The sequence below is a fragment of the Anomaloglossus baeobatrachus genome, chromosome 9 (genome assembly GCF_048569485.1).
Source record: "Anomaloglossus baeobatrachus isolate aAnoBae1 chromosome 9, aAnoBae1.hap1, whole genome shotgun sequence".
Lineage (NCBI taxonomy): Eukaryota > Metazoa > Chordata > Amphibia > Anura > Aromobatidae > Anomaloglossus > Anomaloglossus baeobatrachus.
Genome location: NC_134361.1, coordinates 93021834 through 93093922, shown reverse-complemented (window position 1 = coordinate 93093922; position 72089 = coordinate 93021834). Strand labels below are relative to the sequence as shown.

General features: G+C 43.5%; 1 long non-coding RNA gene across 1 annotated transcript; it reads left to right on the top strand.

Moving 5' to 3' along the window:
• Nucleotides 1-40482: 40482 nt before the first annotated feature.
• LOC142250515 (uncharacterized) lies at nt 40483-66235 on the top strand. Its single transcript, XR_012725203.1, has 2 exons — nt 40483-40774; nt 64115-66235. It is a non-coding gene; the product is annotated as an uncharacterized LOC142250515 (long non-coding RNA).
• The last annotated feature ends 5854 nt before the right edge of the window (nt 66236-72089 follow it).

The window sequence follows — 72089 nt, the reverse complement described above, 5'->3', positions numbered from 1 at the left end:
AAGGAACTGAATATCACCAGCACAAATAAAGGGAAAATGAGAGTCTTTAAACCCAAGGGGAAATACATATAATTAGCAGCTGAAGGGAAGAGGAGCTCCACTGGGTCCCAAAGAAAACAGGATGAAAACCCAGCAAAGGAGATACCTAACACACTGAATACTGACAGCAGGAACAACAGAAAGTCAAGAAGTATTTTGTGCAGCCAAATGCTGTGATCTTCTATCGCTGGAAACCACAGGACTGTCTGTCTCCCATGACACACCCGTAATATGTCGGGGCTCAGAATTGAGTTAGGGGGAAGAAAGCACAGACTCCGTAGCTTGAAGACGACATCCAAGATAGCAGAAGACAGGTTGATGAGCAGGAAGGAAGGAAGGAAGGAAAGGAAAGGCCATGTTTGTCATAACGGTGTGAAGAATAAAATTGAACGATTTTGGTTGGCAAAGCAAACACTGGTGTTGCGTGTGTTACTGACTGTCTACAACGATGACTGCAAGGGGGGGTGATGGACACTGGCCTGAAGAAACCAATAAGTGTCATGCACCCCACCCGAAGTCACATCCACACATAGAATCTCCTTGGTGAAGGAGTGCAGTGCTCAAGCAGCCCGATGCCCTCTGCCTTCAACAGCAGGCAGACACGTTCAAGTTTTCACATGGCTCTTGCTGCCTACACGGCAAAGTTAAGGTCATATTTATTAAAGGGTAAGTGATTGAGTTATTTACTCCTGTCAAGTACTAATGAAGGTCTAGATTAGGCCGGTTTCACACATCCGGCATTTCGCCGCTTTGCTGGTTCTGTCACACTCCAGTACAGTGCAATACAGTACAATGGCAGCGCAGCAAGCTCCGGTCACATGACAGCATGTGATCGGAGCTTGCCGCGATGCGATTGTACTGTATTGCACTGTACTGGAGTGTGACGGATGTGCCAAAGAGGCGAAATGCCGGATGTGTGAAACCGGCCTTAGGTGGTATAGCAACACTGTACACTATATAAACACTCATACATTGCGGTGAGCATTACCTACCTTTCTTTTATTTGTGGACAAGCAGTTGTACTCCATTATTACCTGTAGATTGTAATAGTTTATCGCAAAAGAATTCCAAAAGTACATGTGCTGGATAATACATTGCTTGTTCTATTCATACTGGTGCTCCATGCATTGTGACTGAAAAAGTACTTACATTTTCCATATAGAGCAAATACATGGAAGAATGTTTAAATACAGATACAGTTATAAAATGCCAAATAATATTTCCAAACAGAATATTACAGTCTTTCAGAACTTAATATTCCAAACAATAACTAAATAATACCTCTGTACTACGGTAGATCTAAAAATACCATAACCATATAGTGCTGATATAACTTTTTCTTTCCGCTCAATGCTATTAAGTGGAATGTAACAAAAAACTGCCATTCATTGTCAAAATAATTCCTTCATACAATGCCTAAATAAGAATATCGTGAACCGTGAAGGCCCTGGTGGTCTAGGGACATGCAGGAGTTTCATTTCACCCAGGTTCCTGCCTTTTGTTTTAAAAAGCTGGCAAGTAGTTTTTGTGAGCAAAAAACCTGGGGCCCAATTTTTTTAAGCCTTGCGCTTTGTACGTTAGGCGGGCTTTGCACGTTGCGACATCGCAAGCCGATGCTGCGATGTCGCACGCGATAGTCCCCGCCCCTGTCGCAGGTACGATATCTTGTGATAGCTGGCGTAGTGAAAATTATCACTACGGCAGCTTCACATGCACTCACCTGTCCTGCGATCGTCGCTCTGGCCGGAGACCCGCCTCCTTCCTAAGTGGGCGGGTCGTGCGGCGTCATAGCGACGTCACACGGCAGGCGGCCAATAGCGGCGGAGGGGCGGAGATGAGCAGGATGTAAACATCCCGCCCACCTCCTTCCTTCCGCATAGCCGGCGGTGGCAGGTAAGGTGATGTTCCTCGCTCCTGTGGCGTTACACACAGCGATGTGTGCAGCCACAGGAGCGAGGAACTACATTGTACCTGCGGTGCAGCATAATTATGGAAAAGTCGGAGCCTGCAACGATGATACGATAATGACGCTTTTGCGCTCGTTAATCGTATCATCTACCATTTACACACTACGATCTCGAAAGTGACGCCGGAAGTGCGTCACTTTCGATTTGACCCCACCAACATCGCATGTGCGATGTTGCAACGTGCAAAGCCGCCCTTAGTCTTAATAAAGTCTGTGCAGAAGTAAGATGCAACTAATTAATTAAGAGAAACACGTCACTTTATCAGTTAGATGAGGTCAGCCGAGATCAACACAGGGGCTCACACAGTAGTGTGTGAGCAGTACGCAGGCGAGACAAGCACTGATGACATGAGTTTAGCTCAGTTCATTGCCTGCGACCTGCTGCAATGAACTCAGCTGAACTCATGACGTCAGAGCTTGTCACTGAGTTCCATGCCCGTGGCCGTTCTCACACAAAGTTTCGTGAGAGCCCGCAATGTCACCACATGTTACAGCTACAGGCTCTCGCAATACTCAATATGAAAACGGCCGCGGTCATGGAACTCAGTGACGAGGGCTGATGTCATGAGTTCAGGAAAATTCATTGCCATAGGCATATAACTGAGCTAACCTCATGACGTCAACGCTCGTCATGCCCGCAGCCGCTCACACAGTTTTGTGTGAGCCCCTGCTGTGACCTGGGTTGACCTCATGAGGTTATCTCAAGTCCCTGCAGTGCTTCTCACAGCAGTGTGTGAGCCTCCAGTCACTGCTCTCCCAGGCAATGGGGAACTTTCTGTTCTTCATTGACTGGGACAGTGAGTATGAGATCGTCGTGGGACCCCCTTATTAGATTACGCCGGACCTGGATTAATGCTTTTGCAGGGGATTAAATTGGTGAATGAGGGTGTCTATTGTCTTTATTTCTTTAATAATTTTCTCTTTTTATGTCTTAAAGGTTCTCTTTTGGGGAACGTCGTGGGACATCGCTATAGATTACGTTGGACATTTTTTTGTTAAAATTTGTAATAAACTGGTGAACGAGAGCTATAGTTGGGGGATGTTTGTCCAAATAAAATTTATTTCCCTTTTTACAACTACTGAATTAGTAATGGGGGTATTTGATAGACGCCTACCCATTACTAATACTAGGGCTTGATATCAGCTGGGAATTTACAGCTGACATCAACCCTATTTATTACCCTGTTTGCCACAAAACCAGGGCACCACGAAGAGCCGAGGTGAAGCACCAGGTTTGGGCATCTAATGGATGTGCCACTTTGGGGGTGGCTGCAGCCTTCTATTTTTAGGCTGGGATGGGCCAATAACCATGGCATCCCCAGCCTGAGAATACCAGACCACAGCTGTCTGCTTTACCTTGGCTGGTGATCCAATTTGGGGGGAACCCCACATTATTTGTTTTAAATTATTCATTTAATTTTAAATAAATAATAATTTAAAATAACAGTGCGGGGTTCCCTCTGTTTTGGATTGCCAGCCAAGGTAGAGCTGCGAGCTGCAGTCTGCCATTTTCTGCTTCACCTGAGCTGGCCAACAAAAATAAGGGAAACCCAATGTTTATTTTGGGGAAAATTATGAATTTGGGGCTAAAAACAAGGCTACACATAATTTAGACCCACATGAAAGGCAAAGGGTGCAAGTTTACAATATGCAGGGGGGTGGGGCATTATATATGTGTTGCGCATCTATCTATTAATCTATCTAGCTTTTGACTGTAAAACTCCATGTTAAAACCGCATTTCACATGGATGTCACGCGCATGACACTGATTTCACATGGATGTCACACGGAGGACATACAGACGTCCCACGGAGACTAGGCAATGGGAAAAATGCACTCGCATAGCACTCGCATGACATACAGAATGACACTTGCATGTCACTCGCATCTCATTCCAAGACACTTCAGAAGCAACAAAGTGTATATTTTACACTCAGATGTGACTGAACCCTAAAGGAAACACTATTTTATATATATTTTTGTCGCTTTTTTTGTGAGTGAGTTTCATACAGTTCTCTCGCTACCTGTTCACAGGTTTAGCAGAAAAGGTTCACTGTAAATATGGGAATATGCTGATATCTGGCTTATATTACATATTTTGATTTTATACTGCTATGAATATTCATGAGCTGTCAATTATGGACATATCTTCCATATGTTCAACTGTTCTCAGCAAAATACAGTTTGATCCAATGTATACGCAGCTTGATTTCATGTAACTCGAATTCTTACTTCCTAGCAAACACATAAGTTTTGAGTTCTAATAAGTTTTACTATTATTTGCTATTTAAAACTAAAAATGTAGCTATATTGAAACATAAAGCCAATGGCGAAATTAAATATGCTGAAGTCATTGGCAGAGCACTGGTGAAATAGCGACATCTGGAGGCCAGAAAAATCAGAACATATCCTCAAGAAGAAGCACGGGGAAATGAATGCAATGAACTACATTAGGGATAGAATAAGATTAATTTTAATCCATATTTAATATCCGCTGTATAACAGCATTGGTGATGGAAAGTAATGTATGGTAATTGTTGCTTAAAATGTATGCATTCTTACAGAAGACATTAATTTAGATTACACAAGTCTCCAAGGGTAAAATTGTTTGAAAAGTAAGAGCTAAGGGGGCTTTACACGCTATGATATCGTTAATGTTTTATCGTCGGGGTCACATTGTTAGTGACGCACATCCGGCGTCATTAAGATATCGCAGCGTGTGATACTTACCAGCGACCTTAAGCGACCTCAAAAATGGTGAAAATCGTTCACCATGGAGAGGTCGTCCCAAAACCAAAACTCGGTAATGGTTGATTATCGATGTGGTTTGTCACTCCTGCGGCAGCACACATCGCTATGTGCGACACCGCAGGAGCGAGGAACGTCTCCTTACCTGCCGCCGGCCGCAATGAGGAAGGAAGGAGGTGGGCGGGATGTTCGTCCCGCTCATCTCTGCCCCTCCGCTTTGATTGGCTGGCCGCTTAGTGACGTTGCAATGACATCGCTGTGATGCTGAACGTCCCTCCCCCTTGAGGGAGGGATTGTTTGGCAGTCACAGCGACGACGACGACCAGGTAAGTGCATGTGACGCTGCCGTAGCGATAATGTTCGCTGCGGCAGCGATCACACGCTATCGCATCCACGACGGGGGCGGGTGCTGGCACGCTCGATATCGCTAGCAATTGCTAGCGATGTTGTAGCGTGTAAAGCCCGCTTTAATTGGAATGTGCTTTTGATAGCTGAACTCAGTAAAAATATCGAAAAAAAATATTCACATAGTTTTTTTCACAAACGGTGACTCCATAGACTTTTTCTAGCACCATACTTTGACCCCTTTGCGTGACCATTAGGGGATAATTTTGGTCATCAGACTAGTTAGAAATTAATGGACGCTGTGCTGCGATTGGCTGCTGTGGGCAGAGGGGAATTTCTTAACCCAGCTTCCACAGAGTGTGGTGGTGTTCCTGGCATCCAATCATAGTATATCTTTCATTGTACCTCAGCAGTATAAGAAATAAAAGCTGCGCTGTGATTGGTTGCTATGGGCAGTAAAGACAGAATTTTTTTACCGTAACTCACAGTTTATAAGAGTGGGGTGGTGTACTCTGCTTACCATTATTCCTTCAGTAGTTAGAGGTGGTGTATTAAGCATTTGTTTCTAATTGAAATAGCTACAAGGGGTGTTACAATTCACCGACAACTTTTGCTACATTTGCGGTTGTTTTGTAGTTAAGAAATAATGAAGAATAATACGGACTTCGTTAGACTTTACTTTGGAGTAAAACTAGGTGATCAAGACAAGTCGTGGGGTCATCTAATGGTGTGCTCTGTTTGTGTAGAACGACAGTGGTCTAAAAGGAAGAGCGCTTTTGTTTCAGCGTGACTATGATCTATAGTGATTACTGCTAGTTTTACACGTGCAGCGTGAAAGAATTCAACCTTAACGATTAAAAAGAAATTGTATACACGAAACATGAAGATACACCTGATTCAGAAAATTCAGACCATGAAAAATAGGATAATGAAGAAGACTTTCAAGCTAGTTCCAAAGAGCCACAGCATCTTTCGCAGCTCCACTACAGGGTTTGAACCAGTCATCTCTGGTTATTGGTCAGTTTCCCTCTTTGTTGCACCACAGCCTGTTTTGTGTTGGTCCAACTGCTGAAGGATCTCTTGTCTTTCTTTCTTATTCTCTGCCTTCCTGTTTCACTTCTATTCAGGTGTTTGCACTTTCTCATTTGGTTTGCCCAATCACATTTTGGGAGGGGCTTTTTATACTTAATAGTCACATGCCTCAGTGCTGGATATATTTTTGGATGGATGGTTGTCTGGAATCCCAACTCCTCGTTTAAAGTTTTCTTACTGAGACATTGCTATTGCTATTTCCTGCAGTTTGTTTGAAACCCTTTTCAGTTATCTCCTATTTTGTTTAAATTAGGTGGGGAGAGTTTCCCATATTCTGTTATTCTTTTTGCTTTCTTGTATTCCATCATTCCTGTACGACTGTGGTTGCACATTGCTAGCCCTGTGTCTCAACCTCTGCCTGTGTGCACTTCATTTATATTTATTGTTATTTTTGTGTTACACTTGGTTTGTAACTTAAGATGCAGTTAAGGACATTCAAGGTCAGGCGTCGAAAAGTGGGGGCACCACTTTGCGAGTTTATTCTGCCAACCTCCACTGTTAGGCAGGAACAAATCAGGATCAGGTTTAGCGCAAGTAATAGCCTGTTTTGGGACCTATGGATTTCTGGTTTTACATCTTGCCTGCTTTGTCCCTCTCCATAAGAGTGTTGGGGCTGTAATATTATAGCACATTTCATGCATTCTGGGGGTTTCCTTATGCATCCGCTTTGCTCCTTGGCTGCACAACTACAGGCCTTGTCGCTGGAGGTCACTGAAATTAGGGACCAACAACAGCATGCATGTTTGCACGTTTAGTTGTTACTAGTGACTGAGGTCATCAGTGTATTCCACTGTAACCTAAGGTAAAGATACCGCAACAATACTTCGACAGTGACCGAGCTAAGTTTTCTGTTTTTTTCTGCTTCAATTAAGTTGGGGTTAACCGCCTCACAGGGCAAGCGGTTAACCTACTCGTCGCTGGGCCGTCGACTGTCGTTGTCACAGGCGGCCTAGCCCGGCTCCATTGCCCCGAGGCGTACAGAAGATGGCAGGGAAGAGATGATGGGGGTAGTTGTGAGGTGTTTGTCATGATGCCACCTGTGGTATGCGGCCAGGGAATGGGCTGCCGCTGCTGTTGCTGTCCTCCAGGGCAGATGGTAGTAACAGCCAGGGATGGTATCGCTCTCCACAGGTAGAGCGAACCCCGGGGAGGATGATGAGGGGAGTACTAATGGCGGCAGGGAACGGCAGTACGGGTAATAAAGAGTCAGAGTCTATAGCTGTGGTTCCAGGTGGTTTACTCACTTTTGTACGATGCCGCTCACCCAGGTAATACCAGTCACTTGCTATGATGGACTCCGTCGAACCCGAATCCCTTTAGAGAACAGTCCGGTTTGGTGTTCGGTGGGTTTCTTCTTGTAACTGTGACGCCCCTGGACTAGTCAGGTCATCACAGGGTACTACACGCTCTTTACTCTTAGTGCAGGACTCAACCCCTCTTGGTTCTGGGTTCCCAACCTATAGTACTGCCTCCATGAGCATCCAAAAACCCCAACCACACTTCACATCATACCCTGTCAGACACACCAGTGGGCTGCTGAGCTGAAATAGGGCGGCCCACCTAGGGGTCAGACCGACTGGTGGGAGGGAAGTAGAGAGAAGTTGAGAGTAGCCCTAGAGCAGTGAGGAGCTAGGGGGAGCGTGTTGCTCCCGGGGAGTAAAAGGTTGGGTTGCAGACGGTGGTCTGGGCCTGGAGGAGGCAGAGACCCGGTCGCAAGATATTGGGACTGGGTGCCTAGACCTAGTCTTGGTGGATGGTCAGCAGCTCGAGTTCAATAGCCGGTCCGGGTTCGAAAGCACGGCGGGGTACTGGACCCTAGGTCGGGGAGTAGCTTCAAGCAACCCGGCAATTAACCTGCGGAGGATAGTGACTTTATGGACTGTCCCCACGAAACTCAGAGATCAGGGGAGCATTAGCGCAACGAGGGGGATAGGGCTTTCCAACCCATGCAGCCCACAGAAATCCCAAGCGCGAGCCCTTGAGAGCAAAGCTCCTCTACCAAAAGCAGGGAGCGGGGCCCGAACAGCTTTATGCCTACTGGACACCTGAACACTTCTAAATTTGTGCACGGAAGCAGGCTCCAGACCATCAGGCAGTACTCTTGGGGACGGATACTCGGATGGGCTCCCCCAAGAGGGCAGCGGCACCCAGAGACTTGGTTTACCCGGTTGTAAGAGTCTGCTTTTCATCACCGACGCTGTCTGAGTGATTACATGGTCATCCCCTGCTACCACCTAGTCCTGCGCTCCCCTGCACCCCTCCATACAGAGTTCCGTAGCCTTCCTTACCCGTGGAGGGAAACGACATCTGGCTGCCCCACTCCATCGCCCCTGGGTACTCCCATCGGCATAAGCGATACTCCCCGTTACCGCACACCACAGGTGGCGTCACAAGCTATCTGTCCCTTGTAAAAAGGTCTGGAGACCCTCGAGCCGCAGTGGCCCCCGGATCAGAGTGGTTCGACCGCTGCTGGGGCGGCACACTTCGCCTGTCTGTGGATCCCCTGGCTTGAAGCTACGAGGGGATCCTGGGTTTCACGAGATGTTCTTATTACCCTACCCTAGCCCAGTCCCCAGTGGGAACAGGGCAACCTGGTGTGTATTTGCGTGTGTAATGTGGTGAAACTAGGACTGACCTCCTCAGTTTAGCATTACACCCAATACTGGGTGCAATACTCTGTGGCGACTGAAGCCTCAGGGGCGCCACATATATGTTTTTTTCTGCCTTAATTACGGTATACTTTTGTTTAAGTCCAGTATCCTCTGGGTCCAAGAGTCAGCGAGTAGGCATTTATTGTCTTTGCTTAGTAGTTATCCACAGTCTTGAGCTTTTTCCTTGCTTGAAGATTCTCCAGAGTTTATCTCTGTAAAGGCATTTCTCTCAGCTCTTGGCCTCATTTATGATGATTCTGATAAGAACACCATTGCTGAGTTCAATATTTGTGGATTGGTTCAGGGAGATTGCAGAATGGAGGCCTTCTGCTAGTGATCAGGCCAAAAAAGGAGCAAACTGCACATGCAGAATGGTTCTAGTCTTTAAGGTGGGGTAGTTTGTGTGGCTGTCCTCTAAAGATTTATTGCTTAAAGTGGCCTCTAAGAAATTTGCTCCCAAATTTGCAGGTCCTTACAGGATAACTGAAGTGTTGAATCCGGTAACATTTAAACTTCAGCATTAAGTAGCTCTAAAATCAATGACTCGTTCCATTCTTCCTTTTTAAAGAGATTTGTGGGGACACCTGGTCCTCATAACGTTATTGAGGTGGTTCTGGATTATGAAGTAAAGTGAGTTCTGGTGTCCAGGAGCCGTCTGAAGTATCTAGTTAAGCTAGCTGAAGAAGGCTAACGATGCTCCGCCGAAACGTGTTGTATTTTAATATTAATGTATTTTAACCTCCATTGGTCTTGATCAACTATCGGTTGGATTGAGTATTTAATAAATTCTATTGGAAAACTATATTGTTAGTTCTGACTTTACTCCTTGGAGATCGCTACAACCGGATACTTCACATCCACATCCACCAGAGGAGTAGCATTTCCAAGGCTCCAATGTGAGCGTTGTTCCAACACTTGATTCCCCCACAGTGAAGGCGAGCGTGATCATACACTCCCCCTATCTTTTTACAAAACACTCTGCACTCAGCACCTTTGGTTTTTTTTGGTTGTTTGTTTTTTATCTCTTGTAGCCCATCATATCTGTTTAAGTGGAAGGTTACGGTCTTGAGGATAACTCCTCGTTCATTTCAGAGGACTTTCATGCTGTTTGCCTACTAAGAGAGTTCTATCAGTGTTGTCAGAGATTGGGGGTCTTTCTGAGGGTCCAGTTTCCGATCGTAGAAAAAGCTGTATTGCTATGACTCCACTCCAGGGTTCGAACCAGCGATCTTTGGTTGTTGTTCAATTTTCTTCTTGGTTGGACCACAGCCTGTTTTGTGTTGGTCCAACTGCTGAAGGAACTCTTGTCCTTCTTCCTAATACTATACTCGTACCTTCTTGTTTCACTTCTATTTATTTGTGTGAACTTTCTCATATTGTTGTTTTTATGTTACACTTGGTTTATAGCTTAGGGTGTAGTTAAAGAAGTTGTCCAGTTACCAAAACTGATTTTTTTTCTAATAAATCCTATTATGTGTCTGTTCACACATCTATTATGTTATTTTAACAATAATACCTTTTATCATGCTGTAGCAGCACATCCTCATTGCTGATTCCAGCTCTGATGGGGTTAATCTCTCTCCTGATTTCCTGGGTTCAGTTCCTACAACTTCCATGATTCTTTGCGGTGGCCTGTAGGACTGTATCTAACACACCCACTCTGCACTCCACCCAAACTCCTCCCTGCCCTCTTCCCTGTCTCTGCATGCTATGGAAGCACTGAGAGAAATCACATCAGTGACACAGCATCAGCTCCAAGCTGCACACGCACTGCACTCTGCAGATAAACACACACAGACTCACTGTGCTCTGCAGATGCACACACACACACACACACACTGTATTCTGAAGCTTAACACACATACACATTGCACTCTGCGCATGCCCCCACCCCTCCTGCAATAACATACTCACCCAACATGATGACTCCTCCTCTCCCTCTCCTCTTGCTCCTGGTGCCAGCCCGCACACAGCTGCAGGATGGTAAGTAAACCCTTCTCTCCTCTTCACGCTGGGCTGTGACATGTGGTAATCACCGCCCACAGCCCAGTCACTCAGGAATAGAGGCAGCTGGAGCTCCTGATATCACGTCAACTTTCAGAGCACGAAAGTTGACGTGATATCAGCAGATGTCAGCGGCCACAGCACATGGGGGTCATGTGATCGGCACTGAGCGTGCGGTATAGCGCCGCTCAGTGCCAGAACTGAAAATAGAAGGTAATTGAAAAGAGACTTTTAATAGGAATTACATTGATAGTGAAAAATTAAAAAATGGGTGAACCACCCCTTTAAAGACACTCAGGGTCAGTCATCGAAGAGTGGGGCACCATTACGTGATCTTATGGTGTCAACCTCTGATGTCATGCAGGGACAAAACAGGTTCAGGTCTAGGGCAAGTACTAGCCTGTTTTGGGACCTGTGGATTTCTGGTTTTACATCTTCCCTGGTTTGTCCATCCCCGTGAGAGTGTTAGGGTTCAATTGTAACATTGAAATAAATGATTTAATCAGTTACCTGGACCTTCCTAAACATTCTGCAGATCTTTTAGGCCCTAGCCTAAATGAAAAGAACCTGCTAGCTCCTGATACCTGTTTTTCATAGTACAGAAACAAAGAAAAGGAATTCCTTCCATACTTTTCTCATGATGGTGCTCTAGTGTATTGCAGTGATGTTCCTGGGCTTATGGAAAAATTTAACATTGAGTACAATATGAGACTCTTTATTGATTTATCCAAATAAAGTCTGAAAGTTGTGCTAAGGCGCAATGACAGCAAGTATGTTTTAGTGTCTCTAGGCCATCTGTGTACTAGGAAAGCCATGAAAGGTTAGGCTTTATTATCAAGAAACCTAACTATGTGGATCAAGGATGGTCAATATGTGATGATCTGAAAGTTCTCTCTTTGCTCTTTAGGCCTCAAGTAGAATATACAAAATACCCATGCTTTTTGTGTGAACAGGACAGCCGGGATTGGACTCATCACTGGAACAAAAATTTGGCCAATGAGAACTTCTTTGCAACCTAGACTCAAGAACATAGTTGCGGAAAGTTTAGTTGATCCCATTAAAGTTCTCCTGCCACCACTCCACATTAAGCTTGGATAGATGAAGAAGTGTGTGAAAGCTCTACAGAAAGAAGGAGAGACTTTTAAGTAACTGTGTAACAAGTTTCAGGGACTGTCCAAAGCAAAACTGAAGGAAGTTTAGGTGGTTCCAAAAATTTGGAAACTCATGACGGATGACGTGTCAAAAACAAAAATGAAAGCTGTTCAGAAAAGGTATTGGGATACTGTTAAAGAAATTGTGAAGAAATTGCTAGGTAACAACAAAGATCCAAAAGTTAAGTACATTGTGGAGAACATGCTGAAATGTTTCAAAGCCTTCGGTTGTCTGATGAATTTGAAGTTACTTTTACAAGAGCAAGGATTTCATCAGGATACCAAGGAGATGGAACATTGATACCAAGGTACATGGAGCGTGAAAATGATGGGGGACTGCTGCTGAATGCCTCACAGAAAAGATCTGCAGGTCTTCTATAAAAGAAAAAGTATTAAGAGAAGCCTTGAAAAGAAAAGGAATAGGTGCAAGAATTAATTTCCAATAAAGTTGCAGAAAAGAATGTTTATATATATATATATATATATATATATATATATATATATATATATATATATATATATATATATATCTATATATATACAGTCAGGGCCAGAAATATTTGGACAGTGACACAAGTTTTGTTATTTTAGCTGTTTACAAAAACATGTTCAGAAATACAATTATATATATAATATGGGCTGAAAGTGCACACTCCCAGCTGCAATATGAGAGTTTTCACATCCAAATCGGAGAAAGGGTTTAGGAATCATAGCTCTGTAATGCATAGCCTCCTCTTTTTCAAGGGACCAAAAGTAATTGGACAAGGGACTCTAAGGGCTGCAATTAACTCTGAAGGCGTCTCCCTCGTTAACCTGTAATCAATGAAGTAGTTAAAAGGTCTGGGGTTGATTACAGGTGTGTGGTTTTGCATTTGGAAGTTGTTGCTGTGACCAGACAACATGCGGTCTAAGGAACTCTCAATTGAGGTGAAGCAGAACATCCTGAGGCTGAAAAAAAAGAAAAAATCCATCAGAGAGATAGCAGACATGCTTGGAGTAGCAAAATCAACAGTCAGGTACATTCTGAGAAAAAAGGAATTGATTGGTGAGCTTGGGAACTCAAAAAGGCCTGGGCGTCCACGGATGACAACAGTGGTGGATGATCGCCCCATACTTTCTTTGGAGAAGAAGAACCCGTTCACAACATCAACTGAAGTCCAGAACACTCTCAGTGAAGTAGGTGTATCTGTCTCTAAGTCAACAGTAAAGAGAAGACTCCATGAAAGTAAATACAAAGGGTTCACATCTAGATGCAAACCATTCATCAATTCCAAAAATAGACAGGCCAGAGTTAAATTTGCTGAAAAACACCTCATGAAGCCAGCTCAGTTCTGGAAAAGTATTCTATGGACAGATGAGACCAAGATCAACCTGTACCAGAATGATGGGAAGAAAAAAGTTTGGAGAAGAAAGGGAACGGCACATGATCCAAGGCACACCACATCCTCTGTAAAACATGGTGGAGGCAACGTGATGGCATGGGCATGCATGGCTTTCAATGGCACTGGGTCACTTGTGTTTATTGATGACATAACAGCAGACAAGAGTAGCCGGATGAATTCTGAAGTGTACCGGGATATACTTTCAGCCCAGATTCAGTCAGATGCCGCAAAGTTGATCGGACGGCGCTTCATAGTACAGATGGACAATGACCCCAAGCATACAGCCAAAGCTACCCAGGAGTTCATGAGTGCAAAAAAGTGGAACATTCTGCAATGGCCAAGTCAATCACCAGATCTTAACCCAATTGAGCATGCATTTCACTTGCTCAAATCCAGACTTAAGACGGAAAGACCCACAAACAAGCAAGACCTGAAGGCTGCGGCTGTAAAGGCCTGGCAAAGCATTAAGAAGGAGGAAACCCAGCATTTGGTGATGTCCATGGGTTCCAGACTTAAGGCAGTGATTGCCTCCAAAGGATTCGCAACAAAATATTGAAAATAAAAATATTTTGTTTGGGTTTTGGTTATTTGTCCAATTACTTTTGACCTCCTAAAATGTGGAGTGTTTGTAAAGAAATGTGTACAATTCCTACAATTTCTATCAGATATTTTTGTTCAAACCTTCAAATTAAACGTTACAATCTGCACTTGAATTCTGTTGTAGAGGTTTCATTTCAAATCCAATGTGGTGGCATGCAGAGCCCAACTCGCGAAAATTGTGTCACTGTCCAAATATTTCTGGACCTAACTGTATATATATATATATATATATATATATATACACACAGTGCCTTGCGAAAGTATTCGGTCCCCTTGAATTTTTCAACCTTTTCCCACATTTCAGGCTTCAAACGTAAAGATAAAAGTTTTAATGTGTTAATGTTATGGTGAAGAATCAACAACAAGTGGGACACAATTGTGAAGTTGAACAAAATGTATTGCTTATTTTAAACTTTTGTAATAAAGAGTAAACTGAAAATTGGGGCGTGCAATAATATTCGGCCACTTTACTTTCAGTGCAGCAAACTCACTCCAGACGTTCATGGAGGATCACTGAATGATCCAATGTTGTCCTAAATGACTGATGATGATAAACATAATCCACCTGTGTGTAATCAAGTCTCTGTATAAATGCACCTGCTCTGTGATAGTCTCAGTGTTCTGTTTAAAGCACAGAGAGCATCACAAAGACCAAGAAACACAACAGGCAGGTCCGTGATACTGTTGTGGAAAAGTTTAAAGCTGGATTTGGTTACAAAATGATTTCCACAACTTTAAACATCCCAAGAAGCACTATGCAAGAGATCATATTGAAATGGAAGGAGTATCATACCACTGCAAACCTACCAAGACCCGGCCGTCCCTCAAACATTTAATCTCAAACAAGGAGAAGACTGATCAGAGATGCAGCCAAGAGGCCCATGATCACTCTAGATGAACTGCAGAGATCTACAGCTGAGGTGGGAGAGGTGGGTGTCCATAGGACAACAATCAGTCATACACTGCACAAATCTGGCCTTTATGGAAGATTGGCAAGAAGAAAGCTGTTTCTAAAAGATATCCATAAAAAGTGTTGTTCAAAGTTTGCCACAAGGCACCTGGGAGACACACCAAACATGTGTAAGAAGGTGCTCTGGTCAGATGAAATCAAAATCGAACTCTTTGGGCACAATGCCAAACGATATGTTTGGCGTAAAACCAACACAGCTCATAACTTTGAACACACCATACCCACTGTCAAACATGGTGGTGGCAGTATCATGGTTTGGGCCTGCTTTTCTTCAACAGGGACAAGGAAGATGGTTAAAAATGATGGGAAGATGGATGGAGCCAAATACAGGACCATTCTTGAAGAAAACCTGTTGGAGTCTGCAAAAAACCTGAGACTGGGACGGAGATTTGTCTTTCAACAAGACAATGATCCAAAACATAAAGCAAAATCTACAATGGAATGGTTCACAAATAAACGTATCCAGATGTTAGAATGGCCAAGCCAATAAATTTCCTTCAACTTCACAATTGTGTCCCACTTGTTGTTGATTCTTCACCATAAAATTTAAATTTTCAATCTTTATGTTTGAAACCTGAAATGTGGTAAAAGGTTGAAAAACTCAAAGGGGCCGAATACTTTCGCAAGCCACTGTATAGATCTAGATATATATATATATATATATATATATATATATATATATATATATATATATATATATATATATATATACATATATATATATAAATATATGTATTTTGCACAGATGCTTCATGTGACGTAGGGAATGTCATAGACTATGTTTTGATGGGAAAATTTAACCCCGTGCTTTACAGTTACTCTCCAAAAAACCTGTCTCCATTAAAGTCAATGTAGCTGGGAACTACAGGTCATTAATAGCATCTCTGATTGGTTACTATAGAAACAAAGGACATTCATAATATAAGAAGCTTATGTGTGAGGTAATATGATTTCTGTGGAGAGACGGATAGAGACAGAGACAGACTGAGAGACAGATAAGGAAAGAGACAGATAGGGAGAGAGACAGACAGACAGGCAGACAGGGAAAGAAACAGATAGGGAAGAGAAAGACAGGGAAAGAGACAGAGAAATAGACAGATAAAGGAAGAGACAGATAGGGAAAGAGACAGACAGAGACAGGCAGACAGGGAAAGAGACAGACAGGGATAGAGGCAGTCAGACAGGGAAAGAGGCAGACAAACAGAGACAGACAGACAGGGAAAGAGACAGAGGCAGATAGACAGAGGCAGACAGGGAAAGCGGAAGATAGTGAAAGATACAGACAGACAGGGAAAAATACAGATAGGAAAAGATACAGACAGACAAATAGACAGTGAAAGAGACAGACAGAGAGACAGACAGGGAAAGATACAGACAAAGAGAAAGACAGACAAAAAAACAGACAGACAAAGAGATAGAGAAATAGACAGACAGGGAAAGACACAGACAGGGAAAGACACAGACAGACACACAGAGACAGACAGACACACAGAGACAGACAGACACAGAGACAGACAGAGAGATAGAGAGAGACAGACAGACAGACAGAGACAGATCGGGAAAGAGACAGAGAGACATACAGAGATAGACAGGCAGATACAGACAAGAAAAATACAGGAACAGACAGGGATACCGACAGACAGACAGATAGAGACAGACAGACAAAGAGATATAAAGACAGACAAAGAGACAGATAGAGAGAAACAGACAGATAGAAACAGAGAGAGACAGACAGAGAGATAGAGAGACAGAAAGAGAGAGACTGGGAGAGAGAAATAGGGACAGTTACTATCCCGGGTACTACAGCTAGTATATATATATGTATATGTAGCGCCCCTGACTGTATCAGGGTGCTACAGGGAACTGCATCCTGCACTGCAGGATGCAGGGCCTACCCCCCTGTGCTTCCAGGTTCCAATCAACAGTGTCACTGACATCCGCAAAACAAACACCAACCACACCTCACACCAGGGCTGGACAGACACACCAGTGGGTTGGTCAAGTTGGAGCACGGCCGCCAACCTAGGGGTCGGGCAGACTGGTGGGAGGGAGAAAGTCAGTTTGGAGTCAGCTCTCAAAGTGAGAGAGAGTTGAGTGGTAGTCCTTAGAGAGTGAAGAGCAGGGGAGTTGGAGCTCCCAGGGAGGTGACAAGTTGGGTCACAAACGGTGGTCCGGGACCACAGGAGTCAGGGACTGGCATTAGGAACACTGGACAGGAGTGTAACAGACACAGTCTAGGAGGACTGTTGACACCAGAAAGCCCAGCCACCTTACCGGTACCAAGCACGGCGGGGTACAGGACCTTAGATCAGGGAGTAGCTTCAAGCATCCTGATAATTAACCTGTGTAGGATAGTCTCTTTATGAACTTTCCCCAAGAGCTCAGAGATTGGAGGCATCAGCACAACGCGGGGGATAGGGTTCTCCAAAATACACAACCCACTGAAATCCCAAGTGCCAGCCACCTAGAGCACAGCTGCCATACACACGGGTAGCGGGGCCCCAAAAGCTTCAAGTCAAGGGGCCACAACTGTCAATCAATTAGTGCATGGAGGCAGGGCTCCGGACTTACCAAGTGACACTGGTGGGAGCGGGATCTGGACGGGCTCTCCCCGTAGAGACTGCGGTGCACCCTGCTTTCCAAGGACAAGCCACCTGTTCAACAAATCTCCACTATCCGAGGCCTTCCCTACCTGCGGAGGAACTGACACCTGGCTGCCCACACCATCTTCCCCGGTACTCCCATCGGCAGCGGCGGTACTCCCCTTTACCGCAACCCACAGGTGGCGTCACGAACATTCATCCCCTGTAAATACTCCCTTTACATTTGAAGCGGCCGCAAGACCCCGGGTCCGGAGACCCTCGAGCCACAGAAACCCCGGATCCGAGCAGTTCAACTGCTGCTGGAGCGGCAGATATATATATATATATATATATATATAGATATAGATATATATATATATATATATTTGGATAATGTAAGTTTGTGTACATTTTTGTCTACAATGAAGATTTTTATTGTTCAGCAATCTTGAACGTAAATTCACGTGCATTTTGTGCAAAATACGCAAGTGATGGTTAAAAATAGAAATGTCTCTTGAAATCAGGGCATAAGAAAACATAAAAATGAGTCATTGAATTTGAAGAAAAAATCTTAATCTCAAATTTTGCATATCTCTTTAATTAGCTCTCTATATCACATAATATAAGAATAGATTATAAGATACATTAAGTGACTCAATTATTAATCTAGAAACCAGAAGTATCCATCTACAGAACACATATCATGAGGTGTGACACGGTAACTTGGAATGGGGGTGCCTATACTGGCCCTAAGCTGTTCCTTATTCCAGAGGTACTTCAGATGGTGAAGAGGTCTGGACCACCAGAGTGGCCCTGACTCCTGAGCAGCCTTGGTCTAATACCCCCACCCCCGGGGAGGGTCGGTACACGAGTGATGAATCCCACAAAAACAGACAGATGGGGAAAACTAAAGCAAAAAGTAACTGAAAGCACACACAGGGGTAAAGATAATATGAGCTCAAGAAGAAACAAAGTACAGGGAGGAAATAAACAAACAATAAGGATATTGCCACAGCACACCAAATAGCACTCAGAAGTTCACCAATAGCTGCATCACAACTCACAATGACCGGTATCGCTAGAGCTATAATAGGCAGGGAGGAACAGGTTCCACCATCTTTAAAAAGGTGGAGGCGGCAGTGATAGGTCTTCAGCAACGAGTGACCCCAGTAGCAATTCACAGACCAGCAGGAATTAACTTCTTCTAGACTGAACACCAGTGAGCACAAGACTGATTGATGCCCGGCTCTGACTGAACAACTCAAAAGGTGGCATGTCAGACTCATCAGTGTGAAAAGGGTCAGAAGTCGCCATGACACCTTGTGAGTATAGAGCAGAACACCACATGACAGCCACTTCCATGTGTGATATTGGGAGACATTTATGCCATAGAGGGGGCTACATTTGTTGGGTCACGGCAGACAGTCATTAATATAAAGTAGCTCTTGTTCCAGCAGATAAATGGTCATTCATATAACAAAGTACAGTGGAACCTCGCTTAACAAGTAACCCAGTTAGCGAGTATTTCGCTTAACGAGCAAAGCTTGCTGTAAATTTGTAACTTAGTTTATGAGCAAGCTTTGCTGAACGAGCAAAATGCTCACTGCACACATTTCCGGTACCGTACATCCATCACGCTCTAACCCGCTCTTGCAGTCCGCACAAACACACACAAACAAACACGCATGCACGCACACACACATATTATGCTCACCTTACCTTCCGTTCCATCGCCGGCCTCCTGGAACTTGCAGATCGCCAGTACAGGATGTTTATCGGGTAATCATCGCAACGAGGGAGGAACTTCCGCTGCCACAGCGCTGACGTCAAAGGCAGGAGCCGCTTGCCTCTGAATGGCCAGCGTGCTGCCTTTGAGTAGCGGCTGACAGTGGAAGCTCCTCCCTCGTCGCAATGGTTGTCGATACACATTCTGTAGCGGCAAACTACAAGAACCATGAGGCCGTCGATGGAACGGAAGGTACACACATATGCTCACCTTAGCTTCCGTTCCATCGTTGGCCTCATGGTTCTTGTGGTATCATCAATACCAGATAGGGCGGGATTAGGAGGATTGATGCCCCAGTCCAAACAGTGAGAGAAAGGACGGATCTATTCAAGGTAATCAATCTTTCTGACCATATACTATCTGATGTCCAAATCCGTCTGCTTGGTAGGGGCCTTTCTTTTGCCCCTACCATGCAGATGGACACCTTCACTGCTATTAAGGATGTGCATTTGTTTGCCCGAAAATTACTTTTTAAACGTATCTTCACCCAACCCACTATAGGGGGGCCCACCGAAGTGGAAAGGGAGGAAGAGGCATTAGAGGCACTCGAGGCCCTGGCTGAGGAGTCTGTAGGAGTTAACACCAGTAAGTTTCCAGTCCACCTTTATTCTAAGTCAAAAAAATTCCCGCCTTTAAGTCTATGTCCGGCAGTTGACATTTTTGTCAGAATGGTCACCAAAGATATTGAGGAATTAAATTGTAAACCCAACAGGTATTCCAATTTGAGTGTGCATGAGCGCAGAGCCCTAGACGAGATGAAGCAATGGACAGATGTCCAATTTAAGCCAGCTGACAAGGGTGACAACCTTGTCATCTGGCCAAACATATTGTATGAAAAAGAGGCCAAAAAACAACTTGGGAATCAGACCTGTTATAAGAAATTGTATATGGATCCAACAAATACATTTCAGGTTGAATTGGTGGCAATCTTGGATGATGCCTGTCAAAGAGGCATTATTCCGAAAAAACTATTTGATAGCCTGCTGACTAAGCATCCCAAGATGCCCACCCTATATCTGATTCCCAAGTTGCACAAGAGTTATTCCAATCCTCCTGGGCGCCCGATAGTGTCGGGCCTTGATGGGCTATGCGAGGGGGTATGCCAGATGTTAGATTTTTATTTGAAGCCCCTGGCGGCCTCCTTGCCATCATATATCAAAGACACTACAGAGGCGCTAAGGAGATTGGATAATATCATCATAGAACCGGGGACCATCATGGTGACCACAGACGTTGAAAGTCTGTATACTTCTATAGGTCACCATGATGGTCTCAGGGCTGTGGCCTATTTTCTAACTTCTAGCAATCTCGATAGGGCTCTGGTGCAACTGCTACTCACTTTATTGGAATATGTGTTAACACACAATGTGTTCACTTTTGGGGGGTCTATCTATATTCAGAGGCGGGGCACAGCCATGGGGGCGGCTTGTGCCCCGGCTTATGCAAATCTTTTTCTTGGGGCCTGAGAAAGACAGACCTTTCTCACAGAGCCAGATGTCGATATCGGTAAGGTGCATAATTGGATGAGGTATATCGATGACATCTGGTTTCTGTGGGAGGGGTCCCCCAGTGAATTGGCTGATTTTATAGGTAGACTAAATCAGAATTCTATCAATATCTTTCTGACGTATAAATCGGGCCGAGAAATGGAATTTTGGACATTAAAATTAAAGTTACAGATGAGGGCACACTTAGTACCGAAATCTATAGAAAGCCTACGGCTATGAATGCCTTCCTGCATGCTGAATCTTCCCATACTCCCGCGACCATCAGAAGTATCCCCGTGGCACAATTCCTTAGGGCCAGGAGGATATGTTCTTCTGAGGTAACGTTCTCTAAACAGGCTGAGGACCTTACTGAGAGATTTCTACACCGCGGGTATAGTAGGAGAGTGATAAAGCGAGGTATGGATCGAGCGAAGGCATGTACCAGAGAGTCTCTCCTATATCCGAACCATCTGGAAACCAAAATCCCAAAAGAGGGTGAGGTACGATTAATTACCACCTATAATAATCGCTGGAGGGATATAGGTGAGATCCTTAGGCGACACTGGGGAATTCTCAAAACGGATCCGGTTCTGGGGAAAAATTTGTCATCTTACCCACTCATGACGGCGCGCAGAGCCAGAAATATTAAAGACCATTTGGTACGCAGCCATTATGGGTCTGGTGATAACCGCAGTAATAGAGGAGTGGTTATTGGTTTTTACCCCTGCGGACTGTGCAAGGCACGTGCAAACATGCGAAAAGCAAAAACATTTAAAGGTGCTAGGGACAATAGAGTGTACGACATTAGATTACATCTAAGCTGCACCTCTAAAGCTGTGATATATCAGGCCTCCTGTCCATGTGATCTGTTTTATGTTGGCATGACCACCCGAGAACTTAAAACTCGGGTGGGTGAACATGTCAGAGACATTAAGAACGCTAAGGAGGCGTCTGATAGTGAAAAACTAAAAACAATTCCCCGCCACTTTAAAGAATTTCATAATTCTGATTCAAGACACCTTAGGGTCAAGGCAATTGACCAGATTAGGGTGGATATATGTGGCGGGGATATAGGCAGATCCCTAGCACAATTAGAAAGCCGATGGATATACCGGCTAGGCACAGTATCCCCGGATGGGCTAAATGAAAATTTTGGTTTTAATGCCTTCCTCTGAAAACCCTATCCAGTTAATATCAGGAGATGTTTGTATCAAAATTGTTTTTAATTCTTTTTAATATTATATTGACAATTAATGAACACAGGGTTAACAATCTTTATAAGGTGTACTAATAACATTTCTCTTCTCTATTGAGCCTTTTAGAAATTATGCGTTAATTTTCCTATATAAACGTTATGGAGAGGAGAGATGTTTCTTGTGGCTAATAAGCAACAAATTCAGGATGGATCACACTTACCTTGGCATGTGTGAGGAAGCGGGGGATTCTGCACAAAGAAGACCATGGAAAAGAAGGAGCCCACGGATAGGCTGGGCCCGGATATGGAATCGCCCTAATGGGCATGGACTCTGTATTTGTATATACATTATAGTTCTCATGTGGTGAGAGGACAATTAGACTCAGATTTGGATTCTTCTTCTTTTATATACAATGATGATTGTCAAGCGTAGCATTCTTATTTATGTTTATCTATACTTGTTATCTATAAAGACATTTGCTGCATTATTCTAAGCCGCAGCATTATATACACTTGAAGTATGTGGTGCATTTCTCATGTAAACTGAGTGACTTTGTGCCGGTCAGAGTGGCTATTCTTGTATGAAAAATGTCTATGGCGTTGTTATTCGTGTTAATAATTTGAGCTATTTACATGAGGAAAATTTCTGTCATGTTAAATCGCAAAGTTACATATGTATTGTGATGCCTAATAATCGGCTGTCCATGTGCAAGAATAGGTTTGCTCCTGACCTGTAAACGCTACACATGTTGTGCGCGGCAATGCCAGGCGGTGGATTCTCAGTGCTTCAGTACGGTCATAAGTTGGGTGACCGCGCATGCGCGGCGGCCGTGGCATTGTGTTACCATGGCGGCAGCAGTGGGCGGTCTCCTGACGCGACCGGAACTAACACTGGGCTGATTGTGACGTATCCTCCTGTCATGGCGGCGCCCGCGCCGAAAATTACATGTGCTTAAGCGTTCGGTTCAGGAGACACCTGCAGAGGATCACACAGATTAGGCTAAGTGTGTATATATATACGTCCTGTTGCCACACTATGTACACCTGCCTCCCGAAGAAGCAGAAGGTGAAACGCATCGAGGCGTGGTGGTTGCAGGCGCATCGGTATCTATGCTGTTCAGGTTTGTGACTTCAGTCATTATTATATATGCTGCTGGTTATGACATAATACGATTGGTTGGATTGGCCTATAGCTTATTTTGTATACTTTTGGGTTAAATCCCCTGAGCATGTGAATGCTAGCTGGAAATTATTTTACTCTATTTCAGAGGAGCCCCTTTCTGGAGTTCTGCTGGGAGGGGGGGGGGGGCCCCGTGCTATATATGGGGGTTGTATCTCCATTCACATATAGCTCAGGTAGGATTGAACTGTAGCTCCTGCTATTAGGAGGCTTACTGTCCAGACCATCCCATAGTGAGGGTTATACCATATGGGGTATATAATAGCCAAAAGAGCCATTCGATACAGGGAGAAGTACTTTGTGTGTGCCCAATTGGGACATGTTATTATACTATACCATTGACATAATAATGTATGGTTCTTTTTCCCTGCAAATCAGGTGGTTTAAATTGTGTTTTACCCCCATATGAGAGAGAAAAAAACAACCTCTCTTAGGCACATACTGGGGTGACATAATATTATTATTAAGAGCAAATCACAGCAAATCACAGTCTGTAATGGGCTGTGGTTTTGGTAATATGTTTTTGCACTAATTAAACCCTCTGAACCTGTAACAGTGGTACTGGTGCGCCTGCACTAACCCCTCCCCCTGTTAGGAGGGACGCACTTGTTATCGTTCATTGCCCTACTTGTTTCTGAGCGAATATTGTCATGATTTGTTTTAAGATTAAATGTTTAATAAAAGTTGTTTTATTGATAATATGGCATTTGAGTAATTTCCTTTAAGGGGTTACTAGTGGTTCTATTCTTCCTCCATTGTAGCAAGAATAAATGGCTGCGTAGATTCATTATGTTTTTATTCAACAAAACCAAACAATTAAAAGAATATTTACAACTATATTTATTTCTAAAATCTGGATGGATTGATGATGCAATGTTTACTAGAGAAGGTTTGTTAAACTCATTTCTACCTTGTTTTTCTAGGGAATACACTTTGCTGTTCATTGCTGTTTAGTGCTGCATGGTGAAGCAGAGGGATTTGTAAGCGCAATTTAGAAAAGTTCATGAGGCCCATAGGGTAATAACTAGAGTTCAGTAAATGTTTTGCTCAGGAATAGAGATAAAGTAAAAGATAATCCTGATATAAAGAGGGTACATAAGAAAGTAACTGCATTATGAAAGCAAATAAGACCAACATGTATAGATTATTTCAGGTCATTGGAACAGAATGAGAACACATAATTTATAAAAAAAATATAATTTTCAATCTGGCACCACCAGTCTTGGAATGGAGTGGCAAGGGCATATGAGTAATATTGACTCTGGGGGCCCACTGTTCAGCTGCATGTACCCTCCGTCACAAATATACCTCTGCTTCTACAGTATGTAATAATAAACTGGGCAATTTGCTGAACGAATGATGAGATGTTGCTTCTGCTTGTACATAGTGATTCAAATGTATTGAACCAACTAATGCTCAAATTAATGACCTACTACTGCACAGGGGCCCACCAGGGAATTCACCTGTTCACCAGCAGGCCAGTCCAAGCCTGGGCACCACATCAATAGAAAAGAAACGCTCAATGTATAGTAAAAAGCAAACATGAAAATCCTAAAAGAAGGGAAAAGATACTATGTACAAAATTGGCACATCCTAATAAAAATATAACCACTCTTATTTAATATTCATTGTACAAAACTAATAAAGAAAAAGGTGCAGGCCTCAGGGTACTGACCTAGTATCCTATAAATGCATACAACAAGAGCGTATTACTGCCCTTACTCCCATAGGGGGCCAGTATACGCTGGCAGCCTGGGCACCTCCTCTTTCATTCTTCTGCTCCCAGGCCCCAGGGGTAGCGGGTGGGGCCCAGAGGCTTATCTAGAGGGGGGCAGGTGGGTGCAGCAGGCAGGGGGAGCGCCGTCGGGCTGCCTGATGCAGTGCTGCATGGGTGATGGAAATTCTCTAAACCATTGTCAAACTGACAGCAGGAAAAAAACAGGCCGCAGCCAATTATAAAAGGGAAGCAATAGTTTAGGACCAAAAAGAAAAAATTCCCTTAAAAAATAACCTTTAATATGACATTTAAAAGGTATAATATTAATAATAATTTACAATTTACCAAAATGTAACGCTCACCCTAATAGTGTAGGGACAATGAGACAAGTAATTACAAGGGGGACGGGGGGGGGGGGAGATGAAAATATCCCTATTCTACCCCTCCAGTCACCCTACCTAGCAATGGAGGGTATGATGCCCTAGGGTTGTGGCGCCCCCATTCACCGACGGGAAACCCTAGCGTAACCCTGGATAGCCCTACACTACACTAATGTGTGCACAAAAGTGAATTAAAATAACCTGTTAATAGAAGTTGTCAACATAATAGTATGACTTATCTGGCCAAAATGATTCTCCTCACAGCACCTGGACTCTGGCTGCCACCGGGATGTAATTTTAGTCCTGGAATCTATCTACAATTGTCCCTTGATGAACCCTTTTAAGCAAACATGGAGAAACGCATCGGGCCGACGTCTGATCGTGAGGATCTGATACATCATTTTGGTCAGATAAGTCATACTATTATGTTGACAACCTCTATTAACAGGTTATTTTAATTCACTTTGTGCACATATTAGTGTAGTGTAGGGCTATCCAGGGTTACTCTAGGGTTTCCCGTCGGTGAATGGGGGCGCCACAACCCTAGGGCATCATACCCTCCATTGCTAGGTAGGGTGACTGGAGGGGTAGAATAGGGATATTTTCATCCACCCCCCTCCCCCTTGTAATTACTTGTCTCATTGTCCCTACACTATTAGGGTGAGCGTTACACTTTGGTAAATTGTAAATTATTATTAATATTATACAGTGCCTACAAGTAGTATTCAACCCCCTGCAGATTTAGCAGGTTTGATAAGATGCAAATAAGTTAGAGCCTGCAAACTTCAAACAAGAGCAGGATTTATTAACAGATGCATAAATTTTACAAACCAACAAGTTATGTTGCTCAGTTAAATTTTAATAAATTTTCAACATAAAAGTGTGGGTCAATTATCATTCAACCCCTAGGTTTAATATTTTGTGGAATAACCCTTGTTTGCAATTACAGCTAATAATCGTCTTTTATAAGACCTGATCAGGCCGGCACAGGTCTCTGGAGTTATCTTGGCCCACTCCTCCATGCAGATCTTCTCCAAGTTATCTAGGTTCTTTGGGTGTCTCATGTGGACTTTAATCTTGAGCTCCTTCCACAAGTTTTCAATTGGGTTAAGGTCAGGAGACTGACTAGGCCACTGCAGCACCTTGATTTTTTCCCTCTTGAACCAGGCTTTGGTTTTCTTGGCTGTGTGCTTTGGGTCGTTGTCTTGTTGGAAGATGAAATGACGACCCATCTTAAGATCCTTGATGGAGGAGCGGAGGTTCTTGGCCAAAATCTCCAGGTAGGCCGTGCTATCCATCTTCCCATGGATGCGGACCAGATGTTCAGGCCCCTTGGCTGAGAAACAGCCCCACAGCATGATGCTGCCACCACCATGCTTGACTGTAGGGATGGTATTCTTGGGGTCGTATGCAGTGCCATCCAGTCTCCAAACGTCACGTGTGTGGTTGGCACCAAAGATCTCGATCTTGGTCTCATCAGACCAGAGAACCTTGAACCAGTCTGTCTCAGAGTCCTCCAAGTGATCATGAGCAAACTGTAGACGAGCCTTGACATGACGCTTTGAAAGTAAAGGTACCTTACGGGCTCGTCTGGAACGGAGACCATTGTGGTGGAGTACGTTACTTATGGTATTGACTGAAACCAATGTCCCCACTACCATGAGATCTTCCCGGAGCTCCTTCCTTGTTGTCCTTGGGTTAGCCTTGACTCTTCGGACAAGTCTGGCCTCGGCACGGGTGGAAACGTTCAAAGGCTGTCCAGGCCGTGGAAGGCTAACAGTAGTTCCATAAGCCTTCCACTTCCGGATGATGCTCCCAACAGTGGAGACAGGTAGGCCCAACTGCTTGGAAAGGGTTTTGTACCCCTTGCCAGCCTTGTGACCCTCCACGATCTTGTCTCTGATGGCCTTGGAATGCTCCTTTGTCTTTCCCATGTTGACCAAGTATGAGTGCTGTTCACAAGTTTGTGGAGGGTCTTAATTAGTCAGAAAAGGCTGGAAAAAGAGATAATTAATCCAAACATGTGAAGCTCATTGTTCTTTGTGCCTGAAATACTTCTTAATACTTTAGGGGAAGCAAACAGAATTCTTGTGGTTTGAGGGGTTGAATAATAAATGACCCTCTGAATAAACTTTTCACAATTTAAAAAAAAAATAAAAAAAGAAATAACATTGTTTTTTGCTGCAGTGCATTTCACACTTCCAGGCTGATCTACAGTCCAAATGTCACAATGCCAAGTTAATTCCGAATGAGTAAACCTGCTAAATCTGCAGGGGGTTGAATACTACTTGTAGGCACTGTACCTTTTAAATGTCATATTAAAGGTTATTGTTTAAGGATTTTTTTTCTTTTTGGTCCCAAACTGACAGCGTCACAGAGAACATGATCAACTGGACTAGCGTCTTTTAGACAGTATGATAAATTAGTGGGAGATTGGTGCGGACACAGTATGGTGAGTGAGGGGGAGATGGGTGCAGTCACAGTATGAAAAAAGATGGTGGGATGCGTGTGGACATAAAGTCATAAGGAGGCTGTGCGGTATGAGAAAAATGTGAGGTGACACATAACAGAGACTGGGTGGGGTTGTGGCAGGATAAATGCAGACACAACTGGGTAGTGCGGGTGGTGGTGGTATGTAGTGGGGACTGCAGGGGGGTGAGGCCACAGCAAGGATGGGATAGTTTGGTAAGGAGAGGGAGTGTGATGAGAGGAAACAATATAAAGACTGGACAGTATAGGTCAACATTATTTAGAGGACAGTGTGAAGAGGGGTCCCAGTATGGAGAGAAGAGGGCAGTGTGGAGGGCATGTACCATAAGAGGGACAGTGTGCGCATCATATTCTGTGCAGAGAGCACAGTGAGGAGTAATTATTTGTTCCAGGGGGCAGTCTAAGGAAGATATTTTTATTCAGGGACATTATAACGACACTCTTATTTTTCAGGCATCGTGTCAGGATGTGCTGCACAAAAGTGGAGAAGATGGAAGTCTGCAAAGATGACTTGTGGCCATGAAAAGTCATCATGGCATCTGGACAAGATAAAAAAAAAAAAAAAAGAACAACTCCGATCACAGTAAAAGTCAACTATAAGGAACTTGGATGTAAATGATTATTTGTGATACTAATTCTCATCAGTACTGTGGTTCCTGTATAGTCTGGATAACAACAACTCCTAGTAACTTCTTACCATTGTTAAAGTCATACTGGAAGTTGTAGGTTTATGCAATACAAATATATACAGGGCTAGCCTGACATTACCATGTACTGATGGTTCTTGTAATGTATTCCTGTACTGATGAGGGTATTGATGTTGTCTTTCTGTACTGATGGGAGTTATATGGATGTATTTCTGTATTGCTGGTGGTTCTGATGATGAATTGCTGGGTGGTTCTGATGATTAATTTCTCCACTGAGGGTTTTGACGTTTTGTTTTTGTACCTATTCTATACTGATGTTTTGTTTCTGTGCATCTGGTGATGTGTTTCTAAACTGATGTGGGTTCTATTTTTGTATTTATGTACCTCGGGTGATTCTGGTGATGTTTTCCTATGCTGATTAGCATTTTGATGCTGTGTTTCTGTACTGATGGGGGTTATATGGATGTATTTCTGTACCTCTGGTGGTTCTGGTGATGTATTTTTGTGATAGGTTCTGATCCTGCTCAAATGTAACAGTTCAGAATTGGTAAGATTATATTTTACAGAGCTATGTTAATAAAGTATTGTGCAGTCTGACAATTTAAGGGTTACTATGTTTTTATTTATGTTAGGAGCATTAAAAGGACTGTCCCAAGTTTGTGATGAGTATGTAGTAACTGTGTCACTCTACATGACCACAGAATTCTCACAGTGCACACTGCATGCTGTCAGGATTCTCTGGTGCTAGCTGTGAGACTGGGAGGTCATGAAACCGCAAGTGTGCAATTTCCATACATGCAGTTACATGTCGACTAGACATGCATGGCCTTGATCAATGAAAATGAACTGAGTGAGGCCAGACACGTCTAGTCAGAATGTGGTCAGAAGAATACAAATTGCATACTTGTGCTCATATGACCATCCAATCTTGCTAGTGCTGTGTGAATTCAAAAACCTGCAGTCATCTAGAGTGGCTGCCGACTTTCATCTCAAACCTGAACAAGCCCTTTAAGTATCAAATTAAGCCCTGTAGCATACCCAATCTTAACAGTGTGTAATATAATCGCTGTCAGGATTCAACTCTGCTTGCTGGTTCTAGCACTCATCACAGGTCCACTCCACTCATGTGCGATTTGCATAATTGTGGTCATCTGACAGCTTTTCTTTTTGCTTCTTTGTTTTTCACTGAACATTGAGAGAATTAGGAAGAGCAGCTCATCATCCCATGACTATAAGTATGAAAATTGCATATGACTGATTTGTCACATGATGACTTCTCGGACCACTTTGGGGGAGGGAGTGGAGTGCAGAAGTGGAGTTTTTCCAGAGTGGACAGTGGGATTGTGGTAGGTTTGAAGGGTGGAGGTGGAGATGGGGCTGGGTGGAGGCGGAGCTGGGATTGAGCCTGGGAAAAGTCTCAAGGGGGACCAAAAATGTTGCCAGTATATATATATATATATATATATATATATAATATATACAGTATATATAATACAGACATATAGTACAAAGTAAAAAACAATTAAAACCCCATACAAAACAGTGTGATGACACCCATTGATGTCAGACAAAAATAAGTAAGGTTGCTTTCACACTTCCGTTGTTTTGCAACCGTCACCTGAGGGAATTACGGTAACCGGCAAAATATATTGCAGGAATCCATTTTTTCCCTAAAGACTTCTATTAGTGATGGATTGCGACGAATGGCCTTGCGTTGCATCCGCTGCGTGGCGGATCAGTCGTTTACTGACTGACCGTCAGGCGGGAGCAATGCTGCATGTAACATTTTTTTGGAGCGGCAAAAAAACACACTCCACAGGATTCACAGGCGCCATCTGTGACAAGCTATAATGTATGTCTATGGTGCTGGATTCCATCATAATCCGTCACATGACGGAATCTAGTGCTGGATTTCATCATGCTCTACTGACCATGCCCAGCATGTTTGGCAAACCCACTGGGATGTCCCAAACACAAACGGATCAGGACGCATCCATCAATAAACGGACGCACAACGGATGTAACGGACGTGACAGATCACTTTTTTCACAGGATTCCTGTGAACGGAATACTGTGAAATAACACATCCGTTGCGTCAGTTGACATCTAAAAAATGACGGATCCCTCATTGCGTTGCAATGACGGACCTTACGGTCATGATTTACTCCTGGCTCAGCTGCAGCTGAGCCTTTTTTTTTAGTTTCACTTCTGATACAGGTCACGTTAAGGGTTAAGGCCCCTTTACACACTGAGACTTTCTAGCGATCCCACCAGCGATTCCAACCTGGCTGGGATTGCTACAAAGTCTCTGGTGAGTCGCTGGTGAGCTGTCAAACAGGCAGACCTGGCCAACGACGCAACAGCGTTTAGAGACTTTCTAGCGATCCCGGATCTGCAGAACGACCTAGCTGGTCATTGGGGATGTGTCAAAGCAGCTATTTGAAAGGGAAGTCGCTAACAAAGTCGTTGTAATGGTGTCAAACACACCGATGCATGCTGCACAGCGGGAAACAAAAGACCAAAAAATGGTCCTGAAAGATTTGTAGCGATCAGCGACCTCACAGCAGGGGCCTGGTCGCTGATGCGTTTCACACACTGCAATGTCGCTGGGGAGGTCGCTATTACGTCACAAAACCGGTGACGTTACAGCGTTTATATATATATATATTTTCTTACACTTTCTTGTTTATCCATTATATTCCAGTAATACGTGGGCAGCATGGTGGCATTACAGCTCTGGAGTTCTGGGTTCCAATCCCACCAAGTACAACATCTGCAAAGGGGTTAGTATGTTCTCCTCGTGTTTGTGTGGGTTTCCCTTGGGTTCTCTGGTTTCCTCCCAAACCCTAAATACATACTGATATGGAGTTTAGATTGTGGGTTCCAATGGGGACAGTGATGTTGATATCTATAAAGCGCTGTGGAATATGATGGCGCTATATAAGTGAGTAAAATGAATAAATATGATACTAATGACTTTTCCTCGGTACAGGTCATATACATTAGATCAGTGGGGGTCTGACACCTGTCATCTATACCAATCAGCTGTTAGAAGCTGGATGTAAAGAACGAGCAAAGCTGAACAACACAGCTCCATAAAATGTGTTCGAACTGCAAAGTATATTTTAATGAAGATGGCAATGTATATGAGATACTCAGGCAACTCCTTTAATCATTAAAGGGAACCTGTCATGAGAAATGTCCCCTAAAACCTCACAGATTCCCCCTCTGCAGCTCCTGGGCTGCATTCTATAAAGGTCCCTGTTATGATTGTGGCCACTTTCTGACCTAAAAAAAGTGTTTATAAAGTTGTACCTTTTTTGCTTCTGATTCTGTAAATCCGTCACGGGGGCGGGCTGCCTGATGGCCGTTAGTCTGCCCCCTGGTCCTGTATGCCGCCCCCCTCGCTGATTACAATAATGCTGGACGCCGCCCCCTGCTACATCCATCGCCGCGCATGCCCAGTGCCCATCTGTCGGGGATGAGCACTGTGCCTAGCGTCACCGCTGGTGACGTGCACGCAGGGTTAAGATTATGGGCGGTGCTGTGATGTTTATTCCTAAGCAACCGCCCATAATCGCGGGGCCGCGCTTGCCCCCTCGGCCTGCTTCGTTCTGCGCAAGCGCGCTGCTGCTGACCCCCACGTCACCTCCTTCCCATCTTGCCCCGAGGCAGGAAATAGATGGGAGGAGCGGTGACTACACCGATCAGGAGGAGACGCGGAGATCAGATTACCAGCAGCGCGCTTGCGCAGAACGAAGCAGGCCGATAAACATCACAGCACCGCCCATAATCTTAACCCTGCGTGCACGTCACCAGCGGTGACGCTAGGCACAGTGCTCATCCCCGACAGATGGGCACTGGGCATGCGCGGCGATGCATGTAGCAGGGGGCGGCGTCCAGCATTATTGTAATCAGCGAGGGGGGCGGCATACAGGACCAGGGGGCAGACTAACGGCCATCAGGCAGCCCGCCCCCGGGACGTATTTACAGAATCAGAAGCAAAAAAGGTACAACTTTATAAACACTTTTTTTAGGTCAGAAAGTGGCCACAATCATAACAGGGACCTTTATAGAATGCAGCCCAGGAGCTGCAGAGGGGGAATCTGTGAGGTTTTAGGGGACATTTCTCATGACAGGTTCCCTTTAAAAGAAAACATTCAGCAGAATTGCATATACAGCTGGTAGATTTATGCACATAGAGAGAGTATCACCTCCCATAGACCACATCAATCATCACCAGAAGACCTTCTGCATTCCCAGGTAAGGTTTTGTGTCACGGTGCAACTGTCCCTTTTTACTTATTTTCTTATCTGCCAGGAGAACAGTTGGATGCAGCAGAAATGTGGCACTCGTGTCCCCACTGGAAAATCGTCATGATCTGAGAAATGAAGATAATTACACAAAGGAAGGATCTGACGCAATCAACCTTTAACAACTAAAAATGGAACCAATAAAGGGGAAAAAAGCTTGCATTTCTGTAAGAAAGGAAGGCAAATGGAAGGTTAAGCTCTTTGGACCATCTGATAGCTGTTATTTCGGAGACACTGATGTGAATCCATTGGGTATAAAAGCAGTTCAAATATCCTTTTTTCAAGGGCTCAAGCAAAGCAATATTAAACCTAGAGGAAAAGTCTGGAAATAAACATCAAAAATAATGAAATTCCCCTGGTGTCGGCTAACAGTTGCTGTACCGGCTTATATTTTGGACATAACTATTTTTCCTATAAAACTCCAGATATAACATTTGTATTCTGCTCAGGTTGGAGCCTCGGAGACTTGTGTAAGGTATCACTATGTTCTTAGGATTCTACCTACACAACTACTTAAGTGTATTTTACCCAATGTAAAATAGTCTATTATTCTCTAATATTAATATACTTAACATCTATTTCAAATTGCATTAAGGGGGCTTTACACGCTACGACATCGCTAATGCGAACTCATTGGGGTCACGGATTTGGTGACGCACATCCGGCCGCATTAGCAATGCCGTTGCGTGTGACACCGATGAGCGATTTTGCATCGTTGCAAAAACGTGTAAAATCGCTCATCGGTGACATGGGGGTCCATTCTCAAATATCGTTACTGCAGCAGTAACGAAGTTGTTCCTCGTTCCTGCGGCAGCACACATCGCTGCGTGTGACGCCGCAGGAGCGAGGAAGCTCTCCTTACCTGCCTCCCGGCTGCTATGCAGAAGGAATCTCCTTCCGCCCCTCCGCTTCTATTGGGCGGCAGCTCAGTGACGCAGCTGTGACGCTGAACGAACCACCCCCTTAGAAAGGAGGCGGTTCGCCGGTCACAGCGACGTCGCCGGGCAGGTAAGTATGTGTGACATGTCTAGGCGATGTTGTGCGGCACGGGCAGCGATTTGCCCGTGTCGCACAAAAGATGTGGGCGGGTACCCATGCTAGCGATATCGGTACCGATATCGCAGCGTGTAAAGTAGCCTTTAGACTCTCCAACAAGATGTCATTAAAATGGGATTACTATTGTTTTATAGTGGATACAATTATGGGAAAATATACATTTTCACATGGCTATGGAAAAGTGAGTCAATAGAGTTTATGTAAAAGGGTTGTACCACAATTATATATTTACTTTATAGACCATAAAGATGAATATTTGCAATTTACATTAAATAAAAAACAAGGCAGGAAGAATTATGACATCTACCCAATGTTCAAAGTGTATAGTGCGGCTCCATCCAATGAGTTGAATGCCTCTGGTCACAAATCATAAAAATATAAACACTATGTAAATAAATTAATATACTACACCGTGTGCAGAATTATTAGGCAAGTTGTATTTTAGCAAATTTTTTTTTATTATTAATCAACAACTATGTTTTCAATCAACCCAAAAGACTCATAAATATCAAAGCTTAATATTTTTGGAAGTTGGAGTGGGGTTTTTTAGATTTGGCTATCTTAGGAGGATATCTGTTTGTGCAGGTAACTATCACTGCACAGAATTATTAGGCAACTTAATAAAAACCAAATATATTCCCATCTCACTTGTTTATTTTCACCAGGTAAACCAATATAACTGCACAAAATTTAGAAATAAACATTTCTGACATGCAAAAACAAAACCCCAAAAAATTAGTGTCCAATATAGCCACCTTTCTTTATGATGACATTCAACAGCCTACCATCCATAGATTCTGTCATTTGCTTGATCTGTTTATGATCAACATTGCGTGCAGCAGCCACCACAGTCTCCAGACACTGTTCCGAGAGGTGTACTGTTTTCCTCCCTGTAGATCTCATATTTTATGAGGGACCACAGGTTCTCTATTGGGTTCAGATCAGGTGAACAAGGGGGCCATGTCATTATTTTTTCATATTTTAGACCTTTACTGGCCAGCCCCGCTGTGGAGTAGTTGGATGCATGTGATGGAGCATTGTCTTGCATGAAAATCATGGGTTTTTTTAACGATACCGACTTCGTCCTTTACCACTGCTTGAAGAAGTTGTCTTCCAGAAACTGGCAGTAGGTCTGGGAGTTGAGCTTCACTCCATCCTCAACCCGAAAAGGTCCCACAAGTTCATCTTTGATGATACCAGCCCATACCAGTACCCCACCTCCACCTTGCTGGCGTCTGAGTCGGAGTGGAGCTCTCTGCCCTTTACTGATCCAGCCTCTGGCCCATCCATCTGGCCCATCAAGAGTCACTCTCATTTCATCAGTCCATAAAACCTTTGAAAAATCAGTCTTAAGATATTTCTTGGCCCAGTCTTTACGTTTTATCTTGTTTCTTGTTCAAAGGTGGTCGTTTTCAGCCTTCCTTACCTTGGCCATGTCCCTGAGTATGGCACACCTTGTGCTTGTTGATACTCCAGTAACGTTGCAGCTCTGAAATATGGCCAAACTGGTGGCAAATGGCATCTTGGCAGCTTAACACTTGATTTTTCTCAATTCATGGGCAGTTATTTTGCGCCTTTTTTGCCCAACACACTTCTTGCGACCCTGTTGGCTATTTGCCATGAAGCACTTGATTGTTCGGTGATCACGCTTCAAAAGTTTGGCAATTTCCAGACTGCTGCATCCCTCTGCAAGACATCTCACAATTTTGGACTTTTCAGAGCCCGTCAAGTCTCTCTTCTGACCCATTTTGCCAAAGGAAAGGAAGTTGCCTACTAATTAAGCACACCTTATATAGGGTGTTGATGTCATTACACTGCACCCCTCCTCATTACAGGGATGCACATCACCTGATTTACTTAATTGGTAGTTGGCTCTCAAGCCTATGCAGCTTGGAGTAGGACAACTTATATAAAAATTATCATGTGATCAAAATACTCATTTGCCTAATAATTCTGCACACAGTGTATAAATACAATATATTAAACGTGTGTCTTCTTCCAAGCCAGCTCAAGGTGATATTTGGCCAAATGAGTTAAAGGGGTATTCATATGTTATTAAATGCTTTAGTTAGTTGTGATGAAATTAAACATGTTTGCATTTGACTTGCCTTTTCTTCCTGCTGTAATTTTGCTGTAAGAGCTTCTTACAAAGCGTACAGCTTGTTTTCAAGAACATAACCACTTGACCCTCGATAAGTTTGTGCAGTAGTTACATTTCAGGATGAAGAATTAACATCCAAGCCATCTCTATTCAGCCCATTCATTTCTATACAGCAATTACACATTCGACTACCTTCCTCTCCTACTCAGCTCCTGACAAGCTGCTGTTATAAAGCTTGCAAAGTTACCACTGCCCACAATTGGCAGCTTCCAGAGCAAGTCTCCACTTCATGGCTTTCACTTTCCTAAGCCATGTGCTTGTTCAAATGCCTTGCTATATTTTATATATGTAAATACAGCGATAGCAGTGTACACTGCAGAATAAACACTTATAGCTGAATGTCTTACATCAGAACTATAAAGCTCAGTGCAAGTTTTGCTATTGTTAAAGTTCACCTGCTGATGAGAACTGTCACCAATGATATCATGAAATAAGGAGACTGCAGAGCTGGTAGCTGGAGAATAAACAAGTTGAAAATACTCCTTTAAAGCTGTCACCAGGTTTTTGCTACCTTATGTGAGATCAGCATAATTGCGGGGCAGAGACCCTGATTTCTGCAATGTGTCACTTACTGGGCTGCTGGTTGTCATGTTGATAAAATCACTGTTTTATCTGCTGCAGATCTACTAGTTCTCTGAATGCTGGGCTCAGTATCACCCTGCCCACACCACTGATTGGCAGTGTTCTACCTATGCACAGTGGACACAGCTGCCAATCAGTGGTGGGGGCAGCATTACACAGAGCTCATGAATATTATTAGTCTTCTAATAATCTCTTGCTGTTAAAATGAGTAGTTTATCAAAACTAAACTATGCAGCCTAGTAAGTGACACAACACAGGAATCAGGGTCTCTGTCTCTCCATCATGCTGCTCCTAAATTAGGTGGCAAAAATCTGGTGCCAGATCCGCTTTAAGGACCATATTTTAAGCCAATTTATATGACACCACTACTTGTATAAAGATTCCACTATGGAGGAGGAGGAAGTTCTAGACCAGGGGTGGGGAACCTCTGGCCTTTTCTGCAGACCCCAGGCATGTTCCCGGGACTGGCAGTGTTCGAGCTGCCACCGCGGTCTTGCCAGCCACCGGCCCTTTAAATCCCCACATGCGCTGCTTTGTACCAATGGGCTCTCTCGCTGGCCAGTGCCATCAAGTACAGGACTTACTTTGTGAGCGGATTTAGCACTCTGCGGTTTAGTCCCACAGCAGCTTCATAGGTTCCAGCGGAGTGTGCCTGCTCTCATTAGACGTGTGCCCAGCTCTCGCCCTCCAATACTGTGAGCCAGGCGCCCGCCCTCCCGAGCTGTGTGCCCGGCGCCTGCCCTCCAATGCTGTGTGCTCACCCTCTGGTGCTTTGTGGTCCCCCAGTTTTGTGTGCAACCCTCAGTGCTGTGTATCACCCTAGGTTTGTGTTACCCCCAGTGGTGTTTGTGCTCTGCAAGTGCTGTGTGCCCCCCAGTGCTGTATCACCCCCAGTGATATTTCCCCAATCCTGTGTACCACCCCCAGTGCTGTGTAGCCCCCAAGTAATGTCCTGCTCCTTAGTGATGTCTGTGCCCCCCAGTGCTGCTGTCCATGACCCCTCCCAGTGCTGTTTGGGCCCCACAGCCATTTTTATGCTTCCCAGTGATGTCTGTGCCCCAGCCCCTCCTGTCATATGTATGCCCCCATCCCCTCCTGTGATGTGTATTTGCCCCATCCCCTCCTGTGATGTGTATTTGCCCCATCCCCTCCTGTGAGGTGTATTTGCTCCATCCCCTCCTGTGATGTGTAACTGCCCCATCACCTCCTGTGATGTGTATTTGCCCTATTCCTTCCTGTGATGTGTATAGCCCCAGCCCCTCCTGTGATGTGTATGGCCACAGCCTCTCCTGTGATGTGCATGACCCCAGACCCTCCTGTGATGTGTATGACCCCAGCCCCTCCTGTGATGTGTATGGCCCCAGCCCCTCCTGTGATATATACATCACATTGGAGATGCTAGGGGCATATACATCACAGGAGGGAATGGAGCATATACATCACAGTGGAGACGCTGAGGGCATATACATCACATTGGTGAGGCTGGGGCATATACATCACAGGAAGGGCAGGGGGCATATACATCACAGGAGGGGCAGGGGGCACATACAACACAGGATGGGCTCAGAGTATATACATCACAGGAGGGGCTGAGGCATATACATGTCCCCAGCCCCTCGTGTGATATAATTGCCCAAAATGTCTCCTGTGATGTACATACAGCGGTCCCAACGTCTCCCATGTGATGTATGTGCCTCCAGTGTCTCCTGTGATGTATATGGTTTACCAATCTTATTGTCACAAAGAGTTGACTGAGCTCAAGACCGAGACAAACCTGGAAAAGCAGATGAGAGAAGCAACTTGATCAATATCACCAAACATCACAGCCGCACCAAAGAGAAACAGCTCCGGCCACCACAGTAGGAGTGTAGGGGTGAGTTAATGAATTGTTTAACCAAAACAAAATAGCAGGGTCATTTTCACATTGATAATTTTGTGCGGCCCCCGAAGGTTGGTAGAAATTTCCAAATGGCCCTTGGTAGAAAAAAGGTTCCCCATCCCTGTTCTAGACTGATCGGATTACTAAGTGTTAAAATCTGACAGTCACAATTACTGATCAATATACAAAACATAACTTGAAAGAGTCAAATTACAGTTCAATCAAAGATTCATTATTATGATTAGTGGTAATATTCTGGTCAGTATAAAACGCATTTCACAGACTGCAGAGACAACAGCACAAGGGTATAGTGCCTGTCTCACAATCCGAGCGTATGACAGATTCAGCACCAGCAACAGCTCCCACAGAACCAGCCCTTCACTGATACTGTGCTATTAGCCAGCCTTGTAGTGAACCATTCAGTAACATGATGTGACATCCACTGCTGGAGGGCCATGATGTCACTGAGACAAGTCCTAAAGTTCTGTTAATTAGTTTGCAGTACAATCTATTGCAGTCCTAGTGGTGGTGCAAAGGCAGCAATGCTTCATGTCCGTGACCGTCTGCACATTGACAATAAAGGTGATTCCGCCAGACATTAAGTCATAGGAATGCAAAGTCTGTGATTTGTGTAACTCAAATACTTATATATAAAAGGGTGGTTCACTACTCTGCATTAGTGGCCACATCCCTGTAAAACTGATAGGGAAGGCTTTTTCTAAATACCTTGTTCAGCCAATTCTGCCTGTGAGTGGCGCTATTGTGCTCCGCTCATCCCCATCACGTGACACCTGGGGTCCGTGACCTCTGAGACCCGGTGATGTCACATCAACTTCCAGTTGACCTGACATCACCGAGGTGGCCCCAGTCTTCTTGAGTGATTGGATGTGGGCGATGTTTCACTGCTTGTCACAGCCCAGTATCTTGCACGGTCTCTCCGAGCGATGCTGAGCTGTGACAAGCAGTGAAACTCCGCCCACAGCCCGGTCACTCAGGAAGACTGGGGCCGGCCTCGGTGATGTCAGGTCACCTGGAAGTTGACGTGACATCACCGGATCTCAGCGGTCACAGAGCCCGGTGGAGGTCACTTCATGGGGGTGAGCAGACTGCAATAGCGCCGCTCAGAGGCAGAATGTACTACAAAAGGTATTTAGAAAAAGCCTTCCCTATCGGTTTTACAGAGATGTGGCCACTAATACTGAGTAGTGAGCCACCCCTTTAGGTTAATTAACTAGTAGTTAAAGGGGTATTCCCAGCTCCAAGATCCTATCCTAATATGTAGTAGGTTTAATAATATTAGCAAATACCTCCAATTAGAAATGTAGTATAGGTCTCCTGATTAGCTATTACCTCATGTACAGGGCATTACAGTAGCTTAGGTATCCATGGTTATGACCACTGATATAATATTAGTTGCTAGTGGTTATAACCATGGATACCTAAGCTACTATAATACCCTGCACATGAGGCAAGTGATATAGCTAATCAAGAGAACTATACTAAATTTGTAATTGAAGAAACTGTGGAAAAACAAAGCGCAATAGGGTCTTACCCTCGTATGTAGGGGTATAGGATGGGGGAGCAATACTACTCACCAAATGTGGTTGTGAGAGTCACAACCACTGTAATCGCATGTAAAACTTGACCAAGGCAGCAGCAACCCAAAGTGGCAGATAACAGAGAGAGGTAGAAACTGGGTTCTTCAACGCCGCGCCAATGATCACCAGCCAAAGGATCAGATCAATGAAGCTTTATTATTGCATCGGTCTACGCGTTTCAGGAGCCCTGCTCCCTTCCTCAGGACCATCAGACATAAGCATACATCAAATCTCTTTTGTATCAAATTTGTAATTGGAAGTATTTGCTATTATTACATATTGGGCTAGGATTTTGGAGATGGGAATACCCCTTTAACTCTTTTACAAACTTCTGGATGCAATGTGTCTATAGGAGAAGCAATGCTCCACAGACTGCAGTCCTAATTATCAGTGTCCCTTATGACACACAGGTAACACTGTATATGTGGAGCTTTCATTAGAAGCAGGCACTAGCTCAGGGATCTGCTGAGGTTAGGTGACACTCTTCAGCTCTCCCCTGCATCTCTGCTAACAATCCCTGCTTGCTGGATATGCTGACCTGATTTTGCAATAGCAATGCCCCTCCCAGCTCAGTGACATGTGATGACAGAGCCCTTCCCAAATAAAGTTGAACATATAGCTGCTTTGATATCGGAGAGTGCTGGATTGTGGATCTCTTCCAGTCTGCAGCAAAACTTTCAATGCAAGGATACAAGGCAGGTGATAAAGTATCTGCTGCATTCATCCATCTGGCAAGATCAAGCCCAGCTAGGAAGGAGCAGCCCTACTGACAGGTATGTGCCCAGTGCTGGAGAGCACAGATACAACCTGCTGCAGTGTATACATAGCACATACAGAACATGCACTTATCTTCTATGCTGGGAATTTCATTCAATTAGTAGCAGAGGAGACTTTGTTATTATATTTTGTTTATTTTGCTATTTCTGATGTATTGGAATTACTACAGAACTTGAGATAGGAAAGATAGAATAAATAGTGCCATTGGCTGTAATGAAATGCTTAATTGCTAGTCTTTCTCTATCTGCACCACTTAGAATGTAAGAAGCTTCTGCAGATACAATGCAGCAGAGGATCTCAGCACAGGAATAAGTGTAATGCATATACCATGCACTCATGCAATCCATTGGATGACTCATAGATATGTAAGGTGACGTAATGACTATAAATAAGATTTCTAAATTGTAAGGAATGCAAGAGAACAAATGAATTCCACCCTTTCACCACCACATAGTTATTGGGTGTAGTATATAATGTGCCTGGCGTATTTGCAGGTACAGAACCTAGAGATGATACATGTGTATTAAAGAGGAATAATATCACTCTGCAGACGCCAGTGACTGAATACAGTATAACGGCAACCAGGGCACATGGCTACAACAGCATTGCTTGTCACCGTGCCAAAAATGTATATTTCACTGGAGGACGGTGGTGGTGGAGGGGGTGTGGTGCATGCCGGATGCACATTCACTAAGGCTGCTTTCACACATCAGTTTTTTGCATCCGGTTTTTTTTGCCGCCGGATGCGTTTTTCCCTCATAGACTTGCATTAGCGCCGGATTGTACCGCATGGCCTTGCGTTGTGTCCGTTTTTTTCCGGATGCGGCATATTTAGCCGATGCGGCGGCCGCATGGAATGTTGCTTGCAGTGTTTTTTGTCTGCGGCTAAAAACCGCATCGCGCTGGATCCAGCGCGATTTACAATGCAAGCCTATGGACGCCGGATGCGGTGTCGGGCGGCAAAAACCGCATCCGGCCAGAGGCGGTTTTTTGAACTGTGCATGCTCAGTATCTTACCGGATCTGTTAAAAAACGGACGGGCCACATGGAAAAACTTATGCAACGGATCCGTTTTTTTCGCCGCATCCATTGCATAGATTTTTGAGCCGGAATGAGCCTGATGCAAAAAAACTGATGTGTGAAAGCAGCCTAAGTTTAGTCCTCTTTGTCTACTTCAGAATATATAATAAGAATACATGATGGTAAGAGGAGGCGTATATGGTCATTATATCTTCTTGTGGATGGGCAGGTTATAAAATTGGACTGTATGGAAGCGGGGTACTGATATAACACATCCACTGTGAAGTGGTCTCTATTTATAAACAATTTATTTTCAAATTGTATTCTCCGTAATTACTTGGACTTATACGATAATAAGACAATTACATGCAAACGCGTGCCAATATACATGCTAATGTATGCAAATATACAGTAGATATGTATACAAAGCTTTGTAATGTACAGACAATGCTGGATCCACATTGTAAGTGAAGAATGTTATAAAATACATATCGCAGTCTGGTACTTTAAGATGCCGTTCGTAGGGAATGGCCATGGCTGAGATGACAGTGAACATGATATATGACATTACATGAAGAATTCTTTTTTGCAGTTAGCGTTTTGCTGACCTTCTTAAAGGAAAGTATCCAAGTAGAAAATCTACATATTGTGCAAGATAAAAGTGATACGCTCCTAATGCATTCAGTGCTAAAAATAAATGTATCCTGATCTGCCAGCGCTGAGAAAGCATCTGCTGCCGACTGGATCACCACAGAAACACCATTGTCACATGTCACAAACTTAGCATGGTGCTGCCACACCAAGGAGCGCTCTGCTGTATGAAGGGAACGTATTGATACTATGACACGGCCCTGTGTTCTGCGCATGGGGCAGATATATACGCACGCACTCATATTTTTATTTTAATACAACAAGGTACTGTTAATATATTAGGAAAATGATGATTTGTGCTTGGACAGAACAGATAATCACTTTGATTTCTTTAAGGTAAATATTTATATTTAATACATCTAATATATAAAGCTGAGTGTATGTATGTATGTGTGTATGTCTTCTAAAAGAATCCGCACCGTCGCAAACTTTTGTAAAAAAAAACCCTATTTGACTTAGGAAATGTCATAGACTATATTTTGAGGGGAAAATGTAACCCTGCGCTTTACAGTTATTCGCCAAAAGACCTCCTTACATTAAAGTCAATGGAGCTGGGAGCCACAATGCAGCCAGAACTTCAAAAGAAAGTTGGCATGTCACAATGCAGCCAGGGAAAAAGACAGACAGGGAAAGAGACAGACAGGGAAAGAGACAGACAGAGATAGGCAGAGACAGACAGACAAAGAGACAGATAGACACAGGCAAAGAGACAGACAGGGAAAGAAATAGAGACAGACAGGGAAAGAGACAGACAGACAGACAGACAGGGAAAGAGACAGACAGACAGGGAAAGAGATAGACAGACAGGGAAAGAGATAGACAGACAAAGAGATAGAGAGATAGACAGAGACTGGGAGAGACACAGTTACTATCTCGGGCAACGCCGGATACTAGAGCTAGTTATGTTATATTTCTCAAAACAGGCACAAGAGAGAAAATTGGAGGTGTTTCCCACAACAGCCAGTCAGGATGCTTGTTTTCACTTCTGAAGTCACGTCCTGAAAATGTTTCGGTACAAGTGGTTACATTGTATTTGTTTATTTTAGTCACTTACAAGGCACTACTAATTCCACAGAAGTGAGAATCACTCCCCATGGAGGCTCACAATCTATATTCCCTATCACTATGTATTTGGAGAGTGAGAGGAAACCGGAGAACCCAGAGGAAACCCACACAACACGGGGAGAACATACAAACTCCTTGCAGATGTTGTCCTTGGTAGGTTTTCAACCCAGCACCCCAGCGCTGCAAGACTGCAGTGATAACTACTGTACCACCATGCAGTGCTAACCAATGAGCCAACCTGGCTCTCTGTCAGCAAAGAAAACGTCATTATAAGGGCATGTTCACACGTTACAGATTTGTTTGCATCTTTTGGAAGAAAAAACGCTGCTGAAAAAATTGTGTTTTTTGCCGTGGTTTCGCCCCTTTTGGTGCGTTTTTGATGCTGTTCTTTTTTTGCATTCTGGTAGGAAAACTGCTGGAAGAAACACAGAAATAACTGAACAAGTCAATTGATTGGTGCACATTTTTTCTGCACCACATTCTGCAAGGAAAAAATCTGCATCATGTGCAGAACACTTCAGGATCTCATAGACTTTCCTGGGATGCGTTTTCCCTTGCAGATTGATTAAAATCTGCAACAAAAAACGCATAAAAACGCAGAAAAAAAAATGCAGCCTAATAGTCGGGAGTCTGAAAAGAAACACATTCTGCAAAGTAATTGACAGACCGCTGTATCTCATCTTTTTAGACTCGCTTGTAACAGGGTTGGTGCCTCAGGATTGGAGGATTGCTGATGTGGTACTGAAATTTAAGAAAGGTAAGAGGGTAGATCCAGGCAACTACCGTCCAGTAAGCCTGACATCAGTAGTATGCAAAAATTTTTGAGGGCATTTTAAGGGATGACATGCAAAAATATGTTGCAGAAAATAATATAATAACTGACAAACAGCATGGAATCATGAAAGATAAGTCGTGTCTAACCAACCTGTTGGGGTTCTATGAGGGGGTAAGTGCAAACCTGGATATTGGTAATGCAGCTGATGTGATTTATTTGGACTTTGCAAAGGCATTTGATACTGTGCCACATAATAGCCTTATACTAAAGCTCCAGAAGCAAGGACTAGGACATTCAGAAGTTAGTCAGTTCAAAGGTGGGCAACTAGACTACTATAAGGAATGGAAGGCCTCCCATATGATGACAGGTTGAAAAAGTTAGATATGTTTAGCTTCGAAAAAAGACGTCTCAGAGGAGATCTCATTTATATGTATAAATACATGTGTGGTCAATATAAAGGACTGGCACATGACTTATTTCTGCCAAAGACAATACTAAGAACCAGGGAGCATACACTGTGAATGGAAGAAAAGCGATTCCGACAGCTAAATAGGAAAGGGTTCTTTACAGTTAGAGCAGTCAGACAGTGGAACACCCTACCACAAGAGGTAGTAATGGCAGATACTATAACAGCTTTTAATAAAGGGCTGGATGATTTCCTCAGTACACACAACATTGTCGGTTATAAATGACTTAGTGACAAAATATAGAACTGGTGGAGGAAGGTTGAACTAGATGGACCTAGGTCTTTTTTCAACCTAAGTAACTATGTAACTATGTAAGTGCACCAAGACATAAATGGGGGTATAAAAGTTACAAAGACAGAGTTAGGTGTCTGCTGTTGTGAAATTTGGCCTTTACTGTATCTTCTATAATGCAATGATGCAAATATTTCATGGCCTTCCAACGCAGCAAGATGTCAATTTGATTTTACACTTTTATCAAATTAGTGAAGATCTTGTGAACCACTTACTGTACCGGCAACTCATGGCCTATAGGTACATTGAACGGTTCATAAACTAACAAAAAATACTTTTACAGCTGAAGATCCTTGAGAGTTCATTTATAGCACAAACTTTAAAAGTTTACTCATGGAACATATTTGTACTTAACTATGTATTAAAAAACCCAAGACAAAACGACGTTTGTCTCATGCTACTTATTCAACTACTTTCAACAAAGTGATTAGATGGAGGGCATCGCTACTTTAATGTCTTCAAACTTTTTCACAGTGACCCTGAGGATGGTCCTTTGGATCCCACAAATTGGGATCTACAAAAACTCATTATTTCTATATAGTGACATTGGTTTTGGCAAAACATACCGTAGCTCAGAGTGGATGTTTTTCTTTGTAAGAATAGGTTTCTTTCTTACCACCCTACCCACAGGCCAGACATGTAAAGAATATGGGAGATTGTTATCACGTGCAGCATACAGTGGAATGTAAAAGTTTGGACACCCTGGTCAAAATGACTGTTAGGCTATGTGCCCACGGGGAAAGTGTCCTGCGGATATATCCGCAGGACATTCCGCAGGAGCTCCCAGAAATCCACAGCACAACTTTGTCTGTTTTCATGCTGCGGATGTGATGCGGTTGTATTGCGGAATGTCGTGCGGATATGCTGTGGTCATCCTGCATTGAGGATACAATACATGGCTTCGGCACTGCATCCTAAATGCAAAACAAGTGCTGGACTGATCGAGGAGTTCGTACTTACCTTTATCACGCAGCACTTCACTTTCCGGCCGTGTCTGTCAGTGTCTGCACTTTGCAGGAGAAGGTGGGCGGGCCTGAACTAGCTCCGACTGTCACATGACCGGAACTCATGCAAGCCCCGCCCACCACCTCCTTCCTGCTCCTAGCTCCACAGCGCTCCTCTGCACTAGAGGAAGTGACTCCGGTGTCTTCTATTAAGGCAGGTAAGTATGGGACCCTGCGGAAAAATCCACAGGAATAATCCACACACTGCAGATTTTTCCGCAGGGAAATGCACATTATTTCCGCTGCAGAAAAAAATGCAGCATGGGCACAGCAGTTCCAAAATGCCATAGAAATGGCTGGGGACCCACTGTACTGCGTATTTTTGAAAGATCCACGGAAGTTCCGCGAAACAATCGTGGCAAATTCCGTAAATTTTCCGCAGCGGGGGCACATAGCCCTATTGTGAACAGTTAAGCAAGTTGAAAATGAAATGATCTCTAAAAGGCATCCATTTAAAGATTTCACATTTCCTTTGTGTTGTAGAAAAAATATATAATTTCATCTTTTACATTTTAAAATTAAGAAAAAAAGGAAAATGGGCCAATGGAATAGTTTGGTCACCCTGCATGGTTAGTACCTAGTAGCACCCCCTTTGGCAAGTATCACAGATTGTAAATGGTTTTTGTAGTAGCCAAGTGTCTTTTAATTCTTGTTTGAGGGATTTTCATCCATTCTTTCTTGTAAAGTCTTCCAGTTCTGTGAGATTCCTGGCTCATCTTGCATGCACTGCTCTTTTGAGGTCTAGCCACAGATTTTCAATGATATTCAGATTAGGGGACTGTGAGGGCCATTGTAAAACCTTCAGCTTGTGCCTTTTGAGGTCGTCTGTTGTGGATGTTGACTTGTGTTTAGGATCATTATCTATTTGAAGATGCCATCCTCCTTTCAACTTCAGCTTTTTTTACAAATGGTTATGTTTGCATCAAGAATTTGTTGAAATTTAATTGAATCCATTCTTTCCTCTACCTCGTTAAATGTTCCTTATGCCATTGGCTGGAACACAACCCCAAAGCATGATTGATCCATCCCCATGCTTAACCCCTTCAGCCCCCAGCCTGTTTTCACCTTAAAGACCCGGCCATTTTTTGCAATTTTGACCAGTGTCACTTTGACAGGTTATAACTCTAGAACACTTCAACGGATCCTGGCGATTCTGAGATTGTTTTTTCGTGACATATTGTACTTCATGTCAGTGGTAAATTTAGCCCGATATGTTTTGCATTTATTTGTGAAAATTTCGGAAATTTGGCGAAAATTTTGAAAATTTTGCAATTTTCAAAATGTGAAATTTTATGCCCATAAATCTGAGAGATATGTCACACAAAAAAGTTACTAAATAACATTTCCCACATGTCTACTTTACACCAGCGCAATTTTTGAAAAAAAAAAAATTCCGTTAGGAAGTTAGAAGGGTTCAAAGTTCATCACCAATTTCTCATTTTTCCAACAAAATTTACAAAAAAAATTTTTTTAGGTACCACATCACATTTGGAGTGATTTGAGAAACCTAGGCGACAGAAAATACCCAAAAGTGACCCAATTCTAAAATCTGCACCCCTCACTCTGCTCAAAACCACATCCAAGAAGTTTATTAACCCTTTAGGAGCTTCACAGCAACCAAAGCAATGTAGACGAAAAAATGAAAATTTTACTTTTTTAACACAAAAATGTTACTTTAGCCATAAAAATTAGTATTTTCACAAGGGTATCAGGAAAAATGCATCATAAAATGTATCGTGCATTTTCTCCTGAGTACGCAGATACCCCATATGTGGTGGTAATCAAATGTTTGGGCACACAGCAGGACTCGGAAGGCAAGGAGCGCCATTTGAATTTTTGAGTGCAAAATTAGCTGCACTCATTAGCGGACACCATGTCGGGTTTGAAGACTCCCTGAGGTGCCTAAACAATGGAGCTCCCCCACAAATGACCCCATTTTGGAAACTAGAGCCCTCAAATATTTTTTCTAGATGTTTGATGTGCACTTTGAACCCCTGGGGGCTTCACAGAAGTTTATAACGTTGAGCCGTGAAAAGAAAAAAAATTTTTTTTACCACAAAACTGTTGCTTCAACCAGGTAGCTTTTTTATCACAAGGGTATCAGGAAAAAATGCACCATAAAATGTATTGTGCATTTTCTCCTGAGTACGCAGATACCCCATATGTGGTGGAAATCAAATGTTTGGGCACACAGCAGGACTCGGAAGGCAAGGAGCGCCATTTGAATTTTTGAGTGCAAAATTAGCTGCACTCATTAGCGGACGCCATGTCGGGTTTGAAGACTCCCCGAGGTGCCTAAACAATGGAGCTCCCCCATAAGTGACCCCATTTTGGAAACTAGAGCCCTCAGATATTTTTTCTAGATGTTTGATGTGCACTTTGAACCCCTGGGGGCTTCACAGAAGTTTATAACGTTGAGCCGTGAAAAGAAAAAAAAATTTTTTTACCACAAAACTGTTGCTTCAACCAGGTAGCTTTTTTTATCACAAGGGTATCAGGAAAAAATGCACCATAAAATGTATTGTGCATTTTCTCCTGAGTACGCAGATACCCCATATGTGGTGGAAATCAAATGTTTGGGCACACAGCAGGACTCGGAAGGCAAGGAGCGCCATTTGAATTTTTGAGTGCAAAATTAGCTGCACTCATTAGCGGATGCCATGTCGGGTTTGAAGACTCCCCGAGGTGCCTAAACAATGGAGCTCCCCCATAAGTGACCCCATTTTGGAAACTAGAGCCCTCAAATATTTTTTCTAGATGTTTGATGTGCACTTTGAACCCCTGGGGGCTTCACAGAAGTTTATAACGTTGAGCCGTGAAAAGAAAAAAAAATTTTTTTACCACAAAACTGTTGCTTCAACCAGGTAGCTTTTTTTATCACAAGGGTATCAGGAAAAAATGCACCATAAAATGTATTGTGCATTTTCTCCTGAGTACGCAGATACCCCATATGTGGTGGAAATCAAATGTTTGGGCGCACGGCAGGACTCGGAAGGCAAGGAGCGCCATTTCACAGCAAAATTGGTTGGAATTATTAGCGGACGCCATGTTGCGTTTGGAGACCCCCCCGAAAGGGCCTAAACAATGGAGCTCCCCCACAATTGACCCCATTTTGGAAACTAGACCCCTCATGGAATTTATCTAGCTGTTTAGGGAGCACTTTGAACCCCTGGAGGCTTCACAAACGTTTGTAATGTTCAGCCGTGAAAATATTTTATTTTTTTTACCACAAAATTGTTTTTTCAAACGGGTAGCTTTTTTTTCCACAAGGGTATCAGGAAAAAATGCACCATAAAATGTATTGTGCAATTTCTCCTGAGTACGACGATACCTCATATGTGGTGGAAATCAATTGTTTGGGCGTACGGCGGGGCTCAGAAGAGAAGGAGCGCCATTTCACAGTAAAATTGATTGGAATTATTAGCAGACGCCATGTTTCATTTGGAGACCCCCTGAGGTGCCTAAACAATGGAGCTCTCCCACATGTGATCCCATTTTGGAAACTAGACCCCCCCCATACAAAAAAAATTAGTTTGGCGAAATAAAAAATACAGACATCAGTAGAAAAAAAAAAAAAATGAGCGCCTGCCAAGACCAGTGCCAAACGTGAGAGCAATGCACGAGTCTCGCATCGCATCATCCACTGCAGTCTGGAAGCGAGCAACTGCGCTGGATAATGCGATGCGAGAGGGCAGGGCGGCAGATGAGAAAGGGCGCAGCGGATGGAAGATGGGAAAGGGCGCAGCAGGTGGAGTAGCGGCAGAGGATGGGAAAGGGCGCAGCGGATGGATGATGGGAAATGGCGCAGCGGATGGATGGGAAATGGCGCAGCGGATGGAGGAGCGGCAGAGGATGGGGGGGCAAGCCAGCCACCCTCCCCCCACATGTGCTGCAAGCCAGCCACCCTCCCCCCACATGTGCTGCAAGCCAGCCACCCTCCCCCCACATGTGCTGCAAGCCAGCCACCCTCCCCCCCCACATGTGCTGCAAGCCAGCCACCCTCCCCCCACATGTGCTGCAAGCCACCCTCCCCCCACATGTGTTGCAAGCCACCCTCCCCCCACGTGGGGGGAGGGTGGCTTGCAGCACATGGAGGGATAGGAGGTGTAGCGATGGAGAAGGGGCAGCCGATGAAGGAGGCGGCGGCGGCGGCCGCCGATCGGGAACAGTGGGGGCCGATTCGGGGGCAGCAGCGGCTGAAAAAGGTGGGTGCGACGGCGGCGGGGACAGTGGCGAGCATGGCGGCGGGGACAGCGGTGGATCGGGAGCGGCGGCGGGGACAGCGGTGGAGCGGGAGCAGCGGCGGGGCGATCGGAGACAGCGGCGGGGACAGCGGTGGAGCGGGAGCATGGCGCCGGGGCGATCGGAGACAGCGGCGGGGACAGCGGTGGAGCGGGAGCATGGCGGGGCGATCGGAGACAGCGGCGGGGACAGCGGTGGAGCGGGAGCATGGCGCCGGGGCGATCGGAGACAGCGGCGGGGACAGCGGTGGAGCGGGAGCATGGCGGGGCGATCGGAGACAGCGGCGGGGACAGCGGTGGAGCGGGAGCATGGCGCCGGGGCGATCGGAGACAGCAGCAGGGACAGCGGTGGAGCGGGAGCATGGCGGGGCGATCGGAGACAGCGGCGGGGACAGCAGTGGAGCGGGAGCATGGCGCCGGGGCGATCGGAGACAGCGGCGGGGACAGCGGTGGAGCGGGAGCATGGCGGGGCGATCGGAGATAGCGGCGGGGACAGCGGTGGAGCGGGAGCATGGCGCCGGGGCGATCGGAGACAGCGGCGGGGACAGCGGTGGAGCGGGAGCATGGCGGGGCGATCGGAGACAGCGGCGGGGACAGCGGTGGAGCGGGAGCATGGTGCCGGGGCGATCGGAGACAGAGGCGGGGACAGCGGTGGAGCGGGAGCATGGCGGGGCGATCGGAGACAGCGGCGGGGACAGCGGTGGATCGGGAGCAGCGGCGGGGCGATCGGGGACAGGGGCGGGCGGGCGGCGGGGACAGCAACTTACCGCTCTCCTCGGCTTCCAGGGACGGTCACAGGCCGCAGATCCACATTGATTGGAGAGAGCGGTCACAAGACCGGTCTCTCCAATCAGAGCTGGGGGTGGGTGAAGCATCGATCACCCAGCTCCAGCCAATGGCCAGTGCTACAGCAGCACTGATCAGGGCTGGATTTCAATGTTCCAGCCATTTTCAATGGCTGGAACATTACAGTGGCTGTAATTGGCTGAGCGGCGTTCGTCAGCCAATCACAGCCTCTGTAGGTTCGGGGAGGAGGCACCACCCCTCCTGAGGTCAGGCAGAGGTCCCCTCCTTCCCGAATCTACTGTTTAAGTAAACAAATTTCACTCCCCGGGGCTCCGGGACCGCGATTTCGCCATGACGTACTGAGTACGTCATGGGTCGTTTAGCACCATGTCACCATGACGTACTCAGTACGTCCAAGGTCGTTAAGGGGTTAATGTTTGGCAATACATTCTTTTTCTGAAATTATGTGCCGTTTGATCATTGTGGCCAAAGAGTTCTACTTATCGGTCCACAGGACTTATTTTCAAAATGCATCAGGCTTGTTTAGATGTCGAACGCTGAATTTTATGGTGAGGATGCAGGAGATGTTTTCTTTTCATGACTCTTCCATGAAGGCCATATTTGTGCAAGTGTTTCTGAGTAGTAGAACAATGTACCACAACTTCAGAGTCTGCTAATCTTCCTGAGAGTCTTTTGCAGTCAGAGGTAGGGGTTCCGATTTCCCTCTCTAGCAATCCTATGAGCAGCTCTCACAAATTTTGCTTGGTTTTCCAGACCTTATGTTGACCTCCACTGTTCCTGTTAACTGCCATTTCTTAATTACATTTCAAATCGAGGAAAGGGCAACTTGAAAAAGTGCAAGGCAGCTGCTTAGAAGAAGCCATGGCTGCTGTTTTTGGCACAAGGTTAGAGGAGCTGTTTTTTTACAAAAGCTGTGAAATTTGCATGACCTGGGTTTTCCTAACAATGATAGTGAACAAGCTATAACCATAACAGACTTATTCAGGTCTGAAACATTGGTCAAAGTTATCTGACCACACAAATCTCCAAGGGTGCTCAAACGTTTGCATCGGCCCATTTTCCTTTCTGTAATTTTTCAAATGTAAAAGATGAAAATATTTTTTTTTGCCTATACTAAAAAGGAAACGTGTCAGTTTTTATTGTATGCCTTTTAGAGTTCATTTAATCTTAAACTTACTTAACTGTTCACAATAACAGTAATTTTGATAAAGGGTGCCCACATTTTTACATGCCACTGTAGAACTAGTACTTATCAGAAATTCCTACTGTAGGCCTCCTGGCAGCTCTCCAGACCGATTTTCTTCTTGTCTTCTCATCAATTTTCAAGGGACATCCAGCTTTAGGCTATGTGCGCACTAGTGCGTTTTACCCGCGGATTTACCCGCGGATTTGCCGTGGAAATTTCTTGAGAAATGTCTGCAATCTTTGTGCAGACATTTCCCAGCAAATCCTATGTGAAAAAAAAATAGCTGTGCGCACACTGCGGATTTTTCTCAAGAAATTTCCTTGAGAAGAATTTCTTGAGAAAATTTCTTGAGAAAATGAGCATGTCCATTCTTTTCCGCAGGTACCCTGTGGATTTCGGCAGTACAGCCTGCAAAATCCGCAGGGAACAACCTGCTGGAAAATCGCGGCTAATCCGCGGCAAATCCGCATGCGGATTTGCCGCAGATTTGGTGCGGATTTTTTCCGGAGGTCCAGAAATCTTCCACTCCCAGAAGTTTCTCAAGAAATTTTCTTGAGAAACTTCACAGTTCTAGTGCGCACATAGCCTTAGGTAATGTCACTGTTGTGCCATATTTAAGCCATATTTAAGCCACTTTTTGATGAACACCTTCACAGTATTACATACAGTAGTATATATACTGCCTTGGAAAAAAATTTGTACTCTTCTGACTGATAACTTTCAACAAGGAAATCCTTTTGCTATGTTGCAAGTTGTTTATGGATCATGGGTTTTTCTGTAAAATACAACTAAGAAAATTTCAGAAAATCGTACTAGAAGTTTATATAGGAATAATCAAAGTGACTACTGTATAAATGATGGCCATTGTGTACTGACTACTATTTATCATGAGTTTAAAAGTGATTGGCTAATTAGAGGGTGTTCAAAATTACACTGACACGCAAAAGGGTAACAACGTTTTGAACTTTTGACTTTCAGGCTCCATAGCTCTCCATCCACTACAGTTTTGAGCGTGAGGCTACCTTTATTTTATAGACAATCATTTTGGCTATCTGATACATAAATGTGACTTGCACCTATTTAGCATATGATTAGTTATGCAGATTCTTGACATATCACTGCATTGTTACTGTTTTGTTCCTTTTCATATTCCTAGTACTCGAGTGTGCGAAGTAACTCCTCTTGTAGGATATTCAGATATTACTCAGCATTGAGACCACCATCGATCCTAGTCAAGCATCCAAACGTTTTATCTGTGAAACAACCCCATATCATGAGGTTTCCTCCACCGAATTTGATAGTTCCTTAAATTTCTCAATCTGTTAGCCCCATTTTTCCTTGTTTCTTTCAGACTCATTTTCACCCATCATAGCCTAGTCTGTTGGCTTTTGTTTCATTGCTGGAAATCACCCGTTTTCAATCTTGTACTGTCCACTTTTCGTACATTTTTCCAAACTTGAGCTGACGCTTCTTATAATGATATTGAAGCTGAGGCTTCTTCACTTTTTTCAGACCACCATTCCAGACATGTGTAATGTGTGTCTCACGGTGCTTGCATGGATATCTGTGATGTCACAATTATGAAGCATATGAGCCGCCTTTGTTGCACCTGAACTGATAGACCTTGTGATGAGCAGACTTGTTGACTCCAATATTTTTCCTGGACGTCCACCTCTTGGATTTTGGATGGATGGACTTCATTTCATATTTTTTCAACTCTTATGGCCTCACATGATGCAGTTTGGCAACTTTCTTGGCCAAGAAACCGCTATCGATGAGCTGGATGATGCTATTTCTCTTTTCTTGGGTAATCTTCTTCATGGCTGCTCCTCAATTCCTACCAGTGACTTTTTGCTTGAGAATCAACCTAATAACACACTGAGCTATTCCGGAATGTGAGAACAGGTTATAATTTGCAGTATACAGTAAGAAAATATTTTTCAAACACCAGGAGCTAAACAGATGCAGTAACATGACAAGAATCTGTATCACTAGTAGTTACTGAACAGCAGCATATAGTTGCAAGTCAAATTTATGTATGAAATAGCCAAGATGATTGTCTTTAAATTGATGGTAGTCTCACACTCAAAGATGCAGTGGATGGTGACATATGGAAAATGAAAGTCAAAAGTTCAAAATGTTAAACTTTTACTTGTCACTGTAACAACTTACTTTAGTTTTGTAATTTTTATTTCTCCCCTCAAAATCATATCAACTTGTTTCTCAATGGATTCGTACTCACTATGGTTGACTTTAAGGGGTGGTCTGACGTTCAAAGTAATTTTACTCCTAATTCCTTATCTATTTTGTGCTATCATCTAAACTATTTTCTAATATATCTGAATTTCAAATTCCCTGCTGTTCCCTAACTACTTTAACTGCTTCTGTATATTTTTTTCCCATTCCTTTTAGATGATACTTCCTTTGAGAATCCCAGTGCATGCTGGGACATTCAAATGAAGCATCACCAGCGGGTAGAGGCTGCAGCAATGACTACCACAGACAGGCAGACAGGGGCAGGAATGACAAGCAAAACCTGACCTACCTATTAGATATTCTGTAGCTGCTATCAATCAAATAACAGTATATTTCACAAAATTTACTTGCCTATTTTTCAGAAAGTATACATCCGATCTGACAACTAAAGGTATGTATAGAATCAGCATGATAGTGCCAGTATAGCACTGGCTTTAGTTTATATATGAAAATCCTGATGGGTTTTCCTCTTTAAAATGTCCCTGAAGTATATTAGTGAACCTGCCATTCACGTTTTTAGATAGGTACCTTGTGAGGTTAGTATTTGTTACACTTGAGTGGAGTAGCTCAAGTATTAATTGGGATTCATTTCAGTCTTCCCCCATTTTTTCATGTCCACAGTTTATTTATACACCTGTTGCACTCTTGCTGGAATTGCACTCAGCGAATGGGATTTGCCAACAGCAGACATTTCCTCTGTATCACCAAATGTGCTCTTCTAGTAATAGCCTTCTGTTGTAAAACATCCTCTAAAGTCATTCAACTTTCCTCCAGCTATAACAACTGAAAAACGCCCAACTGCACCAGATGGAGAGAGGATTCTCCTCTCCTGATGTACAACTGACCTTGGCCTATACCTGACTTCGCTTCTGGCTTAACATTTGTTATAGCAGCTTGAACTTATGGTTCTTCTCTACTAATTGTGACCCCATAGCTCCACCTGACCTTACTCTATACCATGTCATGTCCAGTCTTTAATTATCATCCTTGGTCACCAGATCTGCGATATTATCAATCCAATTTGTTGTGGGTTATCCTAATGCATACTCTGTAACAGGGCACAGCAAATTTGATGTGTCACTTAAAATACTAGTGTTCTTTATGTGGCAGAAATGACTTTCAGATCCCTAGGAACCAAGCCTAGGTGGGATTTCCATCTTTGCACCCCTATTGTTTTCGCTCTTTTCTCCCTTCAACTAATAAAATTATAATAGCCATCTGTAATCAATTGCTCATTTAATTGTTTAAAGGGAATCTGTCAGGTGATTTTCTAGTACAATACCAATGTTATCTTTAAATAGGGCTTAAAAAGAATTTTCAGGATCAGTTAGTTTTATTGCTCTAGTTATCCTGTTATCTTGTTGTAAGTTCCTTAAAATTCAGTGTGAAGTAGTAACTAGTCAAGCATATGTAAATACAAACTACATATTCACTGTTCCCCCCTCCCACCTCTCAGTGCTGGCATCAGTGAGAGTAAATCTGAACTGAATTGGGGCTGCTATCCTCACCCATACTCCCTCCCACCTCTCAGCAGTGATAATAAATGCCCTGGGAGGTGGGGGGGGCAGTGAATATGCAAATTATATTTATATAAACTTGACTAGGAGCCACTGAATTCTATGGAGCTTACAGCAAGATAACAGGATAATGTAGAACAATATAACCTACTAATCCTGGAAGATCTGCTTAAGCCCCATTTCAAGATAACATTAGAATTGTACTGCAAAATCACCTGACAGATTTTCTTAAATAATTGGTACTTCCAATTATAGGAATCAGCTTTTTTAGTCAAAAATCTATTCATGTTCCTTTTCAGTGTGAACAGAAAGCACAGGCTTCATACCACACAGCTCTACCTGAGCAGGTGCACAAGGTGGAGTATGGATTCAATAGAAAGCATAGGCTTTATACCACACAGCTCTGCCTGAGCAGGTGCACAAGGTGGAGTATGGATTCAATAGAAAGCACAGGCTTTATACCACACAGCTCTGCCTGAGCAGGTGCACAAGGTGGAGTATGGATTCAATAGAAAGCACAGGCTTTATACCACACAGCTGTGCCTGAGCAGGTGCACAAGGTGGAGTATGGATTCAAGCATAGGCTTTATAGCACACAGCTATGCCTGAGCAGGTGCACAAAGTGGAGTATGGATTCAATAGAAAGCATAGGCTTTATAGCACACAGCTCTGCCTGAGCAGGTGCACAAAGTGGAGTATGGATTCAATAGAAAGCATAGGCTTTATAGCACACAGCTCTGCCTGAGCAGGTGCACAAAGTGGAGTATGGATTCAATAGAAAGCATAGGCTTTATAGCACACAGCTCCTGCCTGAGCAGGTGCACAAGGTGGCGTATGGATTCAATAGAAAGCATAGGCTTTATAGCACACAGCTATGCCTGAGCAGGTGAACCCTTGTGCCTTATAATATTCAATATAGTTGTACTTGAATTGGCAGGCAGAAACCTGGAACAAGTGGTCTCAATAATGTTGCTATAGAGGCCTGTTTTGCTTTTGTGTGTGAACACTTGAGTAAATTTTCTAACTTGTACACCCTTCAAACCAAGGTGTAAATCAGAGGTTGCATGATCTGAGGGGTTATTAGTAATGCCATAGGTTTTCTGGTAAACTGAACCTTCTTGGTAAAATGGGTAGAGAGTGGCAGGCTCCTCTCATCGCCGTCTTCCCAGACTGTGGCTGATTGGCCCAGTTTTCAGAGTATCTATTAAACCATTTTGTGAATGTGTACATGAATGCCAATAAGGATCTGTTCTCTAAGACTTCTAGTACAAGAACCAATAAACTAAAGTGGTGTTCCCTTCTAGATATCCTCTCCTATCAAAAAAATTCTTTTGTATGCACTGAACCTGAAATAATCACCTCATAACTACTGAGTGTATTTTGGCGTGAAGAAGGCCCGTTATTGGGCCGAAACGTCCCATCTTCACTTAGTCTATCTAATAATTGAAAAAGATTTATGAATAATAAAAAGATTTTTGGCACAATAACGAATCTGTTGATACCTTCTTATAATCAAAGAGAGTGCAGTGATCCCTATATATTGATTACTCGGACCTCGGTCCTCTCACTAGCACCTCAATCTTCCTTTGAACAGGGCAGAGTGCACACCAATTTCTTTATACTATCACAGCTCTGCCTGAGCAGGTGCACAAGGTGGAGTATGGATTCAATAGAAAGCACAGGCTTTATACCACACAGCTCGGCCTGAGCAGGTGCACAAAGTGGAGTATGGATTCAATAGAAGGATGGATTCACATGATCGTATGGCATTCGATGCGAGTGCATCAGATGTGATATGCTAATGACCCTTGGCTGTCACTGTGCTGCCAGCATGAGGCAAGTGTCATTATACTGTGATCTGATCCTGCGATTGGATCACAGCTGTGGAGGAGAGAAAGGGATTAATCTCTCCATCTCCTCCATTGTCAGCTGATGTGATTATTGCACTGCACTCGGATGTCATCCGAGTGTAGTCCGATGATTCTCCTGCATCCATGAACTTGTATGGGTGCGAGGAACACGGCTCTCGCAGACAATCACAGCATGCTGTGATTTTTGTCTCATCCAGAATCTGGATGAGAAAAAAGCTGACCATCTGCTCTCGCTCATTGAATAACATTGGTCCGAGTGCAATGACAGATTTTCTCGCATTGCACTTGTCTGAATCATTCAATAGAAGGCATAGCCTCTGCTTTGTTTTGAATCTACACCCTGCACTATGTTCACACACACATATATATATATATATAGATATATATAGATATAATATATAAAGCTGAGTGTATGTATGTATGTGTGTGTATGTATGTCCGCTAAAGGAATCCACACCGTCGCATTTACAATCTCGAAATTTTGCACAGACACCTCATGTGACTCAGGGAACGTCAGACTATGTTTTGACGGGAAAATTTAACCCCATGCTTTACAGTTAATCTCCAAAATCCTGCTTCCATTAAACTGAATGGAGGTGGGAGCTACAAGCTATTAATAGCAACTGTCAGTGGTTGCTAGAGGAACAAAATAAACTGTTAGTATAAGAAGCTTATGTGTGGTGTGAGGTAATAAGATGTCAGTGGTGAGACGGATAGAGAGAGACAGAAAGAGACAGACAGAGACAGATGGGCAAAGAGACAGCCCTGGAAAAAGACAGCCCTGGAAAGAGACAGCCCTGGAAAGAGACAGCCGGGCAAAGAGAGAGCCCTGGAAAGAGACAGCCCTGAAAAGAGACAGACAGGGAAAGAGACAGACAGGGAAAGGAACAGATGGGGAGACGGGGAAAGAGACAGATGGGGAAAGAGACAGACCTGGAAAGAGACAGACCTGGAAAGAGACAGCCCTGGTAAGAGGCAGACGGGCAAAGAGACAGACGGGCAAAGAGACAGTCCTGGAAAGAGTCAGTTCTGGAAAGAGACAGGCGGGCAAAGAGACAGGCGGGCAAAGAGACAGATGGGAAAGAGACAGCCTGGGAAAGAGACAGCCCGGGAAAGAGACAGCCCTGGTAAGAGGCAGACGGGCAAAGAGACAGCCCTGGAAAGAGACAGGCGGGCAAAGAGACAGGCGGGCAAAGAGACAGACGGGAAAAGAGACAGACGGGAAAAGAGACAGACTGGGAAAGAGACAGACGGGGAAAGAGACAGACAAAGACAGATGGGGAAAGAGACAGACGGGTAAAGAGAGAGACAGACAGACACATATAGAGACAGACAGAGATAGAGAGAGACAGACACAGAGATGGAGACAGATAGACTGATACAAATACAGATAGAGAGATACAAACAGACAGACAGAGACATAGACACAATAGCAAATATACTCCGGCACAATAGTGTGCCGGAGTATATTTGCTATTGTATCGATTTTTCTCCTGAGCACCTACTTATATTAGTGGTCGAGCCAGATCCTTTTTGTACAAAAGAGACATAGACACAGACAGACAAAGAAAGACACAGAGAGACAGACAAACAGAGACACACAGACAGAAACTGGGAGAGAGACAGAGAGACAGTTACTATCCCGGGCAACGCCCGGGTACTACAGCTAGTGTATGTATATATGTATAAATATATATATATATATATATATATATATATATATATATATATATATTTACACAAGGTGGCCATAAAATAACCTAAGGTGTTTGGAGCCATGTGCAGACTGACCCTGTGAACAGAATTGGCTGAAAACTGGTATGAATGCTATAAGGTATGGGGAAACACAGGGCATCCTTAAAAAAAATTTGCTGATGACATGTTTTGAAGCAACAGGATTACTGAGTGTTTAGCCAGGGCGCGGAGAACTTTCCACACTGATGTATGGGAGTCCCAATTGCCGCCTGGAAACACTGTGTGCACTGCTGCTCCTGGCAGGGTTGTTCATGCCCTGTTCCATGACGGCAGTGGCAATGTCGTGGACAACCTCTCTGCTTCCTGGTCATCGCCCGCACCCTGGCTGAACACTCAGTAACCCTGTTGCCTCAAAATGTGTCATTATCTGTCTCAGCGAAGTTTTGATATAAATAATTTCTTAAGATGCCTTCCGTTTCCTCATGCCTTCAATAGCATGCATACCAATTTTCAGCCAATTCTGTCTACTGAGTCAGTCTGCACACGGCTCCAAACACCTTAGGTTATTTTATGGCCACCTTGAGTTTAATGACTTTAATGTACGAATGCACACAGGACATAAAATATATGCACTAGGCAACCATTGCTAAGATGCAAAAATGTTGATCTTGTTATGGAGCTATGGGAACCGCTTATCATGATATAATGATGCATGTGAAGCACATCTCATTATAGAGTGTGATCATTGCAATTAGTGATATCTTTATTGGATATAATTGCATGTATTGTCAAAAAAGAAACCAATTATAATGTATTAGTAACAAAACTAGAACACAGATTTCCACATTTTTTTTTAGTATATGTAAAATCAAATAAATGAAAGTTCAGTGTGCTGAATTTAGAAGCTGTTCTATTTTCAGTGCGGTAAATGTGACACTCATTAAAATGTTACCAAGGAGAGAAAGTCTGTCACAGGGAACAATATTCCATGGAACTGCAGTTGTTAAAAGGGTTGGTAAAAAGAATAACAGTTTTCATAGTAAATTCTGATTTCCATTTTAGAAGCTTTTTTGAAAAAGTCTCGATGTCTGGAAAAATCCCTATGATGTAGATGCCAACAGCCAAATGTTCTTTTACAACTACAAATATGGCAATCAGAATTCTAGGACCTATAACTCAAAATATTATATTTTTAAGAAGTCGCTGCACTCAGTTATTGCTGTCCTACAGAGTTTGCAGAGTGGCATGTTATATGCATGATCTCTGAGCCATTAAATAAGGGGACACAGTGCCCTGCTTCTATTCATCTCTAGGGGTCCCAGGGATTGGACTCTGACTTATGAATTCCTTTACCTCTGGATGAGTAATAACATGTCATGTCTATCATATCACATATACAGTGGCATGCAAAAGTTTGTGTACCCTTAATCAAAGTTATGCGGGCGTCACACGGTACGATCTATCGTGCGATTGCACGAGCGATCGTACCCGCCCCCGTCGTTTGTGCATCACGGGCAATTAGTAGCCCTTGGCGCACAAAGTCGTTAAACCCCCGTCACATGCACTTACCTCCCAGACGACCTCGCTGTGGGCGGAAAACGTCCACTTCCTGAAGGGGGAGGGACGTTCGGTGTCACAGCGACGTCACACAGCGGCCGGCCAATTGAAGCAGAGGGGCGGAGATGAGCGGGACGTAAACATCCTGCCCTCCTTCCTTCTGCGTTGCCGCCGAGACGCAGGTAAGCTGTGTTCATCGTTCCCGGGCTGTTACACAGAGCGATGTGTGCTGCGCCGTGTACGATGAACAACCAGCGCAAAGTAGAATAAATGATTTTTTTAAAAACGAGCGACGTGTAAACGATTTGCGATTCGTAACCGATTTGCGATCGTTTACAGATGCTTGTAGGTGTCACACGGGACGACGTCGCAAACGATGCCGGATGTGCGTCACGAAAACTGTGACCCAACGACATATCGCACGACAGATTGTCTCGTGTGACACCCACATTAGTGTCATTGTGAACAATTAAGCAAGTTGAAGATTAAATGATCTCTAAGGCCCCCTTCACACGTCTGTGTCTCCGGTACATGCTAGGTCCGTGCCCGTATGTACCGGAGACACGGGCACACGTATACCCATTAAAATCAATGGGTATATGTGCACGCACGTGTTCTGCAAGTGGCCCGTGCCTCCAAGTGGAGCAGACGTGTTCCGACGGATGCATGTCCGTTTTTCTCTGGCAGCACGGACCCGCACACGTACCACATGGGTGTAGTGTGGATGCGGGTGCATGTGACATGCGCCGGAGAAACACACGTGGCATTGTAAAAAATAAAAAAACACATACTCACCTCCACCATACCTGTAGTCTCTGCCGCGGCTGTCACCTGCATCCAACCCCCAGTGAATTTGATCAACGCATCTTCTTCACTGGGGGCCGGAAGCAGCGTCAGCGGGACGTGGCTTTGGCCGGACACTGTCATTCAGCACCATAGACAGCTCCGGAAGAAGCAGGTAAGGCGGGACTTTCCGTTCTCCGTGTGTTATTACGTATAACACACGGTGAACAGGAATGTGCCACAAACACGGCACTTGGGGAGCAAACCACCCCTTTAACACGTACATGAAAAAACGGATGGTATTTTTCACGGACGTGTGAAGGGGGCCTAAAAGGAATAAAGGTAAAGATGACACATTTCCTTTGTATTTTAGGAAAAAAAAATGTATTTTCATATTTTACATTTTTAAATTAACAAAAAAGGAAAATGAGCCGATGCAAAAGTTTGGGCACTCTGCATGGTTAGTAGTACCTGGTAGCACCCCTTTTGACACATATCACAGCTTGTAAATGCTTTTTGTAGCAGCCAAGAATCTTTGAGGGATTTTCATTCATTTTTCCTTGTAAAGTCTTCCAGTTCTGTGAGATTGCTGGCTCGTCTTGTATGCACTGCTCTTTTGAGGTCTAGCCACAGATTTTCAGTGATGTTCAGATCAGGGGACTGTGAGGGCCATTGTAAAACCTTCCTCTTGCACCTTTTGAGGTAGTCTATTATGGATTTTGACGTGTGTTTAGGATCATTGTCCATTTGTAGAAGCCATCCTCTTTTCATCTTCAGCTTTTTTACAGACGTGTTATGTTTGCAACAAGAATTTGTTGAAATTTCATTGAGTCCATTCTTCCCTCTTCCTGTGAAATGTTCCCCATGCCATTGGCTGCAACAGTTTTTGGATACTTGATTAACTTTACCTAACTATTTGTACTATTGCACTTAATTAAGTTATTGATTTGAGATCAATTTTGGTGTACCCAGAAAAGGATGGATCTAATTGATACATCTAAGATTATTTTCTAAGTACTAATGCGTGGATTATTTTCACTTGGTTACTTGGAATCCTTTACTAATATCTATATCTGGTCTCTTTAAGCACGAGTGGGTACCAGGTCCATATGAGACCTACAGTAGACAGGACATTGATAGTGATATAGCACCTCTTTATTGGCCATCAGTGCAACCAGTTTATAATGTTTTTAAGTAAGTGGTAGGATTGCTTTCTAATTATTGATAGACTTAAACTGGTGTCATGATTTTCCATGGTTTTTGCACCTCTATTTCTGCATGTGTTGAATACTTTTACCCTGTTATTTTTCATGATCACGCATAACCTTAATTTCTTAACATCTATGGCTTGATTTTTTTGCCTATGTGGATTGGATGGGTTGTTACGGACATCTAGTGAGAATCTCATGGCAATAGCAGCTTTAGAAATATATGTACTTAGAAAATTGGTGACATGTTCAATACTCATTTCACCCGTTGTATATACAGTATATCACAAAGGTGAGTACACCACTCACATTTTTGTGAACAGTTTATTATATCTTTTCATCCTTCCGTTACCCGACCCCACCAGACACCATGGGACACTTTCTACACTAAAGCAGAAATGACAATATAACTTTGAGAGGTGACTATGAGATTGGGGCATGTGGAAGGTTATGAATAGCCTTGAGCTATGCATTCAATAGGCTAACCTACTTATTGATAAGGTTGTGCCACCGCAGCAACTTGAAGATATTACCCTTCAATCCTTCCAATTGGGGTAAATTTTATACTCCTCTTTATTTTCTTCAGACAGCTTTAAAACACACAATACGTTTTATAGGGGCTAATGCTGGATGATAAATTTGATGCATCTTTTGAAACTTTTCTCTAACTTTTAGAACAATTTTTTGTGCCAAAGTTTTGGCTCACTTTGGCACATCTTACGCCGCACCCCTCCATGCAAGATCATACCCCTATGTTGCAGATTGTTCTTAAATACAGAATAAATAGGTCTAAAACTGGATGTGATAATTTGGGCTTAAATGTGTCTTTAACATCACAAGTGGCGTAAAGTGTTGCCTGTTAGCACTCCGTACACACTAGCGTACTGTTGTATTCTATCACCATGTATTGCTGGATTGTATTAACTTTAAAATTTCTTGTAGGTCTAATTGCGAAATACAATGGAGAACACTTTACCTTCACCAGCCCTGGCAAATCTCAGCGCCGATGTTCCTTCATAAAGGAAGACAGCACAGCTCTACAGATACAGATATTAACGTGAAATGGTGGAGAAAGAAATGTCACGTTCAAGAATTCTTCTCTTCTAGATGGATCCTTCATATTGAGAACTGTGCGACATAACGGTTACATGCTTTGCTCGGACTTGAAATATGATTTCTATGCTCCTGCTGACCATATATTGTCTATAAATATGGACGAGGGTCAGAAGTGGGTTTAATGTGTGAAGTTCCAATAGTGCGGGGTTGTAGCATTGCACTTTCTGTACATTCCAAAGAACATTGATGGATTATACAATCAAAACGTGATCATTGGATATGGACCGCATGAGAGGGGGAGTACACATCACAGCTTCCGAATTCTAAATTACCTTTGAACATTCGCTTTTCTCTCAACACATTTGTTCCAATGAGGCCCACAGACCTTACGTCTCCTCTGCCATTTGAAAATGACTTTGAGTTATTGTCTAACCAAAATGAGACAGATTATATGGAGCTCGAACTTCTGGATGGAGCTTTGTCCTCCACCCTTGTTCTGATGGTACTGCTGACAATTATCCTGACCTTGGTGGTGACTTCTCTACTGACTTACTGCTTTCACAAATGGAAGCTCAAAGCTAAAAAATTACAGAGAGCGCATGAGGAGTATCAAAGAGATCATGAAAAAGTCATGTCCCCATGCAACTCATGACTTCTAATATTTAATGCAAACAGCTTCTCAATAACTAATATTTGTAAAGTGTGCTCAAGCAAAAACATTGCTTCACATACAAAGCTTCAAGGACTAAGCCGCCTGTATTGATGGCTGGCTCTTAAGGAGATCGATAACTTTATTGAACTGCATTTTATTTCCATTTGTATCAACTAAAAGGCTTCGCTATTTTCTCGCGAAGCGTTTCTTCATATACATTGTATAATAAAACAGCAAAAACCCTCCCATGATTGTGCCACATCGCATGGAAAGTGATATTCAATGACAGGTAAACTTGATTAACAATGTCATTAAGAAGCTAGAACAGAAACAATGTAACAGATGACTGAGATGACTGCTAAAGGCCAGGTTTAAAAACCAGTTTCATACAAAAGTTGCCAGGATACACAAAGGATTGCAATGTATACAGTTTTTTGTATTGTATAATATTTTCTTGCTTTGTTTGCTGTACCAATTGAATAGGCTGGAATGTGCTATTGTCATCTGTATTTTGCCGGTTGATGTTAGACATTGATGTGAGGCGAGCTAGGTACTGGTCATACAGCAGACTAGGCAATCACTAGCCCAAGTATCCTAACCACTCACAACCTATATTGGGTAGGAGAAAGTTCAGCATGCTGTTTCTTGTGATATCATGGGTAAGACATGCAGGACCATTTGCAGTGTGTTGTAGTGATGTATCAGTCGCAAATGATCCAACACAAAGATCTATCTCCCTGCTGTGACTGAGACAAGTTGGCACCGCAGAGAGAGACACTAAATTCTCTTAATGGCTCTCACTGGGCTAAAAAGTCTAGTGTTCAGTGGAGAAAACCTCGCCCACCTGAATGAAACCCCACCCACTTGACAATTTAACTGGCCCATTGTAAGTGGGTGGGGTTTAGCTGCAGGTGACCAGGGTTTCGGTGGCATTAATATAATCTTAAATATGTGTTCACCCCAGGTGAACACATATTCAATAAGGATCCATTTAGGATCCGAAAAAGCCTGCTCTTTATGGTGAGTGGAGCCATGGGAACCGGATCACCAAAAAGAGCTGGACTGTCCATCACTAGTGTGTTGCATTTTGGGAGGAGCCTGGTTTAATGAACCACTTATACTACTACTATACTAACGTAAATAAGACGATTGAGGACAGAGTATGGAACCATAATACTCATATGTACTGACTACACTCCAAAAAAAGGGATATTTGTAACAAGAGAACTGAGGGGTATACGTAGTCAAAGTCAATAAATGACCAAAATGTACAGAAATCACATAACCACTTCTTGCAAAAAATTAGAAAAGTTTTATTAGAAAAGTCAATTACAGCAAGAAGTAAAATACCGCATCGCATATAAAATTCTTAATAATGACATGCAAGTGCACACAGGGATTCCATGAAGAAAAATAAGCAGGCAAAAAACAACAAGGAAAAGACCTTTACTCCAAAAATATACAAATATTGATGTGACAAATTATCAAAAGATGACTCTATATATTTCTGCAGGGCAATATATATGCTCTGTATGTATCAAGGGACTCAATCCATTAAATTAACATTCATATGTAATGTATACCCATTACTCGCAACTGAGACAGAGTCATCATAGCTATAAGTCCTCACACATGTAACATTCCAAGATGATACCCTTATACAAAAAGGCCACATTGAGAAACGATAAACTCACCCATAGTGGTTAGATGCCCTGAAAAACGTGCCCCGATGCGCACGTTTCGTGGTCTTCCTCATGGGGCCGTGATGTGTTGTCTGTACACGTATACTATACTAACAAGTAGCCATATAAATTTAATCTCTTCCTGCAAATGGACATATCTGTATATCCAGATTGTGAGTAGTTTACTGCAATTAGGTTTACAATTACATCTCAGGGATGGCACAGGTACAACTCAGCTGTAATACACAGTTAAAGGGATATTCCCATCTCCAGATCCTATCTCAATATGTAGTAGGTATAATAATAATATTAGCAAATACCTCCAATTAGAAATGTAGTATAATTCTCCCGATATAGCCATGTCTCTTAACTAACGTGTAGGGCATTGCAGTAGCTTAGGTTCCCATGGTTACAACCACGCACAACTAACTAGCTGTCATTTGAGTGGTCATAACCATGGATACCTAAACTTCAATTCCCTGAACATGAGGTAAGTGACATAACTAATAAAGAGAACTATACTACATTTCTAATAGGAGGTATTTGCTGCTAATATTATGATTATTAGAAAGAAGGAACGCGGCACTCCTGGTATCTGAAGGTGCTCAGACAGGATCCAACTCTGTAAATATTACAAAAAAATCCAACACTCGAATCGATGCAAAGGTGAATTTTTTAATAGTGAGCCAAGCAATAATACAATACAATACAATGGAGGGTATATCAAAGTAGGATGGTGAACCACGTTGGTGCATGTTGTGGAAATAAAGCACATGTAGTAGGCCATGAGCGCCATTCCTCATAGCGATCCTCATCACCTACTACATGTGATCTACTGCCACTCCATGCGCAGACGTGGTTCACCATCCAGCTTTGTTGTACCCTCCAGTAATCTGGCTTCCTGAGTATACTTAACAGATTGTAAGTGTCACACAGTTTACCTGACAGTATACATTTGAAAAAAGGTTCTTGAACCAAAACGTCACGTATAGTACAGCTTTTATTGGACCGTTATTAAAATATTCACCTTTGCGTCGATTTTAAGTGACAAATTCTTTGTAATAATAATAATTATTATTAGTATTACATCTACTACATATTGGGATAGGATGTTGGCGATGGGAGTACCCTTTTAAGCTCCTGCTGAATGTGCTGGGACCAGAGATAGTTCCTATCCCAGCACTTCCACTCCACCCCTCAGATGTCACTATCAATAGTGACAGCGCCATGTAAGGAGCTTGACAGAGGAAGATTGCTACTTATGTCAAAACATCGGTATCCCCGCAGCATGATTGTGAGATGCTTATTGGTTGCTATGGAATCCAAAAGTCTAAAAATGGCCTTTGTGTCTATGATAGGCTATTAGACCTCTGGTGGGCTATCAGTCAAACTCTGACATAAGTAGTGCACTGTGATACCTAAGAGATCTTAGGATCACATTTTTAAGTTCTCGGTAAGACTAGTAAGCATTGTAAAAAAAAAAAAAAATCAAGAGTAAAAAAAGATGTAACAATAAAAAAACCCAAAAAACTAAATCCCAGTTTTAAGGAGAACCAACCAGCAGGATTTTCATGTGTAAAGTAAAGCCAGTGCTATACTGGTGCTAGGATGCTGAATGTAAGCATAGATTGTATGCTTTATTTATGTGCAAGTAAGGTTCCAGCAATGCCTTGCTATTTGATTGACAGGTGCAACAGGAAGGGAATATGTGGGTCAGGTTTTTCTACGTATTTCCGACCTTGTCTGCTTGTCTGGCCTTGGTAGATGCTAGACTGTATGGGCTGCAATTTGGAAGGAGCCCAAACACTCTAGGGTCTACCAAGGCCAGGCAGATAGACAGGGGTGAGAATAGATAGCAAAACCTGACCCACATATTCCCTTCCTGTTGCACCTGTCAATCAAATAGCAGTGCATTGCTGGAATTTTACTTGCACATATTTCTGAAATAAAACATCCAATCTCTAAACAAAAGCTATACTTATATTCAGCATCCTAGCTCCAGTATAACACTGGCTTTCCTTTATATATGAAAATCCTGATGGTTGGTCCTCTTTAAGGGAAAAAAATATTTATTTACGCAAAAACTAATCCACACAAAAGCAACTCATATTGATAGTGGTAAGACCTATATTATAAAGCAATATTATTATTTTTCCTGCACGGTGAACACAGTTTAAAAGAAGTATTAAAAACCGTTCCATAATTGTTGTATTTGCCAATTTCTACTCCACAAAAAATTAAGTAATCTACAGCAAGCCATCATACAGCTCTGTAAAGAGAAAAATGAAGGTAGTATTCTTGTGCAATAGTTGTAAAACCTAAGAAATGGTATAAATTGGGCATCAGTCATAATCGTATCAACCAACAGAATACAATTAAAATGTCATTTATACTGCATGGTGAACTCTGTTAAAAAAATAAATGATTTATTGTTTTTTTGTTCATGTACCATGAAAAGAATTAAAAAGCGATCAAAAAGTTGAATGTACCAAAAAATGGTCTCATGAAAAACTACATTTTGTCCCACAAAACCAGCTCGTAAGGCCGCTTTCCATGCTGCGACATCACTAGCGATTTCGCCTGCCCCCGTCGTTTGTACGTTACGGAAAATCGCTGCCTGTGGCAAACAATATCGCTAGGACGTGTCAAACGGACTTACCTTCCTAGCAACGTCGCTGTGGGCGGCAAAACAACCTCTTTTTTAAGGGTGCGGTTCATGCGGCGTCACAGCAACGTCAATCAGCGGGTCATCAATAGAAGCGTAGGGTGGCGGAGAGCGGCCACATTAACGACACGCCCACCTCGTTGCCGGCAGGACGCAGGTACGTTGTTGTTCGTCGTTCCTGGGGTGTCACACGTAGCGATGTGTGCTGCCTCAGGAATCACGAACAACCTGCATCCAGAATGAGCAACGATATTTGGGAAAGGAACAACGTGTGAACAATCAACGATTTTTGCCGTTTTTCGGAACGTTAGCGGTCGCTCGTAGGTGTCACAAGCAACAAAGTCGCTAACGAGGCCGGATGTGCGTCACGAATTCCGTGACCCCCAACGATATCTCGTTGGCGATGTCATTGCATGTAAAGCGGCTCTTATAGAGCTCCATCTAGAGAAAAGTAAGTTATCAGTATCAGAAGACTGCAAAAAAAAAAACAAAACAAGATTTTTTTTAAGTAATTTCTTGTGCAAAAGTAACAAACCTTAAGAAATCTATATAAATTTGGTATTGTCGTGACCATATTGAGCCTCAAGCTGAAGATAACATATCAATTATACCTTATGATGAATGGGGTTTAAAAACAATAAATAAAAAATAGAATTTCTGTACTTTTGTTCATTTTGCCTCCCAAGGAGTAAAATAAAAAGTGATAAAAAATTGCGTGTGCCATAATACCAATGAAAAGCACAGTATTTCATATAAGCCCTCACACAGCTCTGCTGATGGAAAAGTGTAAAATGTATGGCTCTCATAATATGGTGACACAAAAACATGATTTTCTTTTTCAAATTTATTATACATTTATTGTACAAAAGTAATAAAAAAAACCCAGAAAAATTGCAATGCCATAAAAGTACTGAACTACAGAATTAAATTAAAGGGAATTTGTCACCAGCATTTTGCAACCAGATCTCAGAGTAGTATAATGTAAAGGCAGAGGCAAATCACTGCACGTGGCGTACAATATCGTTAGTCCCCGTCACACATACCTGCCTAGCGACGTCGCTGTGGCCGGCGAACAGCCTCTTTTCTCAGGGGGCAGTTCGTGCGGCATCACAGCAACGTCACACGGCAGGCAGCCAATAGAAGAGGAGGAGCAGAGAGCAGCCGAAGGAAAGACACGCCCACCTTGTCGGAGGACGCAGGTACGGTGTTGTTAGTCGTTCCTGGGGTGTCACACGTAGCGATGTGTGCTGCATCAGGAACGACGAACAACCTGCATCCACAACGAGCAACGATATTATGAAAATGAATGACGTGTCAACAATCAACGATTAGGTGAGTATTTTTGATCGTTAACACTCGCTCGTAGACGTTATACGCAACGACGTCGCTAACGACGCCGGATGTGTGTCACGAATTCCGTGACCCCAACGACATCTTGTTAGCGATGTCGTTGCATGTAAATGGGCCTTTATTTACTCTGGCAGCAGTGATAGCGGCCATTCAATGTTTAGTGGCCCCTGCCGGTGACTGTAGAATAGCATTGATGCAAAAGAAAAGGGTGCAGAAATGATCAGCAGTGGTCACTACACTGCGCTCAGCAGCTCCATTCAGTGTGTTTACATCCAGCCAGAGCAAGTTGCATCTGATTGGTGGGTTTGCCGCACCCCCACTGATTTGCTGCTGATGATGAACCATGCTGTAGACAGGTCATCAAAATTCCTACTCCCGGACAACCCCTTTAATGCCCTGAATTCATTAGGCGTGAAGGAACAGCTTTAATAATGGATCTTAAAGCAGCATCCCACATGTGTTTTACATTTCCAGACAGCAGTTAGAGAAGGGGAGAGTAGTTGGGGCAAAATTATACCAGGCCAGAAAAGAAAAGAGCTTTACACAGGTGATATACACGTGCTTCAGCTGGGCCTCATGCATGAAAATGAATTTGTCGCCTATAGCAACCAGTCAGAGCTCAACTTTAAGTTTTCTAGAGCAGTTAATAAAACAAAACCTGAACTTTAGTTGGTTACCATGAGCAACCAAGTCAATCTTACTATCAGTTTAATAAATAAGGTTATTTATATTCAATAATGTCTCTATAGACAGGTCACTTTCATCTCCTTTTATGACAACTTATTTATAATGTTAATGACAAATAAAGTTATTGTCACAATGGTTTTACTGAGTGGAATAATGGTCCATATACACCGTGCAGTGTGCAGCATTAAACTACGGTACAGACATCCAGTAACAGGTTTGCCAGACTTCGGTCATTTAACTGGAACCTGTCATCCACACACCAGCGGGGAGGAACAATCTGGTCAGATGGCCATCGCTGGTCTTGACCCGGAGCCTCCTTAATCCTTGTGATCACCTCCTGTCTTCTTCCTTCTTGTGGATGATGCGTTCTACCTCATCCACACAGAATCTTACTTGTGCTTCTGCGCACGTGCACTTCTTTCAGTCCTGCTGAGAGCAGATCAAAATATTGTACTGCGCATGCGTTCTTTGACCTTTATCTACATCTGCGCATGTGCTGGAGCACAATGGAGGACACAAAGCAAGATGGAGGATGTTCATCGCAAGGATAGAGAAGGCGTCGGACCAAGACCAGTGATGGCCATCAGACTGGACCGTCCCACAGGTGAGTAGGTGACAGGCTCCCTTTAATAACCTGTTTACACAGGAAAAACACGGTTCAGATGTGCACTTAAAACCAGAAGTGGAAGAATCAGGGGAAACGTAACAAGGAAACCCATCCCCACTTCTACATTTTATACCCCCTCCTGGTTTTGGCTTACAAATACTGAGATAAAAAACCTCACCAAATACTCAACGTGTGCACTTGGCCTCACAGATGGTTCA